This window comes from Apium graveolens, chromosome 3 (assembly GCF_009905375.1).
Source record: "Apium graveolens cultivar Ventura chromosome 3, ASM990537v1, whole genome shotgun sequence".
NCBI classification, from domain to species: Eukaryota; Viridiplantae; Streptophyta; class Magnoliopsida; order Apiales; family Apiaceae; genus Apium; species Apium graveolens.
This window is the reverse complement of record NC_133649.1, coordinates 36,695,410-36,767,498: the sequence shown is the minus strand read 5'-3', so window position 1 is coordinate 36,767,498 and position 72,089 is coordinate 36,695,410. Positions and strand designations below refer to the sequence as shown.

The 72,089-nt window shown below is 35.6% G+C and overlaps 4 protein-coding genes, 1 long non-coding RNA gene and 1 other non-coding gene across 6 annotated transcripts; 4 read left to right on the top strand and 2 right to left on the bottom strand.

Annotated features, from left to right (window-relative positions):
* Positions 1-29,344: 29,344 nt before the first annotated feature.
* On the top strand, positions 29,345-29,451 carry LOC141715553 (small nucleolar RNA R71). The gene has a single exon (XR_012572311.1). It is a non-coding gene; the product is annotated as a small nucleolar RNA R71 (small nucleolar RNA).
* Positions 29,452-35,392: 5,941 nt separating this feature from the next.
* On the bottom strand, positions 35,393-38,152 carry LOC141714119 (zinc finger BED domain-containing protein RICESLEEPER 2-like). Its single transcript, XM_074517656.1, has 7 exons — positions 38,084-38,152; positions 37,735-37,787; positions 37,463-37,693; positions 37,203-37,419; positions 36,650-37,059; positions 35,523-36,582; positions 35,393-35,446 (listed from the first exon to the last, which is right to left on the bottom strand). Exons 1-7 carry the CDS (start codon positions 38,150-38,152, stop codon positions 35,393-35,395), a joined length of 2,094 nt encoding a protein of 697 aa, XP_074373757.1.
* A 7,070-nt stretch (positions 38,153-45,222) lies between these two features.
* Positions 45,223-51,219, top strand: LOC141712138 (uncharacterized). The gene is made up of 9 exons (XM_074514954.1): positions 45,223-45,754; positions 46,512-46,649; positions 47,178-47,315; positions 47,741-47,878; positions 48,093-48,442; positions 49,186-49,930; positions 50,032-50,128; positions 50,255-50,309; positions 50,988-51,219. The coding sequence occupies exons 1-9, from the start codon at positions 45,358-45,360 to the stop codon at positions 51,048-51,050; spliced, it is 2,121 nt and encodes a 706-aa protein (XP_074371055.1). The 5' UTR covers positions 45,223-45,357; the 3' UTR covers positions 51,051-51,219.
* A 3,620-nt stretch (positions 51,220-54,839) lies between these two features.
* On the top strand, positions 54,840-57,732 carry LOC141714118 (uncharacterized). Its single transcript, XM_074517654.1, has 4 exons — positions 54,840-55,670; positions 55,792-55,977; positions 56,309-56,551; positions 56,872-57,732. Exons 1-4 carry the CDS (start codon positions 54,840-54,842, stop codon positions 57,730-57,732), a joined length of 2,121 nt encoding a protein of 706 aa, XP_074373755.1.
* A 1,586-nt stretch (positions 57,733-59,318) lies between these two features.
* LOC141712137 (uncharacterized) lies at positions 59,319-61,580 on the top strand. Its single transcript, XR_012571530.1, has 4 exons — positions 59,319-60,147; positions 60,222-60,439; positions 60,542-61,069; positions 61,154-61,580. It is a non-coding gene; the product is annotated as an uncharacterized LOC141712137 (long non-coding RNA).
* Positions 61,581-62,438: 858 nt separating this feature from the next.
* Positions 62,439-64,909, bottom strand: LOC141712136 (uncharacterized). The gene is made up of 4 exons (XM_074514953.1): positions 64,667-64,909; positions 64,411-64,493; positions 62,828-62,883; positions 62,439-62,738 (listed from the first exon to the last, which is right to left on the bottom strand). The coding sequence occupies exons 1-4, from the start codon at positions 64,836-64,838 to the stop codon at positions 62,660-62,662; spliced, it is 390 nt and encodes a 129-aa protein (XP_074371054.1). The 5' UTR covers positions 64,839-64,909; the 3' UTR covers positions 62,439-62,659.
* Between the last annotated feature and the right edge of the window lie 7,180 nt (positions 64,910-72,089).

Sequence of the window (72,089 nt, the reverse complement as noted above, 5' to 3'; positions counted from 1 at the left end):
TACAGATTGTTTATTGGGTATATGCACAAAAGATTTTGTTAGCTGCAGTGAAGAAGACGTCAACAGTGATCCGTATGAAGTTCATTAATATGTTCAGGCATTGGAGGAATAAGGTTGGAGTCATTCGAAGCAGTTGTCAGAATCAGTGTGAAAACCTCAAGGATTTCTAGTATAGTTGGTTATATTTGGTAGAAGACTTAACAGTGGTTTATACGGGTATAATACGAAGGCCTGAGAACGGAACTAGTCGTCTGTGAACCAGACCCGTGCACGAGACGTCAGTGATCCGTGAAAGGAAACGGAGTATTATTTTTAGATATACTGTTAAGCAAGTTTTTGTACTCGAGGAGTTGGAAATATTATGAGGTACAAAATCCTGGAGATTAGAAGGCCCGGAGATACAGAGGAGTGCAGCCCGAAGAGTTACTGGATTTATTTTTAAATCAATGACTAATTTTTATTGAATGAATAAATAAAAATTAATCATTTATTTATTTAATTTAAAATCACATTTGATTTTAAAATAAATAAATTAAAAATTGATTTTTATTAAATGAATAAATTAATCTCAAAACATTTATTTATTTAATTTAATATCAACTTTTGATTTTGAAAAAATAAATTGAGATTTACTTTTTAATTAAATAAATAAATGAAATCAAATTCATTTACTTATATAATTGAGTTAATAATCAATGTTTATTCCGTTTTAATCCTGAAAAGTCCAGCCATTTTATTGCATGCATGTAGGCAGATATACTTCTTATTTCAGCAAAAGAAACCAGACAATCAGTTGACAAATCAAAATAAATCTTGAGCAGCAGCTGGGGAGTGCAATTGTTTGGTTAAACAGCCCGCGGGACCCGCGAGAAAACAAGAAAATTAAATGAGGTATTGGCAGCATATGTTTTAGTTTTGTATTTGAGTACAAGTGAAATAAAAGGAATGCAGGTTGTGTGTACAAACAAAAGTGGCAGGTAAAAAAATAGTTGAAGCCCCAGGCGCAACACGCGCGTGACAAGCACGCGGTGCTTCCCCTTCTCCTTTTTCCTGCGCGTTCAACTTAGACACCCACCTGGTGTCTTTTTCTTTTTCCGAGAGAATCTCCTCACCTGCATGTTCTACAATTGAAATTCAACAAAAACAAATGCATGTGATTGTTTCTCTCCTCTCAATGTCGCCACAGATAAAAATTGATAAGGCGGCTGTATTTTTATTTCCTTGCACGTGAAAGCCACGTATGGCGACTCCTTCCCCTGCTTCTGTTGTGCCATCGCAATAGAAAAGATGAGTTGTACTGTGTTTATTACATTTGTACATTAAAGGTCGCCATAGGCGATTAAATCCAAGGCAAAGGCGGCTGTTTCTTTTGTATTGCGACTCATTCTCTCTCTCTCCTGCCTGTTATCGCCACATAGCTTTTACTCTCAGCCCTGATCGCCGCAGAGATTAAAAGTGCAGCTGTTGCAAATTTGAATACTTGGATATTATTGAGCCACGTAGCCTCCTTTATCTCTTCTACAATTCTACCACTACAAAACCAATTTTCAGCAGATTGGAAAAGAACACTTCTCAGCAAAACACCATTAAAGCTCTGCAGAATTTTCTTGTAGAGTGGGTTGATTTCATTTATTGAAATTAAGGAGGGAAGTGCTGCCCAATTTATTTCACACCATTAAAGCCTTACAAATTTGTAACACTCATTGTTTAAAGCTCTCTTGATTGTATTTAAAATCTTTTGATAGAAGCTTTGAATTTTTAGAGTGATAGATAGAACCCCAAATTGATTGTTATTATTTCGGTTCTCTCTATATTTGTTGCTTCGAGTTATTTATATTCAGAGTTGTAAGCAAACCTTTACAGTTTAATTTCTTAATAAAAAGAATTATTCTGTGAATCTCTTAGTGTTTGTTTATTTCGTTTTCGAGGTTTATTCTCCGCTGCAATTAATTAACGAAAAACAAAAAACATACATTCACCCCCTCTGTATGTATATTTGGACCTAACATTCTCTCCACCATAATGGCCACCATACGCAGTGGCGTGACAATCTCTCAAAATACCCTTTATTTCACTATACGGAATGCACCTCCTAATTATCTGATATGTCGTTGTCTGAACAAGAACGGCTCATCCCATCGATACCACTTCACTTCATGTAAAAACTTCTTCCTTTGAGCATAATAAAATTTTAAGGGAATAACATTACTCACAAGATAGTTCACAATATCTGCAAACAATGGTTCTTCTTCTTGCACCCCAAAGAGTTGCTCATCAGGGAAAGATTCGTTGATCAACGTGTTATCTTGTGAAGCTTTAACTTGCTCTTCCAAACGTGATAGATGATCCGCTACCGGGTTTTCTGTACCTTTCATGTCTTTGATTTCCAACTCGAATTCCTAAAGCAAGAGAATCCACCGAATCAATCGAGTTTTTGAATCTTTCTTCGAGACCAGATATCTAATAGCAGCATGATTAGCGTAAACCATCACTTTTGTCCCAAGCAAGTAAGATCTGAATTTTTTGAACCCGTAGACAATTGCCAAAAGCTCTTTTCCCGTAGTAGTGTAATTCTGATAAGCACCATTAAGGGTTTTACTAGCATAGTAAACTACATGGAAAATTTTCTTCTTCCTCTAACCAAGAACAACTCAAACTGCAAAATCGCTAGCATAACACATCATCTCGAAGGGCTCATCCCAATCAGGTGCAATGATAATAGGGGTTGTAGTCAAACTCTTTTTCAGAGTCTCGAAAGCAGCCAAACATTTTTCATCAAACATGAAAGGAATATCCTTCTCCAATAAATTGCACAAAGGTTTAGACATTTTGGAGAATTCTTTAATGAATTGCCGATAAAAACCCGCATGACCAAGAAAACTGCGGATTCTTTTAACTGAGATTGGTGGAGGAAGATTTTCAATAACCCCCACGTTTGCCTTATCCACTTCCAGCCCCTTGCTAGATACCTTATTCCCAAGAATGATACCCTGTTGCACCATAAAGTGACATTTTTCCCAGTTAAGCACCATATTGGTCTCAACACACCTTTTCAGCACCAAGCTCAGATTATGCAAACACTCATCATAAGAAGACCCGAAAACTGAAAAGTCATCCATGAACACCTTAACATTAATACCAATCATGTCAGAGAATATGGTCATCATGCATCTCTGAAAAGTAGCAGGTGCTCCATCGAACCCGAAAGAAACTCGACGAAAAGCGAAAGTGCCAAAGGGACAAGTAAAAGTGGTCTTCTCCTGATCTTCTGGGGCAATGCAAATCTGATTATAGCCGGAGTACCCATCCAGAAGGCAATAATACTCATGACCACCCAACCTGTCAAGCATTTGATCGATGAATGGAAGCAGAAAATGATCCTTCCAGGTGGCTTTATTCAGCTTCCGATAATCCATGCATACTCTGTATTTTGTGACTGTCCGAGTAGGGATGAGCTCATTCTTCTCATTATCCATAACTTTAATGCCTCCTTTCTTGGAAACACACTGCATCGGGCTCACCCATGAACTCTCTAAAATAGGATAAATGATCCCTGCATCCATCCATTTAAGAATTTCTTTCTTCACCACCTCTTTCATGATGGGATTGAGTCTTCTCTGATATTCAATGGTAGGTTTACTTCCTTCTTCAAGCAGAATTTTATGCTGGCAATAAGAAGGGCTGATCCCCTTGATATCTGCTATAGTCCACCCGATTGCTGATTTAAACTCTCTCAGAATTCACAAGAGCTTGTCTTCATCACTACCTGAAAGGTCAGATGCAATAGTAACAGGTAAAGTAGAAGCATCACCTAAAAAACCATACCTCAAGTTATCAGGAAATGGTTTGAGCTCAAGTATGGGAGCTTCTTCAATAGATGGTTTAAGACGCTCCTGAGAAATTTTCAGCTCTGCTAATCCAAGAGACTCGAATGGTAAATGCAACTTCCTCTTCCACGGAGATGCATTCAAAAACTGAAGTTGCTCTGCCCCTTCTTCGTCTTCACTATCAGATTCCCATGTTAAGGCTCTCTCTAAGGTATCTGACCTTAGCAATTGATCAAACTCCGAATTCAAGACAGAGTAGACCAGCTCTACCTTTTAGCACTCCTCTTCATCTGTGGGAAATTTCATTGCGTTGAATACATTAAAGGTGACAGCCTGATCTTTGAACCCTTATTATAAGTTCTCTCTTATCCACATTGATCAAAGTTCGGCCTGTAGTTAAGAATGGTCTTCCCAAGATAATTGGAATCTTCTTATCCTCCTCAAAGTTTAGGATGACAAAATCAGCAGGAAAGATGAGTTTATCCACCTTAACCAAGCCATCCTCTACTATACCTCGCGGATAAGTGATGGACCGATCAGCCAGTTATAAGGACATGTTAGTAGGTTTTGGATCGGGCAAACCCAGTTTCTTGAAGATAAACAATGGCACCAAATTGATGCTAGCTCCCAAGTCACACAAACATTTGTCGAAAGATAACTCTCCAATGGTGCATAGTATCGTGAAGCATCCTGGATCTTTAAGTTTAGGAGGCGGTTTCTGTTACAGCACCGCACTGCACTCTTTCGTTAGAGCAACGGTTTCCAACTCCTCAAGCTTCAAATTTCGAGATATAATACCCTTCATGAACTTAGCATAGCTCGGCATCTGCTATAGAGCTTCCACAAAAGGTATGTTAATATGCAATTTCTTGAAAACCTCCAGAAACTTGGCAAATTGCTTGTCGAACTTCTGTTAGTCCCTTAACAATTCAACAAGAATTACAGAAGGGGGGTTGAATGGAATTCTTGAAACTTTTTCTTGAATAAAATTTGTTTTTAACTTAAATATATATATATATATATATATATATATCAGTGTGAATTGATTTACAGAGTGCCGAATAATAACTTCAAATGAATCAAAACACAAGTAATTAAAAACACAAGTCTTTAAAAACTTTCTGGTGGATTTGAATGTATCCACCAGAGATATATAATATATATAGAGAGAACTCTGTGTAGCAAAAAGCTCACAGTTGCTTACAAATGTTGAACAACTAAGAATGCAGAGAAATGCTAAGAATACAGCTTACAAATGTTTCTCTCCTTGGTTGCTTAGTTGATTTTTCTATTTGTTGCTTCTTGGTTTATATATCACCAAGATTACAAAGTAATAAGACAAGATAATAAAAAAAAACTATCAAGTCTAATACTATGCTGCTTCATTACTCTATTACAGCATCTTTAAATATCTTCATAATAGCATGGAAATGGCAATGCTTCTTTGTTCTCCAAAACCCAGTTGAATAGGCTTCCACATTCCATTTGCAAACACTCAACGCATGTGACTGTGTTGTCACTGTCAACAGATGTTTGAATTCTTTATCCGTTGGGTTCATGATCATCCGTCGAGTTCATGATCATCTGTCGGGTTGTCTTGTTGATCATTCGTCGAATGGCATTGTTGTTCATCCGTCGGGTAGTAATCTGGCACTTGACTTCATTTCATTTATGCAGGATTACAAGACATCATCTATGTACAATTAATCAACCTATTCTGCATATCTAGCTAAAGTTAACATGACTTGAGTACTACTTACAGAATCTAAACAATGTGTATGCAGAAATGTGCTACAGTCTTATTGATACATAAGCTACTCACTCGATGGATAATAAATCATCATCCGTCGGGACTATATTGAGTCATCCGTCGGGACTATAATCCTTATATGTCGAGTGCTACATTTTTCACTAAGTAAAATCTTCCAAGGTGTTTTGTTAATGAAATCATCAAGTTCACAACATATACACAACAACTTCTGCTTCTAAAGTTTTTTAGGATATGGAGGAGGCGGATAGACCCGTTTGTCTCCTGTATTCTGCTCAGGAGTAGTGTTTTCAGCAGAATTTTTCTTCGTTTCCGCTTCGCCTTCCTTCTGATCAGCTGAACCATCAATATTTACAATTTCTAATACAGGGGCAGGCGTGGGCGCGCTTGGATAGGGCGCGGGCTCGCTTGGCTTCTGCTGAAAATTTTCAGATTCTGATTTTTGATGGTTAGCGACCTTCCAAGACCTCAAAGTGATTGCTTTCAACTGTTCTTTGACTTCCCTCTTGCATGGGTTAGCTTCCGTATCACTAGGAAGAGTTCCTTTTGTTTGATTCAGCAGCGCATTAGCAATTTGTCCTATTTGATTCTCCAAAATTTTGATCGAAACCGCTTGGCTTTTACACATTATCCTCAATTCCTCCAATTTAGATTTTTCATTAGTAGATTGAACGACACCTCCATGTGATTGTTGTTACATTACCGGTGGTTGAAATTGTTGCCTTGGTGCATACTGTAGTTCAAAACCAGAAGGGTTGAATGGATTGGCTCCAAACTGATGATAAGTTTGTTGTGGCTGTTGCATAGCACTCTGATTATTGCTCCAGCTAAAATTAAGATGGTTTTTGTTGTTAGGATGATAAGTGGCAGGAACGGGTTGTTGTGGCCTCTGAAAATTGCTCACAAACTGAGCCGAATCACTAGATATAGCACATTGATCCGTTACATGTGCACCTGCACAAAGCCCACAAACACTTGTTAACTGATGAACTCCATAGTTAGCCAGAGAATCCATTTTTATAGTCAATGCCTGTAACACCCCCAAATTCGGGGTCGGGGATCCGGGTTGTCACGAGTTCCATTTCCCTTAATAACACTCAATCTTAATAAACAATCAACTACTCTGTACTGTGACCCCGCAATAAACACACACACCACAAGTTATAGTCTCAGAGATGAATATCCAAAAGTAACACGAGTCATTTTATTCCAAAATTATATGCCATTACACCTTAAAAGGGTTTCTGAATAGATTTACATTTCTTTGCCATTATTACAGTTGATAAAGATACATAAGTATGGTACATCAAAAGTTGAAAGCCTAGTCTATTGGTAGCTCCTACCTCAGCTACAGCGACATCAACGCCGGAAACTGCGAAACATTTCCTATCCGCTCGCGAATTGGGAGCTTGATCCTGTTCATCTTTTCTATCTGTTGTTGTGTGATGAAAGAAGAAAGCAAGGGTGAGCAACAAGCCCACCAAAATAATATGTATAATAATTAACAATATATGAGCATTCTCATAGTACTCATGAAAGCCTCGGTCAAAAGAAATGAACCAAGTTTGATATCTTAATGCGATGAAGTCGCAAAATATTCAGTATATATACATATATACTTTTCAAAATATTGGAAGTCCTCTTCCATGCATAATACACACAGAGTTCTAGTGTATAATTGTATCAAAATATCGTTGCAAGGTGATCTCATATATCTAACCTTGTCTCAACATTTTTCTGAAAATCTTTGTCATGCATAAGATAATCATTTACTAGATATAAGTTTAAAAGATGAAGTTACAAGATACTCCAATATACTTATATCTTTTCCGAATACTACTTGAACTACCACCGTTCAAGTTATAATTAGATTCAAAAGTTCATCACATAGATGAGACTACAAGACAAGATTTGAATAGATTCAATCTTTGAAATATCATTATAAATAATGAAGTCACGAGATACTTCATTAAGTCCCGATATATATATACACCTATATATATACATTTCATACACTCCTTGAAAACCTCTGTTATGAAAATTATAAACAGAGTTGCAATATCCAATAAATTTGGAAAGGAGAAAACCTTGGCATAAACCTGATATCTTGCTGATCAGGCAAAGATACCAATAAGTAACCTTTTCTATTAGTAGATGGATGAATCCCCCACCGGTCATCATCCTGGCCACATAAGGACCTTGTGCTGGACCGCCACCCGGCCTCTTACGCGTTGATGGACTGCCACCCAGCCACTTACACTTTGATAGACCGTACCCCGGCCTGTCGCTTATGCCGACTCAATTAGATGGACTTACTTCCCGAATGTTGGGCAAGTAATCAAATTGATTTCTCAAAACAGCAACCATGTTGCGAATGTAAAATACACCACAGAGCCGGATCCCCCAGGTTTTGAGCGAGTATTTAAATCCCCTTCGAAAGGAGGATCTTAAATATAAAAGAATGAGTTTTTGGGATCCGCCCTAACTTTTAGAAATCATTTTGAAGACTCGAAAACATTTTTAAGAATGTTTGGAGTACTGCTGATTTAATAAAATAAATCAGTCCCAATATATTTAGAAAATATCTGAATATTATTATTTAAATAATATTCCCATAAAGAATAATCTTTATCAAAATAATTGAAGTAGAAGTTTTAAAACTCATACTTGAAATGGATATTAAATAACCCAAGATATACTTATATGAAAGTATAATCTTTATTTGAATAATCGAAAATAAGTTTGATTATCGAAACATTATTCTTTAACAAAATAAAGAACATTATTTAATAAAATAAGCAGAGTCATAAGCCCTCAACTGAATATTCAAAATAATATTTATTAATAAAATAAACGGAGTCATAAGCCCTCGAATGAATATTCAAAATAATATTCATTAATAAAATAAACGGAGTCATAAGCCCTCGAATGAATATTCAAAATAATATTCATTAAATAATATAAGGTTATCGAATAAACCTTATTCGATTAATAGTTTTGAAAACTATATCAATATATATATAAATATATATATATAATATACTCGGGAACATCGACTCCCGGTTTAGAAATATGTTCACCTTTTGATCCCTTATACTAAGGGTAAACTCAAATACCGCTTATCACTAGCATATGTATTATGCAACTGAATCAACAGATATATGTATCAAGATTTCGAAACAAGCATGCATATATACCATATCACATGCTACAATATATCGCAATAATTTGCTAATTAACCAACATGCATTTATCACAAGACAATGCATATACATATATACATCACAATAACAGTATAGCAGGTAGAAAACTTGCTTGAGTGCTCCCGGATAGACTTAAGCTTAGAGTGGGTCTGATAACCTATGAACAACAACATAAGTCGGAATTAAACCCCGGTCGCTTAAGAAACTAGACTTAAACCATTTAGAGTCCTACGCTCGCTTTCGCGCTTAATGATTTACTTAATTCGCTCGAGTACCCTCGGCTCCACCATTTTTAATAAATAACCATTATGAGTTTTAAGGCGATTCTTTCGCGAGTGCCTTACCAACTGCCTAATCCACTTTAAATAATTGTTTCATACTCCATTTAGTTTTTTTAGGTCTTTAACCTAGGTTTCAAATTAAGGTGAGGGGTAATGGTTCGTTCGCGAAACGTCGTTACTTAAAACGGCCGTTTCTCCTAAACCGTACATCGGAATCAAACGAATCACATATCAAAACGAAGCTCGTAACATGAACTATCTAATCATGGCAATGGTCAAAACCTAACAGTGAGTTCTCGGGTCCTGATGTTATGTACAAAAACAGTCTAGGATAAATCGGGCATTACGACGGCTATGTTTACGCGATTACCAATTTTCTCACTACACCAAAACCTCACCAAACAACCCCCAATCATTAACACATCAAAATTTCAACTAAATAATACTATACCAGTCCTTATTCTCCAGATTCTTCATCTCAACCAACCACAATCAAGTTCTATTAACTATAATAAGATTCATTCACCAAATCACTCCAAATTCAAATCAAACTACTAATAATCAAAGACCATGCTTCTCATTTAGAAAACTAACCATCAAACTCACTAATAATCAAATTAAAGGCTAGGTTTTGAAGTTTATACCTTCCTTGGGAGGTGTTAAGTTGCTAGGAAGCCTTAGGGAGCCTCCTACAAGCTTGATCTTTCCAAAGAAATCAAGAACACCAAGTTAGGCTTTGAAGTTTCTAAAAGTCCGATTTAAAGAACTGTAAAAATGAGGGTCTTACCATGCTTATTTGGAAGAGACTTGTGAACAAGAGTTGTAGGCCATCTCAATACCTTTCCAATGAGTGAGTATTGAAGGAGATATGGCAGTTTGAAGTTGCTGGGTTTGTTTTAGCCGAGAGCTTTCTTCTTGAAATGGGAAAGTCAACTTTCAATTTGTATTTGTGTTATGATATTTGTTGGTTGGTTGCTTCCTTTTGTCTTGGAAATAAATTAAATTTTTACCATGGTGAAAAATGTGTGGCTCACAATCAACCAACCAATCCTTCCCACTTGTCATGCTTATGTCACCTTGTGATGTCATCCTCCCTCACTTGCCCTCTTCTTATTGGTTGGATGACCTCATCATCCCTAACCTCCTTGATTAACTCCTAATTGTTTGCCTAATGACCGCTGATCTATTATACGGTTCGCTTAACTTTCATTTTCGTTTCTCGTTTGAGGGATCATACTCGGGATCTTATTACTTGGGTTTCCTTAACCTTTCTCAATATATTATATCCCTTTTATGATCCTTTCTTATAATCCTTTAATTTAAATCCTTTTTATCTTGTTACCTTATACTCAATTCTTTCTGTATCTAGTGGATTTCCGGGAAAAATCAAAGTATTCGGAATTGGATTCTGACGATCTTTACATACACTTATATACTATATAGATTACTAATAAAATCTCAGAATATCAATAACAGAACCCCTACATAGTGTGGCATGAAAAGTTTTCTTATTCAGCATAATCAGCAAAACACTATTCATAAGGGTTTCAAAAATTCCAAAAATTGGGGTTATTACAGTCTCCCCTCCTTAAAAGGATTCCGTCCCGGAATCAGATAGAAAATGAATAGGGATACTCTCTTAACATTGAACTTTCTAACTCTCGAGTAAATTTTTCCACATTGTGGTTCTTCCATCAAACTCTGAATAGTTTGATAACCCTTCTCCTAAGCACTTGTTCTTTTTCACTCTATAACCCTTCCTGGTTGCTCCATATAGGTTACGTCGGGTTGCATGTCTATGCGCTCATATGCCCCTATTTATCTGGCATCCGAATTACACTTCCTTAACATTGATACGTGGAACACGTTATGAACTTGCTACAGGTTCGGGGGTAGGGCTAGCTCGTATGCTAACTTCCCAATATGTTTTAGTATATCCAAGGGTCCGACAAATTGTGGACTTAGCTTTCCTTTCCTTCTGAACCTCATCAATCCTTTCCAAGGGTTTCCAAGGGAATACCTTTAAAAACACTAGGTCCCCTACTTCCTATTCTTTGTCCTTTCGTGTCAAATCAACATACTTCTTATGTCCATCTTGGGCTACTACCAGCCGTCCTCTGATTAGATCTATTATATCCTTGGTCCTTTGGACTACTGCGGGTCCGAGCATCTTGCGCTCTACAACTTCATCCTAACATAAAGGAGATCGACATTGTCTTCCCTCAAGGATCTCATAAGGCGACAACTCGATAATGACATATGATCTATTTGTTAGTGTAGGTGCCCTAGAGGCAATACATTATTCTTTTATCTTTATGTCAGTTGATCATTCAATAAATGTATTTATTATGACCTTAATTACTGCGATATTTTGTTAGCATAATAAATGTCCTTAGAATCATGATACAAATTGTATAGTTTAAGTACATGACTTGAACTTGAGATTATATAATATATCATATTCTTAAAGGTCCCTAGTCGAGTATTATTATATAGGACAATAATAATACATAGATAGACTAGTATGTTGTTTGACAAGATAACCACATCTCATTGGTTATAAGTATGGGGATAATAAAGTCAATACATAGGTACATGTGAGAGTACATGGTACTGGACAGACCCACAGTGAGATTCTTCATGTTTAATAAAGTCATAAGAAAGACTCACAGTGATAATGGTGTAACGATCCTTTGACTTGAAATCATTATATTTCTATACGAGGATTAATATACTTTGACTATATTAAAAGTTACTTTTGATCGGGTGATGATAAAAGTGGACATCGGGTATATCATGAGTCGTATGAGAAATATGAATGATAGATAAAGGATTTAACCCTCCTATAATTAGGAGAGATATTATTGGCCTCTTGATTGAGTGAGATTATAAAAGCATGGCCATGCTCAAATAATGATTTGTCTCGATAATCTACTCATGGATCAAGTAAACCCGGATTAAATATTGAAGAGGATGACTAAATACATGTCTCGAGTTTAATCTATAATATGTATGGTTAAAGGGATCATATTACACGAAAAACATTAATCACGAAAGGTTTTATCTAATCACGATTTAATTATTGTTTAATTGGGTAATAATGATGTATTACTAGATACCGCTCATTGTTTATAATTTTATTAGAGAATAAAATTATTGCCAATTAAATAATAGCCTATAGGGTCGCACAAATATAGCACTTAAGGGAATAGTTAATTTAAATTATGGATTTAAATTAATTGATGATTATTTGAATTTTATTATAATTAAGTAAGACTTAATTGAGATAATATAAATTCGAATTAAAAGGAATGTTTTTGCCCATAATAATTAAGTATGACTTAGTTATTAATTAAATAATAGAAATTCGTTTTTATTATTTAATCCAATACCTACTAGGGTTGGGCTTTGCTATTATGGGCCTTTTTAATCAGTCATTATAAATAGATAATGAGAGGTTAAAGAGGCTTGTATGTTTTTAAGAAAAACCCTAGCAGCAAAGAGAGTCAGAGGCAATTCAGATCGTCAAGAAGGAGGCTAGTACATCCATTCCGTAGTCAAGTCCGTGAGACGTTCTTGAAGGTGCTCGTGTGGATACCATAGAGGTGTTTCTCCGAGAGGTAGACACAAAGCGTGATAGCTAGGATCTCCATTGAGTTCGTGAAAGTTAATCTCTTGAAAGGTATGATTCGTTATCTCCATAATCTGCCCATAATTATACATGGATCCTGTTTTTGGGTTTCGAAATTTTTGTTTTATTTACGTTTATCCGCTGCGTTTTATGCTTTCGGAACCCAACAATGGCATCAGAGCTACGTGTATAAGGGGCTGATTTGGTTACGTGTTTACTGTATTTTTACAAGTATGCATGTGTGATGAGTCTGCCATGATAACAGTTATGTTATATGAGTCTGCCATGATAACAGTTATGTTATATGAATGATATGATGAATCTGTTAATGATCTATATGATGATACTAGTATGTTTAAGATTTGTCATAACTCATATGTATGCGATCTCTTAAAATATGTATACTGATACACGTTTTTGGTAACTGGGATATGGATCGTGTGTATACTGATACATGCTTCTGGAATAGTATTCGATCCGCGTGCTTAGGGTTTCATTTTTAATTTGTGCTTATGACATATGCTTTACTTATTTATTATTCTTGATTGGATCATGATAAATGATAAATAGTATGTCATCTTTATATGATCTATCATGTTCTTTAATGGTTACTTGAGCATGGTGCATAGTTATGGCCTTAAGACCTTAGTTGTAATGGTTTATTCTTTTGGTTTGTAATAAATACGACTTGCATGTCGTTTTCTATTTGTAGTTGTTTTATCTCGAATGTAACTCGAGTTCTTTTGTAAGTTCATTAGTATAATTCTTAATGTAACATCCAAGAAGGACAAGGGAAAGAGGAGGCATCCTATGGAGGCCAAGGAGACAATGGAAGCAATAGAGAAGACATATGTAATAGTTATTTTATACCATAGATTGACCTTGATCTTTTCATTAGCCTGAAAAGATCACATAGGATTGGGCCATAACTATTGCACGTTTACTTTACGTACTTTTCATATGATGTATAAATAGTATGTGTAGAGTAGAAAATGCATGTTTTAATTAGATTAATGATGCATGTATGTATTAGATACATCACCCATGCCATGCCTTTAAACAAGATAAAATCTGTAACGACTCAAGATTTAAAATTAACAAACGATCATGAGATTCTCGTGTTTATGAAACACGGAATAAAATATGAATTTTCTTTATTTCTGACATGGGGCGATTTTGTCAACAACGGGTTCATAGAACTTGTAAGGCTGTGGGTTTTAAGCGAGATCGATGTGAATCCTCCACTACCTGGAAATCAAACCATTGACGAGTATTGATTTGAAGTATTTTATTCAAGGAAAAATTGGGAATCTCTTTATGATGGGATCATGATCGTTCTAAATTAAAAATCCCTAAGTAAAATTATTAAGTTTTAATCAGATGCTTTCCAATGAATGAACACTCATTAAATCCTAGATCGATAAGGGGAAGGGCTGTCAGTGGCATGGGACTCCTATCTATCATGGTGAAATACGACGAATATAAACGGTTATATTCGGACGTTGTATCATTGGGTCTAACTTAACTGAGTCATCATAATAAGGTGAATATAAACGGTTATATTCAACTATTATGAACTTAGAAGCATAGTGTTTGGTTAAAAATCTATTAGATAGATAAGATCAATTGTTGTTCACCAAATTATCCAAGAATTATATATGATATAATTGACAACTGTTGTCTACCTAAATAATCATGTTTTAAGGATACCAGTGGTTGACTTAGAACATGACGAAATATGGATCTTGGCTCACTAGAAAGATTTATGGGATATACTTTCCGAATTAATAGTTAGGGCTATTAATTTGATAAAAAAAAATAGTGGGAGATATATTACGAATATATCATAATCATATGAACATAAAATTTTAACTCAGACAATCTAATGTTTATTTTGCGCTTTTATTATTGTAGATACTGAGTAATGGCAAACAACACAAACACACTATCCGTACGTTCAGTCCTTGAGAAGGACAAGCTGACAGGAGGAAACAACTTCCTAGACTGGCAGAGGAATTTGAAAATTGTCCTCAGGCAGGAGCGCAAGCTTCATGTCATTGATATTCCTCCTCCAGGCCCCCTTCCTGAGGGTGCTACTGCTGATGAACGAGCAGCACGCACAAGGGATGAGAATGATGCAAATGATGTTGCATGTCTTATGTTGGCAACTATGAGTGCTGAGCTTCAAAGACAACATGTGCATATGGATGCATATACTATCAATGAGCACTTGCAAAGCATGTTTGCAAGCCAAACTCGTCAAGAAAGGTTCAACACGAGTAAGTCACTTTTTAATTGCAAACAAGGGGCGAGTGAACCAGTTGGCCCACATGTTCTGAAGATGATTGGTTACATTGAGTACCTTGAAACTTTGGGTTTCCCGATTGGTCCGGAAACTAGTATTGACCTAATCATGAATTATTTGAACAACAAATTCACTCAGTTTGTTGTGAACTACAATATGAATGAATTTGACAAAACACCTACTGAATTGTTGCATATGTTGAGAACATATGAGACCAATATGAAGACAGCTGAACCTGCTCCCATACTGATGGTGGGAAATAAAGGTAAGGCCAAAGGGAAGGGCAAATGGAAGGGTAAGAAGAAGATTGGATCTGATTCTACACCCAAGCCAAAGTCAGGTCCCAAACAGGATTTAAAGCCTAAAGGTGGTGTGGCCAAGGGTGAATGTCACTACTGTAAGAAAGATGGTCACTGGAAGAGAAACTGTCCAATTTACTTGGAGGATCTGAAGAAAAAGAAAGCAGTTCAGATTTCTGGATCAGGTATTTATGTTATAGAAGTCAATTTGTCTATTTCTACATCTTGGGTATTTGATACTGGATGTGCTTCTCACATTTGTATAAATGTGCAGGGCCTGTAGAGAAGTAGAACTTTGGCTAAGGGAGAAGTGGACCTAAGAGTAGGCAATGGAGCAAAAGTTGTTGCTTTAGCTGTAGGGACTTATTATTTATCTATGCCCTCTGGGCTTGTTTTAGAACTAGAAGACTGTTTTTACGTGCCTACGATTCGCAGAAACATTATTTCTGTTTCTTGTTTGGAAAAGAAAGGTTTTTCGTTTACAATAAAGAACAACAGTTGCTCTTTTGCTTTGAATGATTTAACCTATGGTGTTGCGCGTTTATTTAATGGTTTATATGTTCTTGATTTAGATAACCCTGTCTGTAATATAGAAAACAAACGACTTAAAATGAATGACTCAAATCAAACATACCTCTGGCATTGTCGTCTAGGCCACATAAATGAGAAACGCATATCCAAATTACATAAGGATGGATACTTGGATAAGTTTGATTTTGAATCATACCAAGAATGCGAATCTTGTTTGCTTGGTAAGATGACTAAAGCCCCTTTCACTGGTAAGGGTCAAAGGGCCACTAAATGTCTGGAGCTAATACATAGTGATGTATGTGGCCCAATGCGTGTAATGGCTAGAGGAGGCTACTACTACTTCATAACATTTACTGATGATTTCAGTAGATATGGATATGTATATCTTATGAAGAACAAATCCGATTCTTTTGAAAAATTTAAAGAATACTAGGTTGAAGTAGAGAAGCAAATTGGCGGAGATGCAAGTATTAAGATCTTACGATCCGATCGTGGGGGTGAATACTTAAGCACCGAATTTAGAGAGTATTTGAAAGAGTGTGGTATTGTATCACAACTCACTCCGCCAGGAACACCTCAATGGAATGGAGTTTCAGAGAGGAGAAATCGCACTTTGTTGGACATGGTGCAATCGATGATGAGTCATGCAGATCTTCCAATTAGTTTTTGGGGTTACGCTCTAGAAACAACGGCTTTCACACTTAACCGTGTTCCTACTAAGAAAGTTTAAAAGACTCCATATGAGATATGGAAAGAGAAACGGTCAGGCATGAACTTTATGAAAGTTTGGGGATGTAAGGCGTTTGTGAAACGTCAAGAATCTGACAAGCTTGGACCTAAATCCGAAGAGTGCCTTTTTGTAGGATACCCTAATGAAACAAAGGCGTATTATTTTTATAGTCCTTCTGAGCAGAAAGTGTTTATTGCTCGAGATGCTGTCTTCATGGAAAGAGATTTTGTTTCCAAAAGAAACAGTGGGAGAACTATAGATCTCGATGAAGATCGAGAACCGCAAAATAGCATTGAACCTGAAGTGGAACAAGAGCAGAATAATGATAATGCTCAACAAACACAGGTTGTTCGTAGATCTGGTAGATTTCTCCATGAGCCAGAGAGATATGGATTTCTCATAACTCAGTGCGGTGATTTGATGCTCATAGATGAAGATGAGCCTCTCACATACCAAGATGCTATGAACAGTCCAGACTCTAAGAGATGGCTTGAAGCCATGAAATCCGAGATAGATTCCATGTACGAAAACCAAGTATGGACTTTGGTTGACCCACCTGAAGGGGTAAAACCCATAGGGTGCAAATGGGTTTTTAAGAAGAAAAAGGGCATGGATGGAAATGTTCAGACCTATAAAGCTAGGCTGGTTGCAAAAGGTTTCAAACAAATTCATGGTATTGACTATGATGAAACTTTCTCACCAGTGGCTATGGTCAAGTCTATAAGGATTTTACTTGCCATTGCAGCATTCCATGATTATGAAATCTGGCAAATGGATGTCAAAACAGCCTTCCTTAATGGAAGCCTTGAAGAGGATGTGTACATGACACAACCTGAGGGTTTTGTCGATCCAAGGAATGCTAGCAAGGTATGTAAATTGTGTCGATCCATTTATGGATTGAAGCAATCCTCTAGGAGATGGAATATCCGTTTTGATGAAATAGTCACAGAGTATGGCTTTGTTCAAAATGAAGATGAACCGTGTGTTTACAAGAAGGTTAGTGGGAGCTATGTGGCATTCATAGTACTATATGTTGATGATATACTACTAATGGGGAATGACATACCTTCTCTAAAGGTTGTTAAGACTTGGTTAGGGAGCAATTTCTCCATTAAAGACTTAGGAGAGGCATCCTACATTCTAGGAATGAGGATCTATAGAGAAAGATCTAGAAGGATGATCGGTCTAAGTCAGAGCACATACATTGATAAGGTTTTGCATCGTTTTGGAATGCAAAATGCAAAAAGGGGATATGTCCCCGTGTCTCAAGGGATAACGATCTCTAAGGACCAGTGTCCGAAATCATTGGATGAGAAGGACCACATGAATAAAGTTCCATATGCTTCAGCAATTGGATCTATCATGTATGCAATGGTATGTACTCGCCCAGATGTCTCGTATGCTTTGAGCATGACGAGCAGATACCAGTCTAATCCGGGTGAAGGTCACTGGACGGAAGTTAAGAATATTCTTAAGTACCTGAAAAGATTTAAAGATTCATTCTTGGTGTATGGAGGAGAAGAGAAACTCGTTGTAAAAGGTTACACCGATGCAAGTTTCCAAACAGACAGAGATGATACTGTATCACAGTCTGGTTTTGTGTTTTGTCTAAACGGAGGTGCTGTAAGCTGGAAGAGTTCAAAGCAAGAAACAGTAGCTGATTCTACAATGGAGGCTGAGTACATTGCAGCTTGTGAAGCAGCAAAGGAGGCCGTTTGGATTCGAAAGTTCATTTCTGATTTGGGAGTGGTTCCATCGATCGCATATCCCATTGATCTATACTGCGATAATAATGGAGCCATTGCACAGGCTAAAGAACCTAGATCACACTCCCGGGCTAAACATATACTCAGGAGATTTCACCTTATTCGAGAGATTAATGAAAGGGGTGATATACATATATGTAAAGTGCACACACATGATAACATTGTAGACCCACTGACCAAAGGCTTGTCGCAGCAGAAGCACGATGGTCACACTAGTTCCATGGGTATTAGATATATGGGTGATTGGCTCTAGTGCAAGTGGGAGATTGTTAGTGTAGGTGCCCTAGAGGCAATACATTATTCTTTTATCTTTATTTCAGTTGATCATTCAATAAATGTATTTATTATGACCTTAATTACTGCGATATTTTGTTAGCATAATAAATGTCCTTAGAATCATGATATAAATTGTATAGTTTAAGTACATGACTTGAACTTGAGATTATATAATATATCATATTCTTAAAGGTCCCTAGTCGAGTATTATTATATAGGACAATAATAATACATAGATAGACTAGTATGTTGTTTGACAAGATAACCACATCTCATTGGTTATAAGTATGGGGATACTAAAGTTAATACATAGGTCCATGTGAGAGTACATGGTACTGGACAGACCCACAGTGAGATTCTTCATATTTAATAAAGTCATAAGAAAGACTCACAGTGATAATGGTGTAACGATCCTTTGACTTGAAATCATTATATTTCTATACGAGGATTAATATACTTTGACTACATTAAAAGTTACTTTTGATCTGGTGATGATAAAAGTGGACATCGGGTATATCATGAGTCGTATGAGAAATATGAATGATAGATAAAGGATTTAACCCTCCTATAATTAGGAGAGATATTATTGGCCTCTTGATTGAGTGAGATTATAAAAGCATGGTCATGCTCAAATAATGATTTATCTCGATAATCTACTCATGGATCAAGTAAACCCGGATTAAATGTTGAAGAGGATGACTAAATACATGCCTCGAGTTTAATTTATAATATGTATGGTTAAAGGGATCATATTACATGAAAAACATTAATCACGAAAGGTTTTATCTAATCACGATTTAATTATTGTTTAATTGGGTAACAATGATGTATTACTAGATACCGCTCATTGTTTATAATTTTATTAGAGAATAAAATTATTGCCAATTAAATAATAGCCTATAGGGTCGCACAAATAGAGCACTTAATGGAATAGTTAATTTAAATTATGGATTTAAATTAATTGATGATTATTTGAATTTTATTATAATTAAGTAAGACTTAATTGAGATAATATAAATTCGAATTAAAAGGAATGTTTTTGCCCATAATAATTAAGTATGACTTAGTTATTAATTAAATAATAGAAATTCGTTTTTATTATTTAATCCAATACCTACTAGGGTTGGGCTTTGCTATTATGGGCCTTTTTAATCAGTCATTATAAATAGATAATGAGAGGTTAAAGAGGCTTGTACGTTTTTAAGAAAAACCCTAGCAGCAAAGAGAGGCAGAGGCAATTCAGATCGTCAAGAAGGAGGCTAGTACATCCATTCCGTAGTCAAGTTCGTGAGACGTTCTTGAAGGTGCTCGTGTGGATACCATAGAGGTGTTTCTCCGAGAGGTAGACACAAAGTGTGATAGCTAGGATCTCCGTTGAGTTCGTGAAAGTTAATCTCTTGAAAGGTATGATTCGTTATCTCCATAATCTGCCCATAATTATACATGGATCCTGTTTTTGGGTTTCGAAATTTTTGTTTTATTTACGTTTATCCGCTGCATTTTATGCTTTCGGAACCCAACACTATTGTCGTAAGAAAACTCAATCCGTGTTAAGTGATCATTCCAATTTCTTTCAAGTCTATTGCACAGACTCTCATTATAGCTTTTAGCATTAGGGCTTTTGCTTCTCAATGCCCATTCTTTTCCAGTTCGTAATCGCTACTCCCTTCCGTTCCTAACATTATACTGGTTATACTTTTGCTCGTTAGCGTTCTATAACCTTTTAATAACCACGCCAACCTTAGTATCACGAATGTGTTTCCATTCCGAATACCACCATAACTTTACTACTCCTTTTTCAGCTGTTCCCATTTTCCAAAATTTGATCAATCATATAAAAGTAAAGGAATTTGTTGAGAGATCACTATGATCATGAACACTTGTTATATCGCATAGTTAGTACAGAAGGTGGCCAGCCTTTAGTACTTGACAAGCAACTAAACAATAGATGGTATCCTACTAGGCTTCTATCATACAGATAGATAGTCATTCGACAATACCTCCCCTTCTGGAAGGGTTGTTCTTCTCAGCTTACATGAAATGAAAAGAAGAGAAAAGAACGAACTGAAGAGAATTGTATATTCGTAAGAAAAAAAAATTTATTGCCATAAAATATCTGGCTTGGAATCTACCTCTGAACTATAGAGGTTTGTCATAGGAGAACAAAACATATATGTATTTATATCAACATCAAGTATTATAGCATCGCATTTGACATGCTTAAATATTTTTGCTATTCCGTCCATCATTCTATGGACCCTTGCTCTTCCTCGAGCTTATACACAATCACCTTTGAAACTCCCTCGATATCGAAAATCGAATCTGGGATCTCATTCTAGACATCATCGTTACTAGAATTCTATGCTTGCACCGCAACCTTCCTCATATAGTATTACGACTCTCTTTTCATAAGAGGGAATAAATATTCAATATGTAGATACTCTACTTAATTAGTCTATCAATGATAACTTATACACTACCACGACCCGATTAGTGGTACTCAATCTCAACATCCATTCCAATACAACTCTCACGGTTGTAATCAACTCATTACTCGCAGAATCATTGCTGCATTACTATGGTCCACTACTGACCTACTGTCGTCATTCACGTTCCATGAAATCTTAATATCTAACCATACGGAGTCCATACATGGCGTATCAAATCCTTCTAAGGAGGTAACACAATCACCATTCATGATTCATGAAGAACACTCCTGATCCTGACATACATACATGACATGAAGCAGATAAAATTGCAGAAGAGCTTCAATCAAAGCAACGATAGCAGGTTAATACCATTCTTAATTATATGCCTTCAATAGAAGACTTAACTCAAAGGTTCGTTTAGTCCTTTTTGAAACATGGTCCAGGCTCATTCTCAAGATAGTACCTTCTAAGATGGATAGCCCGCTCATGGCGATTACACAAATTAAACCTTTACCAAACTACTATTATGGTTGGGTATTGCACAGTCATCAGAAGGAATGTCAATCTTCCGAACCGTAATACAACCTTCCCGGCTTCAACCATCATCACTGTATTCCTCTCGCACGAGCGCCTATAATTGTCCTCTTACACTTAAAGTGTCGGCCACCTCTTTGGCCTTTCTTGATAGTAATATTTCCCTACAATCAATGTCATCTTAACCACTTTCACTAATTTTCTACCTCATTTCCCATCACTGCTTGTGTAAAGATGTTTTCCTTAAAATCTGATGAGAGAAAAAAAAATTATCACCATTTTTCCATAAATTATTGCCTCAGTCTTTAGAGGTTAATCACTGTCACGACTGACTCTCAATCATACTTAGAACATCTTTTATCTTAGGCCCTAATTGCCCTGAACAATTTCGACCTTTACTGGTTCGATCCATACTTCCTCGTGGTTTAACACGTGCCCCACTTGGCATCATTATAATTACGTCATATTTCCTTTATCAACATTTTTACTCTTGAGAATTTTGAATATTACCTTTCTCCTTGTAAAACCTCTAAGGTTATCCTTGAATCGTTCCTCCTGTATTCCGTAGATACAGGGCATATCGAAATACCCTTTACTAATACTAGAACCATTGTCTATATACTTCTGAAAAAAATTTCTCCACTGATTCTTAAAGGTTGTTGTTACCTTAATCCTTTCCAATTCATACTGTCAAGACTCATACTACCCCTATTAAGGGTGAAAAGCCAACCTTTATGCATTCCCCTAGGATTCATTTTAAGTTACCGAGGTTCTATCCTTAATTCCACCTTTAAAAAGGTACATGCATCCTTCCATGGATAAATCAAGTAATATATCCTTGATAGATTATCTTATTTAATCATTCCCATCTCGATAGTCTATACCAAATTTCACAATAGCATCCTTATTCAAAATGAGGTCAATCAATATGGCCTCCAAAAGATAACAACGGTTATCCGCTTTTCTTGCCTGATTTAGTAATGATAACAGGGATGTTCTAGAAGATATTGGTCGTGTTCAACGTGAACTTCTTCTTAATAATTCCTTATTTACTTTTGTTGTTTATCTCAACAGTCATCTCAATGTTGGGATATCTTTCATACCTGGCGTTTCCCTTTCTGGGTATCAAGCCACCGGTCTTACACTTCACATTCTTGAAGGTCACTTTCTTCATCCAATTTTCCTAATTTCTTACTTCCTTGTCTCCTCAGTCTATCTGCGTCTCATTATTTATCCTTCGAACTATCTCAAGGTTTCCTCGAATCCTCCCAACTTAAAGGGGGTACAAAATATATATCTCTTATGCCTTCAACCATCAATTTAACTCATGGTGAATCACCCTCATCCTGACGATTACATACTTTTCTATTTCTATTGCTATGAGTCTTTAGGGTTTCCTCATACCCAACTCCCTTATCATTCCTCAAACTTTATTGCCTTTATATTCCTTTCCACTTCAGTTTCTTTTTATTTTCCTTTCTCTTATCATTATTTCATGAACCAACACAACATAAGCATTGATTTCAAACATCCCGTCATTCAGGTTCGTACCCTCAGAACGAATCTTGACAACTTTTACAACTTAGATTCATAATTCATCATACTCTTCTGCCTTTGTTTTGGCTCTAAAGCTTCTACACTATCTCCATAACCTTGAGAAGTACTTTCCTGAAAATAATTGACTGAACTTTAATCAGTTTATTATAATCTCTTGCCCCGTGCCTTCCTTGGCCTTTCACCAGCGGGTGGCCTCTCTCTTAGGAGGGTAAGTGACAAAACAGTCTTTTGTGATTCGTCAATCATTTAGAATTTCAAATGATTCCTATATTTCCTTTAGCCAGGCTCTTGCCTTGACTGGGTCAACCTGTTCCTTGGAACTCTGAGAGCTTAGCGATTTAAAGGTCACGAAAGAATTTTCTACCGCATTATTTCCTCAAGGTGGTGGTTGGGGATAATAGTATAGGTTTTGTTTAGGCAGATCCGTGGATTGCCCAATAGGAGTACCGTCCTGGTTCTCCCTGTCTTGCTCGACTTCTGTTTCCTCGGTATGAAATGTTTCATCCTTCTCCCATACTTGGGGTTATCTTATACGTTAAAATCCTCATTTTCCACTCCATTATGTTATGGACTCCTTCTATCTTGATGGCGACCTCCCTGACTATCACGTTCAGGGTTTGCTCTAAATCTTATTCCTCAAACTAGCTTTCATCTAAGATTTCATCTTTAGGCTCTTGAACATTTGGAACCCAAATTCTGTAGGAATACCTCATTATTCCCTTATCATTTTTCTCGGTATTAATCTTTTATTTAATTATTGGCTCTCTGCCTTCATTCATCACTTTTTCTTGGCACAATATGAACTTTTCCAATAATTCGGGCTGTATTGCAATCTCAAACAGCTTTTCGGTACCGGCTCCGGTTACCTTCACTTCTATTTCCATTTTCTCAAAATCTCTTATTAACTCTCCCAAAGACATTTTCATCTTGAGTCTCTCTTTTATATTAAGGGCGTTAGCCACCATTTTGGCTTTCCCCGAATGATAAAGAATCTCCCACTCATAATTCTTGATTAGCTTTAACCGCCTCCTCTGGCGTATGTTGAGCTCTTTCTACGGGAAAATGTACTAGAGTACTTATGGCTTAGGTAAATCTCGCACTTCTCTCCATACAAGTAGTGCCTCCAATCTTTAGGGCAAAACTATTGCCACGAGCCCAAGCTCATGGGTGGGGATATCGAATTTTATATTCCCTTAACTTTCTTGACGCGTACGCAATTACCTTGTTGTGCTGTATAAGAAGCATCCTAATTCCTTATGCGAAGCGTCACTACACATCACGAAATCTCCTTTTTCCATCCGGCACGCCAACATAGGGGTCGCCACCAACCTTTTCTTTAGTTCTTAAAAGCTGTTCTCGCATTTCTCTATCCATTCGAACTTCTCAGTCTTATGAGTAAGCCGCGTTAAAGGGGCTAGTATCTTTACAAACTTGAACGAACCTCTGGCAGTGACCGGCCAATCCTACCTCTGGTAGTTCCCTAACCATGGTCATCAATTCCTCAGTGGTCCTTTATTCATTCTTGTCAGGATCCTTCACGGGATCCTTCTCAGCGATAATCCCTTCTAGGACAACATCCTCAACCGCTACATCCTCAATAGGAACATCATTCAGGCCCGTGTTAGGATGCTCTATCGGATCCACACTCTGATATCCAATAACTAATAAAACATCATCGCGTTGTTGCTTCTCAACCTCAGGGTTCGGAGTCCCGCTACCATATACGATAATGAACTACGCTCTTATCACGATATTTATAAGGGTTCCCATAAGGGTTTTAACTGTCAGTACTACGTTAGGTATCCCGACTATGAACTTGGCAAGAGTTCTTATTATCTTAATGAACTTATTATCTTAACGTCACATCATCTCTGAGGTTTATAACGCTTAGCTCTGATACCATTTCTATAACACCCCCAAATCCGGGGTCGGGGATCCGAGTTGTCACGAGTTCCATTTCCCTTAATAACACCCAATCTTAATAAACAATCAACTACTCTGTACTGTGACCCCACAATAAACACACACACCACAAGTTATAGTCTCAGAGATGAATATCCAAAAGTAACACGAGTCATTTTATTCCAAAATTATATGCCATTACACCTTAAAAGGGTTTCTGAATAGATTTACATTTCTTTGCCATTATTACAGTTGATAAAGATACATAAGTATGGTACATCAAGAGTTGAAAGCCTAGCCTATTGGTAGCTCCTACCTCAGCTATAGCGACATCAACGCCTATAGGAAACTGCGGAACGTTTCCTATCCGCTCGTGAATTGGGAGCTTGATCTTGTTCATCTTTTCTATCTGTTGTTGTGTGATGAAAGAAGAAAGCAAGGGTGAGCAACAAGCCCACTGAAATAATATGTATAATAATTAACAATATATGAGCATTCTCATAGTACACATGAAAGCCTCGGTCAAAAGAAATGAACCAAGTTTGATATCTTAATGCGATGAAGTCGCAAAATATTCAGTATATATACGTATATACTTTTCAAAATATTGGAAGTCCTCTTCTATGCATAATACACACAGAGGTCCAGTGTATAACTGTATCAAAATATCGTTGCAAGGTGATCTCATATCTAACCTTGTCTCAACATTTTTCTGAAAATCTTTGTCATGCATAAGATAATCATTTACTAGATATAAGTTTAAAAGATGAAGTTACAAGATACTCCAATATACTTATATCTTTTCCGAATACTACTTGAACTACCACCGTTCAAGTTATAATTAGATTCAAAAGTTCATCACATAGATGAGACTACAAGACAAGATTTGAATAGATTCAATCTTTGAAATATCATTATAAATAATGAAGTCACGAGATACTTCATTAAGTCCCGATATATATATACACCTATATATATATATATTTCATACACTCCTTGAAAACCTCTGTTATGAAAATTATAAACAGAGTTGCAATATCCAATAAATTTGGAAAGGAGAAAACCTTGGCATAAACCTGATATCTTGCTGATCAGGCAAAGATACCAATAAATAACCTTTTCTACTAGTAGATGGATGAATCCTCCACCGGTCATCACCCTGGCCACATAAGGACCTTGTGCTGGACCGCCACCCGGCCTCTTACGCGTTGATGGACTGCCACCCAGCCACTTACACTTTGATAGACCGTACCCCGGCCTGTTGCTTATGCTGACTCAATTAGATGGACTTACTTCCCGAACGTTGGGCAAGTAATCAAATTGATTTCTCAAAACAGCAACCACGTTGCGAATGTAAAATACACCACAGAGCCGGATCCCCCAGGTTTTGAGCGAGTATTTAAATCCCCTTCGAAAGGAGGATCTTAAATATAAAAGAATGAGTTTTTGGGATCCGCCCTAACTTTTAGAAATTATTTTGAAGACTCGAAAACATTTTTAAGAATGTTTGGAAAATTGCTGATTTAATAAAATAAATCAGTCCCAATATATTTAGAAAATATCTGAAAATTATTATTTAAATAATATTCCCATAAAGAATAATCTTTATCAAAATAATTGAAGTAGAAGTTTTAAAACTCATACTTGAAATGGATATTAAATAACCCAAGATATACTTATACGAAAGTATAATCTTTATTTGAATAATCGAAAATAAGTTTGATTATCGAAACATTATTCTTTAATAAAATAAAGAACATTATTTAATAAAATAAGCGGAGTCATAAGCCCTCGAATGAATATTCAAAATAATATTCATTAATAAAATAAACGGAGTCATAAGCCCTCGAATGAATATTCAAAATAATATTCATTAATAAAATAAACGGAGTCATAAGCCCTCGAATGAATATTCAAAATAATATTCATTAAATAATATAAGGTTATCGAATAAACCTTATTCGATTAATAGTTTTGAAAACTATATCAATATATATATAAATATATATATATATATAATATACTCGGGAACATCGACTCCCGGTTTAGAAATATGTTCACCTTTTGATCCCCTATACTAAGGGTAAACTCAAATACCGCTTATCACTAGCATAGGTATTATGCAACTGAATCAACATACATATGTATCAAGATTTCGAAACAAGCATGCATATATACCATATCACATGCTACAATATATCGCAAGAATTTGCTAATTAACCAACATGCATTCATCACAAGACAATGCATATACATATATACATCATAACAACAGTATAGCGGGTAGAAAACTTGCCTGAGTGCTCCCGGATAGACTTAAGCTTAGAGTGGGTCCGATAACCTATGAACAACAACATAAGTCGGAATTAAACCCCGGTCGCTTAAGAAACTAGACTTAAACCATTTAGAGTCCTGCGCTCGCTTTCGCGCTTAATGATTTACTTAAGTCGCTCGAGTACCCTCGGCTCCACTATTTTTAATAAATTAACCATTACAAGTTTTAAGGAGATTCTTTCCCGAGTGCCTTACCAACTGCCTAATCCAGTTTACATAATTGTTTCATACTCCAATTAGTTTTTTTAGGTCTTTAACCTAGGTTTCAAAGTAAGGCGAGGGGTAATGGTTCGTTCGCGAAACATCGTTACTTAAAACGGCCGTTTCTACTAAACCGTACATCGGAAATAAACGAACCACATATCAAAACGATGCTCATAACATGAACTATCTAATCATGGCAATGGTCAAGACCTAACAGTGAGTTCTCGGGTCCTGATGTTATGTACAAAAACAGTCTAGGATAAATTGGGCATTATGACGGCTATGTTTACGCGATTACCAATTTTCTCACTACACCAAAACCTCACCAAACAACCCCCAATCATTAACACATCAAAATCTCAACTAAATAATACTATAACAGTCCTTATTCTCCAGATTCTTCATCTCAACCAACCACAATCAAGTTCTATTAACTATAATAAGATTCATTCACCAAATCACTCCAAATTCAAATCAAACTACTAATAATCAAAGACCATGCTTCTCATTTAGAAAACTAACCATCAAACTCACTAATAATCAAATTAAAGGCTAGGTTTTAAAGTTTATACCTTCCTTGGGAGGTGTTAAGTTGCTAGGAAGCCTTAGGGAGCCTCCTACAAGCTTGATCTTTCCAAAGAAATCAAGAACACCAAGTTAGGCTTTGAAGTTTCTAAAAGTCCGATTTAAAGAACTGTAAAAATTAGGGTCTTACCATGCTTATTTGGAAGAGACTTGTGAACAAGAGTTGTAGTCCATCTCAATACCTTTCCAACGACCTATAGAACACAACATTTGAGTGAGTATTGAAGGAGATATGGCAGTTTGAAGTTGTTGGGTTTGTTTTAGCCGAGAGCTTTCTTCTTGAAATGGGAAAGTCAACTTTCAATTTGTATTTGTGTTATGATATTTGTTGGTTGGTTGCTTCCTTTTGTCTTGGAAATAAATTAAATTTTTACCATGGTGAAAAATGTGTGGCTCACAATCAACCAACCAATCCTTCCCACTTGTCATGCGTATGTCACCTTGTGATGTCATCCTCCCTCACTTGCCCTCTTCTTATTGGTTGGATGACCTCATCATCTCTAACCTCCTTGATTAACTCCTAATTGTTTGCCTAATGACCGCTGATCTGTTATACGGTTCGCTTACCTTTCGTTCTCGTTTCTCGTTTGAGGGATCATACCCGGGATCTTATTACTTGGGTTTCCTTAACCTTTCTCAATACATTATATTCCTTTTATGATCCTTTCTTATAATCCTTTAATTTAAATCCTTTTTATCCTGTTACCTTATACTCAATTCTTTCTGTATCTAGTGGATTTCCGGGAAAAAAATCAAAGTGTTCGGAATTGGATTCTGACGATCTTTACATACACTTATATACCATATAGAGTACTAATAAAATCTCAGAATATCAATAACAGAACCCCTACATAGCGTGGCATGAAAAGTTTTCTTATTCAGCATAATCATCAAAACACTATTCATAAGGGTTTCAAAAATTCCAAAAATTGGGGTTATTACAATGCCTTTAGCTGAGCAGCTATAGTCGTAGCTGTATCCACATCATGAATTCCTGCTACCTAGCCTTGTGGCAGTCTCTGACTTGGATCCTGATATTCATTAGCAGCCATCATTTCAATTAGCTCATACGCTTCCTCGTAGCTCTTAGGCCATAAGGCTCTACCTGATGCTGCATCGAGCATGGGTCTTGACTGTGCTCCCAAACCATTATAGAAGCAATTGATTACCATCCAATCAGGCATTCCCTGATGAGGACACTTCCTAAGCATCTTCTTGTAGCGTTCCCAAGCTTCACATAAAGATTCTCCCGACTGTTGTACAAATTGAGTAAGAGCATTCCTGATTGCACATGTTTTTGCCATAGGGAAGAATTTAGTAAGAAATTTCCGAGTGAGATCTTCCCATGTCGTAATAGAACCTTGTGGTAGAGAGTGCAATCAGCTCTTAGCTTTATCCCTCAGAGAAAATGGGAAAAGTCTCAGTTTCACAGCATCTTCCGATACACTGTTGAACTTGAAGGTATCGCAGATCTCGATGAAATCCCTAATGTGCATATTGGGATCTTCCATTGGAGAACCCCCAAACTGGACTAAATTTTGTACCATTTGAATCATGCCATGCTTGATTTTAAAGGTATTAGCTGCAATGGTTGGTCTGACAATGCTAGAATGAATGTCATTGATTTTCGGTTGGGAATAATCCTTCAAGGCTTTCTGTTCTGCTGCTAGTCTCCCATTGCAATGATCACTTCCTTTGACCCCCAAGGTATTTATTTTCATACCTTAACTCTTCGAGCGTACCCATTGACCCCAAAGGTATTTATTTTCATACCTTTTAGCCCCGAACCCGATATTATCATAAAAATGTTATATATCCGATGGGCAAAATTGTCTTTTTCTATTGGCATTCCCTCCAAAACAGAAAAAACTCTCCCGTCAAACCTCATAGCCCCTGTGGTTATATATTTATACATATATGTGTGTATTAGGTGATGTTTTATTATAGGAGTAAAGAAAATAGAACCTAATTATTGGTGTGGAAGAGCAGCAGTGCTAAGAAGTTCTTGGACGGACGCAAATTTGGGAAGGCGATTATGGGGTTGTTTCCGTTTCATGGTAAACATCTATGTATATGTCAATTTCTTGTATTTTTGGGTTATGGATTATCATAAGTGTGTTTATGGATTTGTAGAAGGATCGGAGGAATTCATGTAACTTTCATTTATGGTTTGACCCTCCTATGTGCCAAAGGTCAAAAATGATTATTCCTGGGTTGCTGAGAAAAATAGATAAGTTAGAGGATGATTTGGGCAAGCATGAGGCGGATGTTAAAAAGAAAGGGAAGAAGAGAAGCCCTATTTTGTATTACATAGTCATGATATTGTTAGTGTGGAAGTTTGTAGTGTTAAATAAAGAAATGGAGTCGATTCCCAAGGGATATGAATTACCTATGTGAACCTTTGTAGTAGTGAATGAAGAGTACCAAGTATGAGTATGTACTACAGTTTGCCATCTATGTAATGAGAAGCAATATTGAATGAAATGAAAATATTTGCAAAACAAAGTACTTCCATTACTACATAATTTCACAAGTTCAAAAGTAAAATAACATATTTTGGTTATTCACATTTAGATATTAGTGCAAAATAAATTCTGAACTGCAAAATAAAATGTTGAATAGCATAACATTACATAGATTTTTAATAATATTGGTTCCTCATTTATCTTTTGTAGTGCTTCTGCCAGAGCTCTAGGTGTGATTACACTTCTACCATGAGATAAGAAAGGTGCAGATTTGAGTTCTGTTTTTTCAACAATGGTTTTTTACTGCTTCACTGTGGTACTTGTTTCCCAAATTTCATTGGACCAATGTACGAGTTATGCTGAATTGGTGTCTTCACTTTGGATCCTCTGCAGCTGGTTCTTTTTCCTCATCAAGACAAACTGGGGTGTATTCAATATTTTTGAACCTCCCAAAGGTTGTTTTTATGTACAACATATTACCCCTTCTTGGTGCCAAATCTCTAGCAATATCAGGTGGGGTCGTTTTTTTAGATTATTTTCTCCAATGTTCAACCTCTCAACAGGTTGCCTCCTTTCATCAATCATGTCTGGAATTTATTTTTTAAACTTCTTTCTGGTGGCTTCCTCTTTACTCTCAAGCATTATCCCCTTACCCTTATCTGTTACCTTCTTAACAGTTACACCAATTACCTTTGTTTTAACGTCCTTCTTCTTTTCTTTCAGTTGTTGAATTTTCCTAGCAGCAACCATGATAGGGGAGTCAATAACAGTTGTTAGTCACAACTTTCTGTCTTTCAATTTTTGGATCCTTCTTGCAGCAGCAGCCATAGGTGCATCATCTTCATCATCTATAGTTTGGCTTGGTTGTGTCATTGGTGGCCCTTCATCAGGAAAATCCAAGAGCATCTCATTGTGCTCATCAAGTCCTCTGCCTTCAATTTGATTATAGGTCTCTTGAATTTCTTCTTCATCAGTTGGATTTATATTAACCAAGGGATTAGGTTCAATTGGAATTTCAATTTGAGGATGTAATTTGGGACATGTCCTCCTGTTATGCCCCACTTCCTGACACTCACCACACCTATAAATATTCAAATAGAAGTTAGTGTACATAATGTTCAAACAAACTAGAACTGCACATTTGCAAAAGTCTTTCATACATTACCTCACACTTGGTTGAGTAGTCATGCTCAGTATTCTAACTCCATTATGTTCTTTCACAATGATATATGGCATCTCAGGCCTTCTCTTCTTTGTTGGCCTTCCTGGTTGCTTCTCAATTATGGGCGGTCTCATGAAAATATTGCTTTTTTCTCAGGCATTGTGTCCATTCATAGGGAAAATAATTCCAGAATATATCTTCTCATACTTCTTAACTGAATAAACTGAATTCACATAATCCTCCATATTTTTTTCCAACCTATCTATGCAACTTATGGCATGGTGACATGGTATGCCACTGAGGTCCCACCTCCTGCAGCCACATGTTCGTTCACCAATGTGGACTGCATACTTAGAGCCATTTACAGTTGTTACCTCAAATTCATTATATCCTGCATAAGTGGAGTCGCAACCTCCACTCCATATCTTGTATTTATCAAGAAGCTTCAATATCTTAGGTATTAGCTTATTTAGACCCCAACCTTCCATTTCGTCCCTCTTATTCTGCAACCTCCTTATAAGGTAATCCCTTATCATCTCTAGCATCACTAAAACACCCTACTCTCTAGCCCTAAGTATGCACCTATTGAAGCTTTCACACATGTTATTCAATATAATATCACACTTGTTATCAGTCCTGAAAATGAGCTCTACTCCAGTGATGAAAAGGGACTTCTGTCAACCACTTCCAAGCACCCTCACTCTCCTCTTTCATGTAATTCATGTTGATTTCAAATGCTTCCACATTTGAAGCCCTAACACAACTCCACAACCTATCTTTCAAAGCCCTGCCTCCAAATTTACCCTTGAAGTTGTTATGCATATGCCTAACACAGTACATATGCTCAGCCAAAGGTAACATTTCATCTACTACATTCAACAATCATTTTTGTCTATCACTAATAAATGTCCAACCCTCCCCAGAACCTATGTCTAAATCTGTAGCAACTAAGGCCAAGAACCATATCCAAGAACCTAACCTCTCAGCTTCAACCAAGGTATATGTTATAAGGTACATACAATTATTATCATCTGCTCATAGCAACTGACCTTTATATGTTGACTTTAAGTGGCAGTCATCAAATTTAGGATCCTTCCTGCAACCAAGCTTAAATCCATATTTCAAACCACCTAAGCAAATATACATCCTTCTGAAGGTACTTTTGTCAAAGTTTAGTGATGCAACTAGTTTCCAAGGACATGGTGGTTTGCACACAGCCTTTACCCTAGTTCTATCACTTTTCATAAACTTGATCATCCTGCCCTCATTAACAGAATGCTTCATAGTTACCTCTCTGGCTTCTGTGTGATTTTTGAACACCACTCTAACTCTCCATTTAGGATCATTTGTCTCTTTGTACACTGGAAAAGTTTTCCTCCTTTTTTGAGTTTGATTCTCTTCATCACTGTCATTGCCTACCAAGCTTTGTAGATCATCACTTTCATACTCACTTTTAAACTCCCTCTCCACCACTACTTCCTTACTTAGGCCAAGTCCCTGCCTAAGTCTACCTACCCATTCCACTTCTTCATCAATATTGTTAGTAAACAGCTTGTCATCATCTGTCATGGAGTAACTACTATCCACAAAGTCAGAGTCATCAATTTCATCACTCCAATCTCCAACATCATTGCTAGCATCACCTTCACTCCCCTCATATACAGTTTTATCTTCATATTATACTAATTCATCCTCATTGGAATGGTGAACATTAACATCTATTTTGTTATCATTTTATAAGGCATATGATCTCATGCTTATCACATCACGTTGACTTTGTATTAACACTAACCCAAAGTCCAAATATCTCTTAGGCAGCCTATAATACAGAAAACTAAATCCACCATAACCTAATGCCTTAGTCCACCCTACAAGATTATCCAAAACAAATTCATTGAGGTTTCGAAAATGATACACGGTCACTTTACCCCCTACATATTCAGTCCTGAACAATCTCTTTAACTTCCCCCCATAAAAAAATATACTAATAACATCCTCACCTTCAATACAGAAATAAAATGTTAAACCTCACAAACAAATCAATACATGCATCCAATGTTAAACAAACACACAAACAATAAATGGGTAATCAAAATTCAAGCTTAAACATATATCGATACATTAATAATCACAGTTTAAATCTTAAATATTAATAATCGATACAATAATCGATACATCAAAAAATAGATCACAATTTATAGTATGGGTGACTAAAACACAATATAAGGGTAAGAGAAGTACCGCCAGAGCTCTCATCACTAACCGCCATTGAATGATCCACTAATCCATTGTGAGTTCTTAATCGCCCGTGATTACCAATCTGACCTAGGGCTGTAAACGAACCGAGCAGTTCGTTAAGCTCGCTCGAGTTCGTTCGAGTTCGAGCTCGATAAGCTCGGTTCGACAGCCTACCGAACTCGAGTTCGACCCAGTTTTTTGGTCCGTTAAGCTTAACGAACGAAATGATGTTCGACTCGTGTTCAGCTAGAGTTCGTTCGAGTTCGACTCGAGCTCGCCTCGAGTTCGTGAAGCTCGAGTTCGTTACAAAAGTGTAAATTCATCATACTTTTTATAGATCATACTGAATATTACTGATAGTCATACAAGATACACTCATACTTAACAATTTAGCATAAATTAATTTAACCCATCATCACTCATCAGGAGTCAAGACTGATAACTGAATACTGATTAGTTACAAAACCAACCCAAAATGAAAATTTAAAACAAAATGTCTCATTTTTAGAGCTAGAAGTTATAAGTTATTCAAGTTAAAGCCACTGTCCAGGTCTCCATGAGCATCATGCATCCCACATCCAGAGGACCAGAAGAGACTAGAGAGCAAAACATGCACATTCTTCAAAATATGTAAACCTGCACAAATTAAAAAAGCCTGCACAAGTTACTCAATTACATTGCATGATTGCCTAATATTGAATCATTTACAGAGGAGGCGGGGCACTGCTTTTTTTCATCAGGTTCACAGAAAGCATGCAATAAAAATAAAGTGTTTCACATAAAAGCTCCAACTTTATATATGAGACTAACATTATAAATAAGGAGGCAGTTACGACTTAAGATAGTCCAAATTCAATAGAAGTCTAATTTTTAAGTAACGAACAAACTAGCAATTAAAAATTAAGTTAATAATGGTTGTTGAATATAATTTACACAAACCCATAAACTAGCAATTAAAAATTAAGTTAGTAATGTGGTTGTTGAATATAATTTACACAAACCCACAAACTAGCAATAGATGTCATAACTTTGTAAGAATAGCATAAAGCTAGCCATGTCTCTATGCAAGCATAAATTAACAATGTATCTCTGCAAGTATAAATCATTCCTCATTTTATACAACTTTGAAAATAAAGATACAAGTATTGTTACTGTATATTTCTACAATTCTAGTTATCATTGCAAATGTAAAAACATTAGCGGTAGAGTAATCGAAATATGCAATGTCCAAGCTTTCTTAAAAAGGAATGAAACAGTCTAAGTTGCAAACTATATTTGCCCAACTAAACACCTGGAATATAAAAACAAATATACTAAACACCTGGAATTTTTACCTGCCATTGCTGCCAATTTGATTTTTACTTGTCAGGACGTAACACTTGAAGGATACAAATCAATCTCTATGGCCTTGAGAGTTTCCTGAAAATAAAAATAATCAGTAATAGCCGACCAAAGTAGAAATCAAGTATAACAACAGTGCAATTCTTAAACAAACCTGATTTGGCTGATTTACTTTTTTCAGACCATAGAGTTCACGGGCCCAATCTGCTCCACACAACAACATTTCCACCGTGTGGGGTTTTAAACAAGAGCAGTGTGGCTCTATAACTCTACCACATGCACTAAAAGTTGATTCGGAGGCCACTGTGCTCATTGGAATACTCAAAATATCACGTGCCATGGTAGATAAAATAAGGTATTTCACGCTATTTCCTTTCCACCACGACAATACATCAAAATTCTTTGAGCTAGAAAAAATTATCTTTTCACCTAAATAATCGTCTAACTCTGATTTCAAAGGCTCATGAATGGCACCACTATCACAAATAAAGCTTTCGTAATCATTCAAACCTTGTGGAGTATCACTCGGATCATCATTAAAATCAAAATCAGAAGATGACAGCTGACTACTTGATTCACCGACTTCTTCTTTTTTGTTAGCTTTATCCGCAGTAACATACTCTTGGTATAACTCATTCAAGACATTTGATAAATAACTAAGGTTCCTATCAGATTCACCCTCCTTTGGATAGAGAGTGGGAAAACAGAATGTAGGAAGTTTCAATTTAAACCTCAGATTTAATACAACACCAATCGACATAACCAAATTACATTCCCCCCAATACTTATCAAATTTTTCTTTCATTGCTTCAGTCATCATCCTAATATGCAAGTTAGGGTCCAACGCTCTTTTATCTAAGATGTGCTTAACCATTTTCACTTCTGACAGGAACATATTAGCAGTTGGATATTGAGTCCCAGAGACAATTTTAGTAACCTCATTAAATGCTCCCAAAATAGAACATACCCACTCTACTTTTTCCCTATCATGATCTTCAGGATCATAAGTTACAAAACCCGTATCAGATTCAGCATATCGTGAAAAGACCCTTTTAAACTCAAGGGGAGATTGTAACATATTATATGTGGAATTCCAACGAGTTGAAACATCTAATATTAACTTTTTACATTTTAAATGCAATTGCGTGGAAATTTCAACAAACTTATTTCTACGACCTTCTGAAGCAGCCACGTACTTCACTCCATCTCGAATTCTATCAACAATTAAGTCAATTGGTTTTAATCCATCTTGAATGCATAAGTTTAAAACATGTGCACAACATCGCGCGTGGAACAATTTTCTCCCCAACAGGCAGTGAGTTTCTAACACTAAAAGTGTCATTCAAATTTCTTAAAGCAACATCATTAGCTTTAGCGTTATCAACAACAATTGTTCTAATTTTTTCATCAATCCCCCATTTATTAAAACATCTACTTAGAGTCTCTGCAATTATATAACCCGTATGAGGAGGTAGGACATTGCAGAAATTAAGAACCCTCATAGTTAATTTCCACTCCAAATCTATCCAATGTGATGTGACAACCATATACCCTATTTTCTGGTTTGAAGAGGTCCACATATATGTTGTTATATTAATTTTTTTAACAAATTTAAAAACCTTTTTCAATTTTTTCTTCTCAATTTCATAGGTAGTCACACAATCAGCTTTAACGGTTGCCCTACTTATTTTCTGCCATAAAGGGGTAGCTTAGCTCTTAACCTCGTTAAACATAAAGCTCTCTACGTGCATAAAGGCAACTCATTTATCAATATATAATGAGCTACTGTTTTTCTCATCTCGGCATGATCATATTTAAAAGTTTCAAGTGTTACCTCGGATGTATTCTCGCTCTTCTGGAATTGAAGTTGAGTTTGTTTAACAATTCCATGGATCACCTTGCACTTGTCCACATGTCTGTTCATTTGCTTAGTTGAAGAAGTCTTGTCCCTCTTTATCGGCGTTTGACAAAGTTTGCACCTCACCCATTTTTCACCATTTTCTTCGTACTCAACTAGGTACTGCCAAGATGCAGATTTTTTCTTTCTTTGCCTTTTAGCATATGGATTGGCAGTAGTCTCAATTTTGCTCAGACTTTTCCTTCGACGATGCATCTGGAATCTGAATTATCTCAGGTTTTTTTCTTTTTCTCGAGGAGATCTCTTCTTGTTCACCAGTATCATCCGATGGAGTTTCATCTCCAAGACTTCTTTCCATATGCTCTTGCTCCTCATATTCAGCATTCTCTGAGATGATTTCTACCCGACTCATTCTCTTTCCTTTTTTCCCTTTTCCAACAAGACCTGACATTTTTAAGCGATGCAATCTGCATTTAATTATTTAAACAATCAAATATTACTAATTTACATGAAAACAAAGCAACTGAATTGAACTGAAAAAGCAGCAGAGAATCCCATTTTCTGGATCACAAAAGCGACAAAAAAGAAAGTTCACATAGTAAATTTTATGTAAAGCTTAAGCACAAGCAACATAACATAACTAATATAAACAGCTTGTTTATGATACAATCATGTAAGCTGTAATTAAAAGAACAGACCATAATTATCAAACTAAAAATTAATCATCTTGCCAACTAAAAATTAATCATTTCTCCGAGAAAGACAGAAAGTTATCAAACTTAACTCAAACTTAATTTTAAATTTTAAAATCCAAACCAAACCATATCAAAGTCCTCACCAATGCAAAAATGACAAACCCAAACTTTAGTCACATAACTCCAACAATTTATATCAAGACGATGTTCTACTGCATACTGCATTATCATTCTTAAATCTTAAATATCACCAATGACAGAAAATCAATCCATAGATAATCTCACAACAATCTCTCACTAACAAATATGGAACTGTCATTCATTTCTTTAAGGACCAAGTACCAACAGTCCAATGATTATTAGTCAGAAAATTATAATCATCATTATATAGTCCAAAGATATAGTCCTTGCACACAAAAAAGACAAACACCTGTACCCCCAACCCGCAACCAATCTCCCACATAACTGTTAGTGTAGGTGCCCTAGAGGCAATACATTATTCTTTTAAATCTTTATGTCAGTTGATCATTCAATAAATGTATTTATTATGACCTTAATTACTGCGATATTTTGTTAGCATAATAAATGTCCTTAGAATCATGATGCACATTATATAGTTTAAGTAAATGACTTGAACTTGAGATTATATAATATATCATATTCTTAAAGGTCCTTAGTCGAGTATTATTATATAGGATAATAATAATACATAGATAGACTAGTATGTTGTTTGACAAGATAACCACATCTCATTGGTTATAAGTATGGGGATACTAAAGTCAATACATAGGTCCATGTGAGAGTACATGGTACTGGACAGACCCACAGTGAGATTCTTCATGTTTAATAAAGTCATAAGAAAGACTCACAGTGATAATGGTGTAACGATCCTTTGACTTGAAATCATTATATTTCTATACGAGGATTAATATACTTTGACTACATTAAAAGTTACTTTTGACCGGGTGATGATAAAAGTGGACATCGGGTATATCATGAGTCGAATGAGAAATATGAATGATAGATAAAGGATTTAACCCTCATATAATTAGGAGAGATATTATTGGCCTCTTGATTGAGTGAGATTATAAAAAGCATGGTCATGCTCAAATAATGATTTGTCTTGATAGTCTACTCATGGATCAAGTAAACCCGGATTAAATGTTGAAGAGGATGACTAAATACATGCCTCGAGTTTAATCTTTAATATGTATGGTTAAAGAGATTATATTACACGAAAAACATTAATCATGAAAGGTTTTATCTAATCATGATTTAATTATTGTTTAATTGGGTAACAATGATGTATTACTAAATACCGCTCATTGTTTATAAATTTGTTAGGAATAAAATTATTGCCAATTAAATAATAGTCTATAGGGTCGCACAAATAGAGCACTTCATTTAAATTATGGATTTAAATTAATTGATGATTATTTGAATTTTATTATAATTAAGTAAGACTTAATTGAGATAATATAAATTTGAATTAAAGGGAATGTTTTTGCCCATAATAATTAAGTATGACTTAGTTATTAATTAAATAATATAAATTCGTTTTTATTATTTAATCCTATACCTACTAGGGTTGGGCTTTGCTGTTATGGGCCTTTTAATCAACCATTATAATAGATAATGATAGGTTAAAGAGGTTAGTACGTTTTTGAAGAAAACCCTAGCAGCAAAGAGAGGCAGAGGCAATTCGGATCGTCAAGAAGGAGGCTAGTACATCTATTCCGTAGTCAAGTTCGTGAGACGTTCTTGGAAGTGCTCGTGTGGATACCATAGAGGTGTTTCTCCGAGAGGTAGACACAAAGCATGATAGCTAGGATCTCCGTTGAATTCGTAAAAGTCAGGCTCTTGAAATGTATGATTCGTTATCTCCATAATCCGCCCATATTATACATGGATCCTGTTTTTGTGTTTCGAATTTTTTTTTGTTTTATTTACGTTTATCCGCTGCGTTTTATGCCTCGCAACCCATCAATAACAGAGCCACAAGAAGTTGTATACCCCATCTCCACAATTCAAGTCCACACAATTTTTTGTTGTTGAAAACAATAGGTATACCGTATATACAAGTACATGTACAATACAACCCAACAATCGAACTTAATTTTAAATTTTAAAATCCAGAGAACCCTAAAATCAAAGTGTTTCATACCTAAAAAGTAAAACCCTAAAACTTAATTTTAAAATCAAAGTGTTTTATAATTAGGATTCATACCTAATCCAAACAATCGAGTCCCGTCTCGCCTCTCAGCCCCTCGAGTCTCGTCGGTCATCACCGTCGTCGGATGTAGTGTCGTCTCGTGAGTCGTGCACGAGTAAGAGTAAGAGTAGTTGTATTGTAGTCGTAGATATGAATTTTATTTTAATTTTGTTCTTTCTTTGATTGGGCTTATGTTTTATGTTTACATAATTGGGTTATATAACTTATATGGATTGGGCTTCAAACACAAAGGCCCAAAAAATCATATTTATATCGAGTTCTAACGAGCTGTTCGTTGTTATCCGGGTTCGAGACCGGTTCGGTTAGGTTCGCGAACAACTCGTGTTCGATTCGAGAATAACTGAACTCGAGTTCAAACCAAAATTTTGTTCGTTAACCTTATCGAACAATGTTTGGTTCGTTAATTTTTTGTTCGTGTTCGTGAAATGTTCATCCAAGTTCGTCCGAGTTCGGTTCGTTTATAGCCCTAATCTGACCTCTCAATATCCCAAATTTGTATTAGGGCCAATGTTTAGGGTTCAAACAGTATATAAAACCTGAAACATCATAAATGTTATGTGAGAAGGCAGTTTTGCCCATCCGATATATAACATTTTCATGATAATATCGGGTTAGGGGCTAAAAGGTATGAAAATACATTTCTTGCAGGTCCATGGGTACGCTCGCATAATTCAGGTGTTTATGGGTACAAACACATAAATGTCAGGGGCCAAAAGGTTAATAAGCCTAAATAATAATATAAATATTTATTGTTAGTGGGGTTCGAACTTGAGGGTTTTAGTAGTCTATATTCTTAATATTTGAATCTAACGGTCCTGAGCACTTGATTAAAAAAATTCGACGGTCATGAATAAGGATAATCAAACCAATCAAAAAACATACCAAGTTATACACATTCCGGTTATTATACCGTACTAGCCTATAGCCCGTGCATGCACGGGCTATTTCTAACATAATAATATTATTTATATAATATTTTTTGGAAAAAAGAAGATAATAAAATAAAATTAATAATTATGTATTATTGAAATTAATGAAACATATATTTTTTATATTCTACTTTTGACGGATTCAAATTTGGATTTTTTAATCATAGGTAACCCGCAGCCGCTACCCTTCGGGTGCGCACTGGGTAAACCCTACGGGCTCACGCAATAGCCTGCAAAACACGTGAACCAAGGTAAAGCACATTTAAGCGAGATGCTCTAACTCATGAGGCATAATCATAAATTCGCCTCCTGTGGGATTCAAACCTATGACCAAGAGGATAGTTATCCCCTATTTAACCAACTGAGCCAACCATTGCGAGCTACAAATCTGGATATTTAAAAAATTAAGATTTATAATATTATTCATATTGAATATAACGATTCTCATATATTTATTATAAAATTTAATAATACCATCACATATCAATACTATATTATTAAAATCGAAAGATATTAAAATTGTGACATGACTACTCATATTTTAATACTTACACCATAAATTCTTTATATTATAACTAAAATTTTAGTGTACAAATCCTAAATTCAAATTTTCTTTTTACTTCGAAAATATCAATTTTTTAGTTATCGGTGTTTCTTAAACATGCGAACTCCAATTTCATGTTAACCTATGTAAGACCCTAAGAGAATGCAAATTTTGTGTTTTTTCAATTTTATGTATTTTTAATTTAATTTTTAAATATAGTATTTGTGTTCATCAGATGTGTATTAACTATTAAGAATTAATTGACTATGGATTATTTGGTCTCCGACTCGGAGAGAATTATAATTTAAATTAATTTTAGAAGAACTCAAAGATACATGTTTTTTCTTATTTTTAAGATTAATAATGTTTTTGAAAATCGTGTTAACAATTTTTTAGGAAGGTATTAAACTAACAACAATCATAACCTATTATTTTTAAAATAACTTATTATGCTTAAAATTGCATACAACCTGCGTGATGCATGGTTTAATTTTATATTTATTATCATATTATTATTATTATTATCATTATTATTATTAATTTTTATTATAAAAGGTAAATAATAAAATAAAATAAATAATTTTTTGAAATTTATGATATTAATTTTAAATAAATTATTTAATCTTATTTTTTAAAATTTATTTATTAATTTTGCGATCCCAATATATTTTTGATATAAATGACCAATGTAGTAGGTTTTTAGTAGTCTCTGATTAGCTTGTCTATATGACATTTTTTAAATTAATTATATATAATTTTAGTCCGGAGGATGAACAATTGTAGCGTAGAATGTTATTTTTATTTTTTAATCAAAAATGATTAAAAAATTTGGAAACTGTTAACTAATCAACTAAACAAAACCATATTTTGCTTAGTATTTGTGTTCATTTGATATGTATTAACTATTAAGAATTAATTTACTATGGAATTATTTTTTCTCCGACTCAGAGTTAGAGAGAATTATAATTTGAATTAATTTTAGAAGAACTCAAAGATACATGTTTTTTCTTATTTTTAAGATTAATAATGTTTTTGAAAATCGTGTTAACAATTTTTTAGGAAGGTATTAAACTAACAACCAATCATAACCTATTACGCTTAAAATAACCTATTACGCTTAAAATAACATATAACCAACGTGATGCATGGTTTAATTTTAATATTTATTATCATATTATTATTATTATTATTATTAATTTTTATTATAAAAGGTAAATTATGAAATAAAATAAATAGGTTTTTCTAATTTATGATATTAATTTTAAATAAATTATTTAATCTTATTTTTTCAAATTTATTTATTAATTTTGCGATCCCAATATGTTTTTAATATAAATGACCAGTGGAGTAGTTTTTAGTAGCTAGTTCTGTGATTAGCTTGTCTATATGACATTTTTTAAATTAATTATATATTATTTTAATATATTATTTTATTTTGCAGGATGAACAATTGTAGCGTAGATTTTTTTTAATGAAAAATGATAAGCGTTTTTCGGAAAGTGTTAACTAACCATATTTTGTTTATAATAGTATAGTGTAGATATGTTGATAATACTAAAATTAATTTTGAAAGTGTTTGATTTCCTAAAAAACATATAAGAAAGAAATTGAGTATAATTAGATATTAAGTAGGATAATAATTTATAGAGTTTATAGTTATATTAGATACTTGATTGATTTTTTTTAATAAAATTATATTTATTTAAACTTTTAGAAGGTGTTAAGATCCTTTTTTAGAAGGTGTTAATCAAACCGAATAAACCAAATCATGTTTCGCTATAGGATAGATCGAAAAAAATTGAAAATAAGGGATGACAAATTAATCCGATCCGACGGATATCCGATTCGAAACCCGAAATTTTAGATATACCAAACCCGAAGTTTTGGATTTGGATTTGGATTTGGATTTCAACTATACTGAACCGATATCCGATCCGAAATCCAATCCAAACCCGACACCCGATTAAAACCCGACACATTTATTATAGATTATATGTAATATTTTAGATGTTATACATATAATTTACATAGTTTTCTTGTATTGTTTAAGTAATAGTATATTATTATCAAGATTGTCAATACTTATTTAGGGAATTATAATTTTTTATTTCAAAATCAGTTTTTATTATGTAAGATGTACTTTATATATATTTATAAAAATAATATGAAATATTAAATATTAAATATTGTGTTATAAACATATTTTAGTTATTTTTTTAATATAATATGTTTAACTGCTTATTAGTTATTTTTTTTTTAATTTTAGCTATCATATAATGTGATTAATAGTATTTGTATGTATAAATAATAAATAATATTAAAATTTGATTATATTATTCATAATTTTGAATATCCGAAAAATACCCGGTCTAATCCAAAACCCGACAGATTTGGATTTAGATAACCCGAAAATATTTGAATTTGGATTTGGATTTTACAATATCCAATCTGAACCTGACCCGGCCCCTGCCACTAGAGGTGGCCACTTGTGCGGGTTCGAACCGCCCGTCCGGGACCGGCTCGGTCTAAAACCCGAATTTATTCGGCCCGGTTCGGTCCGGTTCAAAACCGCACAAGTCGGTCGAAGTAACGAGCCGATTACGAATCGATTAACAAAAAACCAGGACCGAGCCCGCACGGACCGCATAGGAACCGCAACCCGCGAATAACCGCACGGCCCGCGAATTTCTTGCTTTGTGCAAAAATCTCATCCATAAATTCTTGGCTGATTCCATGATTGACAACATAAAAAAACCCACAATCCATGCAAGCCTAATAACCAATAACCAATCAAAAACTTATATACTCACTTTTAATTACTTTAAACTTCACTAATTTACTAATCAATAATCAACCAGAGGGTATACATAAATCACATCAAAACCAAAAAAAGAACAAATTAGATTAATCTTTTTCTGCAAAACCATAATTTCAAGAATTACAAGATCACACTAAATCCATAAATGTATTTTTTTTACTTTCGTCTTACAAGTAGATATTTATTCTTATGTGTTCTAGTAAATAAAAATGAATAGTAATAAATTAATAAAAGCAGCTCTAATACCAAGAAAGATAATAAAAGCAAAACACCTGTGAAGTTGTGATGTTTTTATATTTTATTCATTCATAACAACACTACCAAACTACCTAATTCATTTATTTATAAAGGCGCCTCTGTTTTTTAAGAATGGAGGGGACTAGGTTAGGCCCCCACTTGCGCACTAACAAATAACAATATTATAATTATAATATTCGCAGATTAGTAGTTCAATAGTAGTTCAGCCTGCAAAATGAGGGGAAACGGCGAATAACCCGCAGCCTGCAAAATGAGGGGAAACGGCGAGTAACCCGCACAGAAGCCCGCGAGTAACCCGCACAGAAGCCCGCGAATAACACGCATAACCGAGTACGAGTTTAATTTTCTCGGTTCAAGCACGGCCCAAGCCCGGTTCGTTCATTAACAGGCCGGTTCAGAGTCGATGTTTCGAGTATTCAACCCGTGTGCGGCCCGGCACGCACGGACCGCACAAGTGGCCAGGTCTACCTGCCACCTTCTGTAATTGTAATCCCTCCTTTATAAACTAATCCAACCCAATTTCAAAACCTCAGAAACTTAATTCTTATTCCTCACCAATGGCTGCTTAAATTTTATACTCTCAAATGGCTCTCTTTACTCACAATTATCAATACCTTCTATTTCAAAACCCTAATTCTCTTTTCAATTCTTCTTATGGATCCTACTCGTCGTTCTTCCCGGGTCATCGACCCGAAATTTCGCCAAGTCGGGTTTTTCGCTCCACAACCCGACCATACTCTGTCCGGTCCCTTCGACTCGCCGCCGGTGATGATCCCGCCGCCGCGCCGTGCTTACGGTGATGTAACACGCGCTATTCAAGTTCCGGTTGGGGAGTTTGATTATCGGCGATCGGAGTTTGATTTTGTGCGTATAGGAAGCTATGATCCGAGTGATTCGATGTCGTCGTTGTCGAGTCGGATTGGAGATGGTGAGTTTTCGGAGGATTCGGGGAATTGGATTCGCGGGAAGTTGCCAATGTCGCTTCCGAGTAGTGGATTTGATAGGGCGGTTCGGAATTTATCGAAAAAGAATCTTCACGGGTTGAGTTTCGGTATGAAGTTTAAATTTTGAGTTAGCGTATTAGTTGTATTTGCAGTTTTTATTAAATTGTTTACTCAACTTATGTTTTAGCTATTACTATTAGTAGTAGTATGGTATCCGGTACGTGTTTGTTTCGAATTGCTAGAATTTTCTGTGATATGATAACGATAGAAGGTGTTTTTTTTCATGAATTTTATGCTTTTTATTAATAGAATTTCATATTGTCTTTATTCATGGAACTAGGTTTTTTGAATGATATGTAGATTAAGAATTGAGAGATATTTCATTAGATTTGTCTTTTGAAGTTTAAGGCTAAGTTGCTTGTTGTAAAATTTGGTCTGTATTTCACACTAATAGATTAACTTCGCTCAGTTGTACCTCTGAATTGCTCTTTTTTGCGAGTTTGTATCCACCTGGCGAGTCAGACACGTGCTCAGCTGTGTCAGCTTGATGTCGCAAAGAGATTATTGAAAAGAAACAGTGTGGTAATAGTTTCTCGGTAATGTAAGTTGTCAACTTTCTAATTAGATGAAGTGTTGGCACCTATTCCCAGTCCTCTCCTTATTAGATATTAGATGTCTACTGATATTTGAAGATAAGATAAAATTGCATCTATAACATTAAGTTGGGTGATATATTGAACTCATCAAGCAACTCTTAGATGCCCTTCTGATATGTATATACCGATGCAGAATTTTTTGTAATAATTGAATTAGTTCTGATATTCCTTTATATGCATCATTGAACATTAAGTTTATAATTTGCAGAAAAAAATGGAGTTCCACCTGCTGAATTGTCATTGAAATCGGATTTAAATCCACTTAAAGAGAAAACAACAAAAGCTGAAAGGCGTGCATTGCAAGAAACTCAACGAGCCGCAAAAGCAGCTGGAAAAGGACTAATTGGTGCGTGTTAATTTGACCTTAGTATTTGATTTTCCCCAAAATGTTTCTAGGAATTTCTATACATCTTATGTTGGGGGCTTGTTCCCTTTTTAATTTTGAGGCTTGATATTTGTATATACTTATATGAGAATTCTACGATGTCAATATATGACACAGATAAACGAAAAGAAACAATGATCCATGAGGTAGTAGTCTTTTGGCTCGGGTTGTATATTACTATCTTGACCTTCTGACTAGATGAAGTGTTGGACATGTCCTATTCTATTCCTTTTCTGCTATAGATGCTTAAATAAATTTAAGTAGGTGTCTACTGATATATAATAAAAGATACCGATATTTAATAAAAGATATAACTGGGCATGTGTGATCAAGTTAAGGTGCTGCATTAAACTCAGCAAGTAGCTTTGATATGTCCATGTAGTATATTTAATTTGTACGTGGAAACTTTTGTACTAATTGGATTAGTTGTGCTTATTAGTTTATGATCTTTATATGCATCGTTGTAAAAGAGTATAACCTGTCCTGCAGAAAAAAATGGTGATCCGCCTGCTCAAATGTCCATGAAATCAGATTCAGTTCCGTTACAAGAAAAAACAACAAAGGCCGAGAGGCGTGCATTGCAAGAGGCTCAACGAGCTGTTAAAGCTTGTGGAAAAGGCTCAAGTGGTATGTATTTGACCTCGGAATGTGATGTCTTCGTGTTGTATGGTTTCTTATCACCACTAAGTTTTTGATTGATTCACTCCTATTCACCAAGTTTGCTGTAGGGGTTTCTAGAATTTTGTGCTCTTGTTTCTTCCCTAGTTATGAAGCTTATTATTGCTGTCAACTTTTAGAGTGAATGAAATGGTAGACATATCTTATTCCTAGTCCTTTCCTCCTATGGATTGGTAGATAAGTGTCTACATATACTTAACAAAATAAAAGGTATAATTGCACCTATTTAATTGATCTAAGGTATCGATGTGACCTCAACAAACACCATCTAAATTTTGATGTGGCATTTTTAGTTGTATATGAAGACATATGTACTTTACTTATGCTCATCAGTTTACATGCATTATTAAAGAAAAGATGTATATTACCTGCAGAAAAAAATGGTGACCTACCTGCTGAAATGTCCATGAAATCAGATTCAAAGCCTCGAAAAGATATAACTACAAAAGCTGAAAGGAGGGCGTTGCAAGAGGCTCAACGAGCTGCGAAAGCAGCTGGAAAAGGCTTAACGGGTATGTCTAGAAGTTAAACTTTAGAACATTATATTTTCATTTTGAATGTTTTTTTTTGCCTGTATGATAAAAGATTTATATCCCTGCTTTGGTGGAAGTTGACAAGTCTATGTCATATGCTTTCTTTTCACTCCCTTCATAATTTATCTATATGAATAATAACCTGGAATTGATATTGCAAAATGTGACTAAATCATTATCTGCATGTTCAAAGCTGAAGGGAAACTATCTGCTGCTGCTACTGGAAAAGAAGCATCTGTCCAGATTCGTGGAGTAAAGCATTCCAGACAAAAGAAGGATGTTTTAATGGCATCTTCTGAGAAGACGATAGGCGATCGACCTCCAGAAAAGGATAGGAAGAAGGAGGTGCCTACCCCTCGCATGCAGTTTGATGATAAAAGCCGGGTGGAGAAAGCTAAAAAGCATTCTGTAGTCAAACAAGTTGAAGCCAGAAATAGGGTTGACTTTTTTCTGCATTTGCCTCAATATGAGCGTGGAACTCAGCTTCCTGATCTGGAGACCAAGTTTTTTCAACTTAAACATATTCATCCTGCTGTCTACAAGGTATTACTTTATATCAGATAGTTGAATAGTTCTTTGTGATAACGTTTATATTTTAGCCAACCCTGACTTGAGTTTGAATTCTGATCTACAATAGTAGTTTTTCTGTTATATGTTTCCAATAGTTGAATGATGTTCCATTTGCCAGTATATTGCATATTTGGTTAGTGGTATCGTTTTAAAGGTCAAACTTGTTTAAGTTAAAATTAATATTGGATTTTTAAATGAAGTTCAGCTACTATGTGATGTTGAACTCACAAAAGGTGAGAAGTAATATGTGTAGGCCTTGTTTGTTCCAATGAACTTAACTATGTAACTGGACGTTCCCTACTACCTAAATTAGTTACTATGTTTGGTTTGACATCTTAGAAAGAAGACATACTAAGGAACTTAAATTTACACCAAAATACAGGAGCTTGGTCACCTAGCTGTCCTATGGTCAGCACAAGTGACAGACTTTTTTATTTTTATTATTTGAAAATTTTGAGTGATATAGTCATTTAATTTAACAAAATCAACTATGTAACTTATAGTTACACAATTGCGAAGCAAACATAAATAATTCGTCTTCAAAGGAACAATTAGTTGTAACTTATTCCCATTGATGTTTAATTTGCCAAAGGAAGGTCAGAATAGGCAAATGTAAAACAAACGAGGCCTTAGTTGATATTTGATAGGCCTATACTCTTGAAACAAATATTAATTATTAATATCTTGTAAAATTTACATGCAATAGTTGATTTCAGATTGGATTACAATATTTAGCTGGAGATGTCTGCGGGGCCAATTCTCGATGTATAGCTATGCTTCAAGCATTTCAGAAAGCCATCGAAGACTACTCTGCACCACTGGAGAAAACTGTTAACCGAGATTTGATAGCCAAGATCAATAGTTATGTTTCTTTTTTGATAGAGTGCAGGCCTCTCTCAGTAAGCATGGGAAATGCAATTCGATTTCTGAAGGCTCATGTTACTAAATTACCCCCGGACATTTCTGAGTCAGAAGCAAAAGCCTCTATAAGTTCAGATATAGATCGTTTCATTACTGAGAAGATAGTACTCGCAGACAGGATTATAGTAAAACATGCGGTTACAAAAATCAGGGACGGGGATGTTCTACTGACATATGGTTCATCTTCTGTTGTTGAAATGATTCTTCTACAGGCTCATGAACTTGGTAAAATATTCAGAGTTGTTGTAGTTGACTCGCGTCCTAAGCTAGAAGGTCAAGCACTAGTCCGCAGGCTGGTCCGAAATGGTGTGAGCTGCACATATACTCATATAAATGCCATCTCTTATATCATGCATGAGATCACAAAAGTTTTTTTGGGAGCTGCTTCTGTCTTGTCTAATGGAACAGTGTACTCGAGGATTGGGACCGCATGTGTAGCTATGGTTGCACATGAATACCGTGTTCCAGTCATGATATGCTGTGAAGCATATAAATTTCATGAGAGGGTACAGCTTGACTCGGTATGCTGTAATGAACTTGGTATGTTTTACAAACTCTGGAGCTGTCTTTATGTCTCTTTACTATTTTTGCAGTCTCTGTTGGAGCTGTCTTTATGTCTTAGCATTGTAAAATGTCTGTAGATGATCCAAGGGCTGTAAGTAAGGTTCCTGGGGAAGTGGATATACATTATCTTGATGATTCAGTGAAAAAAAATGGTCTTCAGCATCTGAATTTACTGTAAGCTGTATTTTACATATTCAGGAGAAAGTGAAAATCGATGGGGAATTTTCTTTTTTTGTTTATTTCTCTGTCATAACCAGAATGCCTTTCTATATTGTTGATTTTTTTGTATAAATGGAACAGGTATGACATTACTCCTTCAGATTACATATCAGTAATCATCACAGATTATGGCATGGTAAGTTGATGTAAACAGCTGATAATAATTACTTGATTTGTCATAATTTCTGCTAGAATTCTTTATCATTGCTTTATAAGATTTGTTCATCTAGTAATAAGAATTTTTAAATTACAGGCCCGAGGTAATTATATAGTACTTGCCAATTTACCTGCGGATCATTTATTTTGTTGAGACTAGGCAGCCTTGAGAACTTGCATGCATGCTTGTAATTGTTTTATTTTATCATATAGATACTATACCCTATTCTACTGAAAGTCTACCTGAATCTGTTTGTTAGATTGTTAACTGCTATTATATGCCAAGTTACCTGTTTGAATAAGATCAGACTTAATTTTATCAATATTATTATTAGATTTTTTAAGGTCACTTGATATTCTGGAAGAGCATGGGAATTCTCCAGGTGCTCTTGATTTGTATTGTTATTTATGTTTTTGGCTATAACCTAATATGCAACTCTTTGCTCGAGTTTCTGGTTTTAGCAATTTTTATAAGCATTCTATCAATGTGTGTTTAGAATTATGGAAAATTCGTTCGTTTAGTGGTTTTCTGATGTAGTGTAGCTAGGCACCAGTGCAATATATTATTAATCCTTTGTCACACTAGTGATGTCAGAATTGTATATTAAAGGCATATCAATTGTATCATTGGCATAATGCTCCGTTCTATTTTATGCAGATCCCAGCCACAAGTGTTCCTGTAATTATACGCGAGTATGGTGGAGAGTATCTTTTCACATAAACACTCAAGTTAGGCTTATTATAGACTGTGAATCTGTGATGATAACAGATATGTTCTGTGATTATTGATTATATTACATACATCTTTATTGTAATACCTATTCAGATATTAGTGTGAGAACTGAAGACCGATCCCATTCCCAAACAATGTCAATTTCTGTTCTGTGTTGGTTTCTGGACATAATTTATTACAATGGGTCTGTCTTGTTTTAATGTATAAAAATTTAAAACTGTTTCAAATAGGCTTGTCAATAGACGGAGATCTGATGGGGTTTGAGACTTGAATTTTAATGAGTAGATATGGATTGTACTAGAAAGAAGGCCGGACCACCAAGGATCCGATCTACAAGAAGCGTGTATGGATTTTACTTGAATATTTATATCATATATAAGATTATTTAATCATAAAATGTTACCAGTTACACAAAGAATCTTCACCCAGGGTTCCAGAGTTTTTTAGAAAAAGTAAAGGGATTACATTTTGCAGAAAAAAAATATATGGTACATAATTTTCTATTTTATATTCTCAAGTTCTTTAAGAAAAGGAGAGAATGTAAAAATATGTTGAAATATTTAATATAACTATTATTATAATTAATTTCTCTCTCTCTTGATCATCTTAATTTTGAAAAGAAAGTTTTGTAGCGTATTTGAAGCATATTTAAACTCTTTTCTATTCTCTCTTTTTTCATTAAAAATCTCGTGAACATAGTAGAGAAAATAAATTTTTAGATTTATAATATTTTTCTCATTCTCTTCAAATTTAAATTCCGGAACACAATGATTATCCTATTTTAAAAATGAAAGTTATCATCTTACTGAAAAAATAGGGGGGTTTTTAGCAGATAAATTTCTAATGTAGGTTAAGGGAAACCTGCTCGTGAAGGAGGCAAAATCAATATATAACGGGTTTGATGTGTGAAACAGTAGATTGTTATGAATTATCCCAAATCGTTTGTGTAAGAAACAATTTGCTAGTATATAATCAATCAATTCCATTAGTAGGAGCTATTTTGCAAGTAAATCAAAAGTGTAGTATTGTCCCCACTAGATCACGACCGCACGGATTTTTTTTTCGAGTCATTTTTAAAAAGGCCTCATGAGTCATATTAATGGAGTTATCTAACTGCTTATATTCTAAGAAAATACCTCTCTCACGAATGATGTGAAACAACTCCTAACAATCTCCCAACAATCTCACCATTCACATATCGTACTCAACACATGTAGAAATTGTGCGACTCCCCCTTAACCCATACTAAAAATCCAAATGGCCGTGACTCCTCCTACGCACATACTAGAAAGTCCAACTGCCTTCTGCTCGAGTCTATATTAGGTTAGTACATCTACCTTTTTCTAGGTCCATCTGAAATTATTATGATCCTTATAATATGAAGTTCTGATAACTTGGTCTTGATGAGTAGGACTAACTCTACATTAATATTATATTTTCCGCTCTTAGCGATTTTGCACGGATTTATTTTGGACACATCCCAAAAGATCTTATAATATTAGAGTTATTTGAACTGCTTATATGATAGCAATATGACCCTCACACAAATGACGTAAAACAACTCCTAACAATCTAGTCGAATAAGCGACCCTCGAAGAAGACCCTGGCCCCTTCACACATCGAGCTTCACATATATCGAATCTGCCACCTGATTGTGTGATATGGCCCCCTTAACCTGATAGTAGCCCACCTGACGCTTCATAGGTCCATTCTGTGAGCTCGTCTGAGATTATTATGGACCGTTACATAACCTGGAAATTATATTATATGTTGAGCTTGCTAAGCAGACTTAAATCTGCTTTAATTTCACTTTGAATCGAGTCTGCACGCATTTGATTTTAAGTAACTTCCAAAATGTCTCGTACTAATAAAGTTATCTAATTATTTATATTCTAGCAATTTGAATATACAAAATATATAAAGATAAAAAAATGAAAAACTCTCCAATATAAATCATTTTAGGCGCTATTCTTATTTTTTGTTGCGAGAAAGGAAAAACTAAATCATTCCATTAGGAAAATAAGAAATAAATTGTATTGGTATAAATCAAATAATAAAGAGAGAAAAAAGCGGAGGAATATGTATGATATTATATATATAATATTTGTGTCAGGGTTTAGGTTCTATTATTTAGATCGGTTTGGAAGTAAATAATCAAATTTAAACTAGTAAATAATCAAATTCAAACTAAAAAAATTGGGTTTTTTAATTAAAAAAACCAAAACCAAAATTGCAAAAAAAAAATTTGATATAAACAATTTGGATCGATTGATTCGGAACCGTCAGATAATTATGCTCAGCCCAGCACATTTCGTCTAAACTTGGTAGGCTTGTTATACTGCATGATTTAAAAGACCAACATATAATGTACCGATCAAATTGATATATTTGGGAGTTGCGTCATTTAATTTATTTCAAGATCAATAAATTTAAAGTTTACTGAAGTTGCTGAAAATATACACAGTTTTATATATATTTTTGTTTACCGGTTATAATCTATACTATACTATAATAACTATAATAACTGGAACGAGGTATAATTTGTAGTTTAGTTAACCCCTCATTTTGGTTATCCCTTTCCATCACGACCGTTGGATCTTCTTCATAAAATAATCAGAACCGTTATATCCAAATACTAAAAAAATACACTCCACAGGTTCTCAGGTTCGAATCCCGTCAACAACAAATATTTATATTATTATTTATAAAAATACATATAAGTTCTCAAGTTCGAATCCTGTTAACAACAAATATTTATATTATTTATAAAGATATATATAAGTTTTCAGATTCAAATCTCACTCACTAACAACAAAGATCTACATTATTATTTATGAATAAGATCTCATCAATCATATACTATTTGAACCTAACTTGAAATTATAATTATATAATCATTATTTAGTATTTAATTATTTATATAGAATTTTAATAAAATTATATGAAATAGAATTAAAAATATATAAATATTAACCAAGACCCGTGCATCGTACGGGTTGTAAACTAGTAATTAATAAAACGCGTTTATATTAGAAATTTCTTTCCAAAAAATAGCATATATTTTTCCTTTTATGGATACTCTCTCTACCACCGTGTGTGCACGTAAATATTTGCGAAACAATGTAGTACTACTAAAGTTATTGCTTACAAAATAGTTCTCCCCCCCTCTACGAATAGCTGGTGAACTAAACTAGCTTCTCAGTTCTCTGTCAAATTCGAGTGAGCACATCTTCACGGTGATATTTTCTTCAGGAAGCAAGGCACTCTACTAATATTGTCACATTACTTGATTTTTTTTACGAATCATGTAAAACTAAACTAAGTTCCGTAAGTATTAGACTGCATAAAATAGATAATGGGTAAGTTAGAAATTAGTTAAGGGTAGATTAGACATTTAATCTAGTTGATAGGTAGTTACTTCCCGCCTAAAAGTTTGTTCTTGTAAACTTGTATATAACTCAAAACAATCTGTACATTTTATTCATTCAATACAAGTTTCATTTTTCATATTGGAAATTCTTCATGGTATCAGAGCAGAGCAAGTAATCTCTGTTTCTTTAGTTTGTTACATCTTTTTCCGCCATTAAAGCTTCAATCAAGCTTTTTGTTTCATTCTTGTTTTTCGTTCTTTCAGTAGTAAAGTCCAGTGTTTCTATTTGCAACAATCATTCTACTGATTGTTGATAGTAATCATAGTAAAATTGATTGAAATCAATCATTTTACGATCATTTTCTTTTTCTATCAATCTCTCTCTGTGCGACATTTCATCAAACACTATGTCTACATCGACGGATAATTCTACAGATGCTACAAAAACTCCAGAATCTGATCTTGAAAGTTCATATCAATCAGTTACTTTGGATGCGAGTCATCCATTATATCTACATCCTTCAGATCATCCTGGTCAAGTTCTTGTTACTAGTGCCTTGAATGGTGAAAACTTCAATGAATGGAAAAGATTGATGTCTCTTGCACTTTCAGCGAAGAATAAGCTTGGTTTTGTTACCGGAAAATTCAAGGTTCCTTCGGAATCATCTTCTTATTTTACACATTGGCAGCGTTGCAATGATATGATAATTACTTGGCTTCTTAACTCTGTTGTTCCTGAGATTCGTTCTAGTCTCGTCTACATTGCTCTTGCAAGTGATGTTTGGGATGATATCAATATGCGTTTCTCTCAGGGTAATGGTCCACGCATTTTTGAGTTGAAAAGGGCTTTAAGCTCTCTTGCACAAGAAAATCTTACTGTTTCTGGATATTACACAAAATTTAAGATGTTTTGGGATGATCTGCTTCAAGCATCTAGTATTCCTAAGTGTGTATGTGTCTGCCTCTGCAAAGCTAAGAAGCAACATGAAGAATCTGAAGAGGTTATAAAAGTTACTCAGTTTTTGATGGGATTAAATGAAGTTTATACTAATATTCGTGGTCAACTCCTTATAATGAATCCTATCCCTCCACTAACAACTGTCTTGTCACTATTACAACAAGAAGAATGCCAGAGAAATTATGTAGCTCTGTCAAACACTACTGTTGAGTCTGCTGCTCTTATGAGTAAAGCTAGGTTTCCTAGATCTGATTTTAAGAAAACTGATGTTAAGAAGGAGGTTTAATCTGGAGTGCACTTATTGTCATGGAAAGAATCATACTAAAGATCGTTGTTTTCATTTGATTGGTTTTCCACCAAGAAATAAGCAAAATGTTGCTCCTGCTAAGACTAATCATCAGGAGAACAATTTTGTTGCTCAAATTGCTGCTTCATCCACAGTGCCAACCTCTACTGACAAAGTTGAAAGTTCTGCTGGTCCTGAAAACTCTGCTGGAAATTGTTTGTCTGATATTCAGTATCAACAGTTGTTGAATCTTCTAAATCAAAGTCAATTGTCTCAAACAAACTCTGAACCACCTCAATCAGTACTCTGTCTCATTCATGTTCATATCTGACTTCTGTATGCCTTGTTAATTGTCATGCCTCTAGAGATTGGATTCTTGATTCAGGAGCAACAGATCACATTGCATGTTGTCATGATTTGCTCTCAGATCTTCTTGCTTGTGATATATATGTTTGCCTAATGGAGAGTTTACAAAGGTTAAACTTAAAGGAACTATAGTGTTAACATCTGAACTTACTCTTTATGATGTTCTTTTGGTACCTAGTTTCCAATTCAACTTGAATTCTGTCAGTAAACTGACTTTTTCTGTGTCTTGCACACTTCATTTTTTGTCTCATCTGTGTGTTATTCAGGACTGTACAATGAAGAAAATGTTGGGGATTGGTAAACTCCAAGGTTCACTGTACAAGTTACTTCTACCAACTTCATCACAATTCACTCCTCTGTTTCCTCAAGTTTCAGCTCACTGTAATGCTGCTCACTCGGACACTTCAAAACTTTGGCATTCTAGATTAGGTCACATACCTTTTCCTGTAATGCAGAAGATTAGTGCTATTGCTACTCAAGTTGAGTCCTGTAGTTTTATTCCTTGTGATGTTTGTCATTTTGCTAAACAAATCAGGTCTTCTTTTCCGGCTAGTACTAGTCATTCTACCGAACCTTTTCATTTGTTACATTGTGATTTGTGGGGGCCTTACAAGTATAAGACATATTTTACTTGTAATTCTTTTCTTACTATAGTGGATGACTGTAGTAGATGTACCTGGACCTTCTTGATATCAAATAAATCTCAAGTATTCTCAATTTTTTCTAATTTTCTGATTCACATTAAGAATCATTTCAAAGCCTCAGTTAAAATTGTGAGATCTGATAATGGCTCAGAATTTTTTATAAAGATCTTACAAAATTGTTTCAGTCTTATGGAATTGATCATCAAAGTTCTTGTGTTGAGACTCCTCAACAGAATGGAAGGGCTGAAAGAAAACACAGACATCTTCTTTTTGTTGCAAGAGCTCTCAAATTCAATTCAAAAGTTCCAATTCATTTTTGGGGAGATTGTTTACTCGCTGCCACTTATATGATAAACAAAACTCCATCTAAAATCTTAAACAACTTATCTCCTTATGAAATACTTTTTCATAAACCACCTCTCTATGATCATATGAGAGTATTTGGTTGTCTTGCATATGCTTCTACCTTGTCTAAGAGAGCAGATAAGTTTGCTCCAAGAGCAACTAAATGTGTGTTTATTGGATATCCTCAACATCAAAAAGGCTACAAACTCATTAATATTGAAACAGGTCATAAGTTTGTGTCTACAGATGTTGTCTTTTATGAGAATGTTTTTCCCTATACTACATCTATTTCTATTACTTCAACCATGTTTCCTTCAGATTCTTCTTTTATTGATGATTTAGTATTGTCAAATACTCCATCTTCTGCACATCCTGAGCTGGAACATCATCATTCTTCTTCTATTTCACATGATTCACATCATTCTCATGATAATTCACCTTCTACTAATTCTCATCTTGATAATTCTCATGATTCTGATAACGCTGATCATATATCTTCTTCTGATAGTGGTTCTGCTACAGTATTACCTATACCTGAGCAAAGTTCTAGACCTATTAGAGTAAAACAGTTACCAGTTAAGTTCTCAGATTATACAAGTCTTCCAACAATTCTTAATAAGACTTGTGCCACAACTGTTACATATCCACTTCATATTGTTGATTCCGTGCAAGGTTTTACACCAACTTATCAGCTTTTGTAGCAAATTCCACTGTCATTCCTGAACCCTTATTTTATTCTCAAGCTATAAAAGATTCTAACTGGTGTAAAGCAATACAATTAGAACTGAATGCTTTGGAAGCCAATAATACTTGGCAAATTACTTCTCTTCCTCCTGGCAAGAAGGCAGTGGGTTGTAAATGGATTTATAAAAGTCAAGTATAAATCTGATGGTACTTTGGAAAGATATAAAGCCAGATTGGTGGCTCAAGGTTTTACACAAACAGCAGGAGTGGATTATTTTCAAACCTTTGCACTAGTAGCTAAAATGGCCACTGTCAGACTGGTACTATCCATTGCTGCTATTCAAAACTGGCATATTAATCAGTTGGACATTACCAATGCTTTTTTAAATGGAGACCTTCATGAAGAAGTGTACATGAGATTGCCTCCAGGTGTGCCTCTTCCTGCTTCTTTTGTTGGCACTAATCCTGTCTGCAAACTGATTAAATCTATCTATGGTCTAAGACAGTCCCCAAGAGAGTGGTTTGATAAGTTTTCTGATGCTGTTATCCAATTTGGCTTTACACAATCAAGGGGAGATGCTTCTATGTTTTATCTACATTCAGTTACTTCAGTTACAGTATTGCTGGTTTATGTTGATGACATAATACTGACTGGTTCTTGTGTCAAGCAAATTGGAAAAATAAAAGAGTTTCTTGCTTCTAAGTTCAAACTGAAAGATTTAGGACACTTGAACTATTTTCTTGGACTTGAAATAACAAGGTCTTTAGAAGGCATATATATACATCAAAGGAAGTATGCAATGAATTTGCTGGAGAATACAGGCCTATTGGCTGCAAAACCAAGTGCTATAACCATGGAAGCTCAACATAATCTCCAGTCTGATTCTGGAACAGCTTTGCCTGATGCTATGCAATACAGAAGATCAGTTGATTTACTTGACAATTACCAGACCAGACATTTCTTATCCAGTGCATATATTGAGTCAGTTTATGGTTGCACCAACAGATGTTCATTGGAAGGCTGCACTGAAATTAGTAAGGTACATAAAGGGTAATCCTGGCCAAGGTCTGTTTTTATCAGCTAAAAGTCCATTAAAATTGAAAGCTTTTTGTGATGCTGATTGAGCTACATGTCCTATGACTAGAAGATCATTGTCTGGATACTGTGTCATGTTGGGAGATTCACTTATTTCATGGAAATGCCAAAAGCAGAATACAGTAGCAAGATCTTCTGCAGAGGCAGAATACAGAGCTTTGGCAACTACACTATGTGAAGTCACTTGGTTATACAATCTACTCAAAGAAATACATTTCAAGATTCCTACACCAGTTCCTATGTATTGTGATAATACATCTGCAATTCACATAGCTGAAAATTCAGATCTGCATGAGAGGACAAAGCATATCGAGCTGGACTGTCATTTCATCAGAGATAAAGTCAAGGAAGGGTTGGTGCAACCTGTGTACTTGTCTACCAAACAGCAACCAACTGATCTACTTACTAAACCTCTGACAGCTGCAAGACTAACGTATTTATTGAGCAAATTGGGAGTTCGAAACATGTTCAGACCTGCCAATTTGAAGGAGGGTATTAGACTGCAAAAATTAGATAGTGGGTAAGTTAGAAATTAGTTAAGGGTAGATTAGACATTTAATCTAGTTGAGAGTTAGTTACTTCCCGCCTAAAAGTTTGTTCTTGTAAACTTGTATATAACTCAAAACAATCTGTACATTTTATTCATTCAATACAAGTTTCATTTTTCATATTGGAAATTCTTCAGTAAGTTTATAACAAAACAATGCTATTGCGTTTTTTCGGATACTCTAGCCATGATTAATTATCATGAAAAGGGTATGAAATGTGAAGTGAGGGTTAGTTGTTAATGGAAGGGCCAACTCCCTTGTCTGGAGAATTTCATTCACCCTCGTACCTAGGTGCAACAAACTTGAATGTACATCAATAAGGTGCTAGTAATTTGCTTTTTACGATGATTATTACTAGGATAAGTATATACAGGTATGTAGATCAATAAATTGCTACTAATTTTATTTTCTATGATAATTACATAAGCATATAAAGGTACAAATTATATGAAGACCAATAAACTGCTGCTAATTTATTTTTTACCATGATTATTTATGTAATAAGCATGTAGAAGGACACGCCCTATCTGTGTGACCACAAAGAAAAGGATAATAATCATGATGATAACATATTGTATTCAATAGCTTGTCGGATTGATACACAACTTGTTTGGTCAGAGAAGCAAGTACAAGAAGGGAGATATTCAGAAGATTTACAAGTATAATGCCTAGAACTAGATCAGATGAAATGTTAAAACGGAAGTAGATGAAGATGGTACAGGAGCCTCTTCTTCTAACCCCGAGTCCTGATCCTAAAGGAGGTTTCAGATCCATACCATTCATTTTAGGTAAGAATCAACCACAAAAATAAGAAAGTCTTTATTTTATTGAATATCTACAAAGTCTTTGGTTCTTTGGGCAGCAAATGCGTCGTTTGAGAGACTGGCTAGTTCTGGGTTGTCACCAAATATGATAAGATACTTGATGAATGAATATCATATGAATGTCACAACTGGAAACAACATCATTCTTCTCTGGTCGGCAGCTACCAATTTCCTACCAGTTGTCGGGGCTTTCATTGCTGATTCTCTCTTGGGTCGATTTCAAATGATTGGACTTGGATCTATTTTTAGCTTACCGGTAATGCATCATTATTTTTCAATTTGAAGTATTAGGTAAATGCCGCTTCCTGCATATAGCTATTGCATGTAGCATGTTTTCTAATTTCCACATTTGTAAAAGGGAATAACTATGCTATGGCTAACAACTCTTATCACACAAGCAAGACCACCTCCTTGCATCGGATCTGTGGAAACAACTCGCATCGCCTCAAATTTCCAAATGATTCTCCTATTTTCTTCCTTCGGCCTCCTTTCTATAGGGGCAGGGGGCATCAGATCATCTTCGTTAGCCTTCGGTGCAAACTAATTGGCAAAAGATGTAAACCTAGCCAGTTCTAGGTCTTTACAGAGTTTTTTCAGCTGGTGGTCCTGGCTTCAAGCTGTACTCGTATATATTCAAGACAAAATGGGATGGAAAATTGGATTTGGGGTTCCTGTAGTGCTTATGTTCTTGTCAGCACTTTCTTTCTTTGTGGCTTCTCCCTTCAATGTCAAGCTAAAGAGTAAATCAAGCTTGATCACCGGATTTTTTCGAGTGATTGCAGCCGCATACCACAATAGACATATGGATTTACCATCAGACACCAGACATGTTTTGTTTCATCACAAGGAGGATTCCAAAACAATTGTCCCCAGTGAGAAGCTTAAGGTATCATTATTTTCTCCTTTCTGGATGCTCTATTTTGAAATTTGAGTATCCACCGCAAAATCCTAAAAGTTCACTTATTTATAGGTTTCTTATTAAAGCTTGCCTAGTTAAAGATTTCCAGGAGCAAGAGAGAGCAGCTGATGGAAAAACTAGCAAAAGCCTCGCGAGGAATATTTGTACAGCAGATCAAGTGGAGGAATTGAAGGCGCTACTAAAGGTGATTCCTTTGTGGTCTACAGGGATGATAATGTCTATAAACATGGATCAGCCTTCTTTTCCTTTACTCCAAGCAACTTCAATGGATCGCCATATTACTTCGAACTTCAAAATCCTTGCCGGATCTTTCGGAACAATAGCAACCTTAGCTCTCACACTATGGGTGGTACTTTATGATCCAGTCATTATTCCCCTAGGGTCTAAAATCATGGGAAAACCTATTAGCCTTGCGATCAAGCAAAGAATGGGCATGAGGAAATTTATTTCCTTCGTGGCTGTGGCAGTATCAGCTATTGTTGAGGGTATTCGAAGGGATCGGGCAGTTAAAGGGGGAAATCTTAATGAACCAGAAGCAACAGTACAGATGTTTGCAATATGATTAGTCCCACAAAATTATCTAAGTGGCATTGTGGTAGCTTTAAATGCTGTTGCTCTGATCGAGTTCTTCTATAGAGAATTCCCTGGCAGCATGTCTAGCATATCATCCACTATGTATGGAGTTGGAATGTCAGCTGGAAATTTGATAGCTAGTTTTTTTATTGAGTATCATTGATAATGTTACTGGAAGAGAAGGGAAGGCAAGTTGGATTTCGAGTAATATTAATAAAGGTCACTATGATTACTATTACTGGATTCTAGCTGGATTGAGCCTGATTAATTTGATGTACTTTATTCTTTGTAGCTGGGCATGGAACCAGGAATGTCAAGCACCGAATGAGAGATGACATCTCGTGTCAAAAAAATAAAGTTAATTGGCATGACAACCCTACTTTGATCTATCAACATAGATAGATATATGTACACCACTTTTACTATCTTAATGTACAAAATTTTATAGTTAGATGTTCTCCAGCAACTAATGTTAAAATAATATTGCCATCGACTAATGTTAAAATCATCTTGCCATCACACACACATGTGATGGTCAGGTCAAACTTCAAGTAACTCATAAGACAATAAAGCATGAATTCTCCTCCAACCGATGCCTAGGACACCACTACTAATTAAATTGCTTATTTCAGGCTTCATGTTTAACAGAATCAACTTCTACTCTGCTGTCTTTTACTAAGGAAGATAGAATATGGCAAGTCATGCTAACGATTACAAAATGATGGCATTATAAAAATAGCAGTCAACGATTTATCTGTGAAAATGTTAAGTAATCCCAATATTAAGCATATAATAGTTTGAATTAAGCAATATGTCCATTTCCTGGGTCTCAATGCAAGAAAGGTGCATATTAGAATTCAGAACATAGATACATAGAAGATGACAACTGCGAATATAATGAAGCCATAGAACACAACAATATCTCACATAAGGCAACTAGCAACACTGATTTCACTTGGCTGAACATAAAAAGAAATGGGGAACCTACTGATCCTTGTACCTCTTCACTACTTCCTCCATACTTTTTATATCTTTGTAATACTTGCAGATACGGTAGATACACCTACGCCAAACAAAAATTAACAGATCTTTTTAGTGCTGCAAGAACAAATAGAGAATCAGAGATAGGATTACACAATTGTGTTTATGTACCAATAGAGAAGGCATGCTGAAACACAGAGAATTACATTCCTTTGAGACTTGTATATCTGCACAACACCATCATCAGTACAGGATCAGAAACATTAGATTTCGTATGATACGAACACACAAACCAAACAGAACTCCCAGTCCCATAAAAATTAGAAAATTTGGATAAATTGTTTTACTAGACTCACTGAGCTTCATGCGGTCCAATATAAACTTTAAACCAACAGCATGTACTTATCAGCTAATTAATGTAAAATAAATATAAAGCCCAAGCATTTTTAGATCTACAAAGATAAATAGCTTGGTAAAGTAGAAGTGTAGAAATAATGTAGGATAAGCTTGCCCAGTTACAAACTGGTAATCAAAAAAGATTTCATGACTTTAAAGCATTCAACTAAAATTTCAATTGAATTGCAACTATTAATTACAACTATTATTCAGTGTAAGATATCAAATCCTTAGAAAACACCTCATATTGCGCCGGGGGGGGGGGGTGGAAGACCAGTAAAGGGAGGCTTAATGTGCAAAGCCAATTTCCCTGGCTAAAGATATGTTGTATGTAGCTAACCAGGATACCAATTTCTGCCTTCTAGATGCATATAATGAGAATCATCACTCATAACATTACTACAATGTGTTTTAATTAACCATATACATCTTAGACTTTAGTTAAGAAAGGAGGGACTATAATAATGATACATGCACTTTCTGTTGATATAATACAAACAAATAAATAATGGGAAAACATATGGAAAGAATATAGGTAATAAGGAGATTAATTCAACAATAGCATATTGAATAACAAAAAAAGAGAAAGTAGGAATTTAGCACTCTGTTTGGATGGAAAATGGAAGTAATAGTATAGGGGGCAAGGAATAAATATAATAAATACAACTACAAATTAAAACATAGTTTACTCCATTTGACTTATTCCATACCTTCCGACCAAGTGAAGCATAGATCTTAAAGTAATTATAGCATTTCCTAAGCAAATTAAGTTCGCACAACAAGCTAGTTTTACTTTTATTATATGCCTATATTATAAGAAAATGGCAAAATTTATCCAATCACATATTTCAAAAAAAACTTACATTAAAGCAACACATGTGAACGATCAATATATTACATGACATCTTCCCAAAAATGTATGCCTAGCATCACAAATTCTTCGTAACATCACTATACTTGATCTTTTAGTCGTTTATATTGCAAAGACTTCACCGGGAGAAACACCACAATGACGACCTTGAAATTGCAATAACAATACAAGTTCTAATTTCGAAAATCCAGTTACGAGTACCAAAAATGCTATTGCATACTTGTGCACACCATAAATAAGCTGAATTACAAACTCCTGATCAAAATCAAAAACTAATTATGGCATATCCAAGCCACCAATTGGAATTTCACGCATACAAACTGAAAACAAGCACATCAACATTATAAAGTCCGAGCCGGAAACTAACAAAATACAAAAAAACAGATGACAGTAAAACAATACGCCTTTCTAAAAACAAAATCAAACATAACTATTATCAAACAAATTATACACATTGTAAGCACAGATTGAAGAAAGATATAATTACAGCTTTTTCATAGCGATCTCTCTCAGCAGCAGTGCAGATCTCGCCAGTACACATCAATCGATGCTCGTTCTTCCAATAGATATCTGAAATACATTACACAGGCAGTTATATATAGAGAGAGGGGGAGAGAGGGAGGGAGATGGAGAGGGAAAGGGAGAGAGAGAGAGATGGAGGGAGAGAGAGAGAGGGAGGGGGAGAGAGAGGGAGAGAGGGAGGGGGAGAGAGAGAGGGGGGGGAGAGAGAGAGAGAGAGAGACCTAGGAGCTGAAAGCCAGCAAAAGGAACAACGAACATAGCAGGTTGAAGAACGAGAGAGACGAGAGAAACAATGGCGGATTTGATAGCTTTAGGGGTGGGTAGAGTGACTAAAAGAGCGATCGCCGCCTCGGCGGCAACCACGTAGGTCAGTATCATCCATTGGAGGGCCATGGCTTTCTTCACTCTCTGATATTTTCTTCTGGTCTCACCTTTCAACTGTCTTAATTGGTGTGTTGTGTGTAGAGCCGGCCAAATGGGCGGGTTCGAACCGCTCATTCGGGACCGGCTCGTATCGAAACCGGAGAAAATTCGGACCGAACCGGGCCGGTTTAAACCCGCCCAACTCGCTAAACTATACGAACCGAGTACGAATTTCATTTTAACAACCCGGGACCGCTCGAGCCCGCACGAGCCCGCACGAAGCCAAGCCCGCACGAGCCGCACGGACCAGGCAACTCGCACAGCTCGCACGGCCCGCACGAGCCCGCGGGTTGTTTTGTTTAGTAAAGTACACATTTGTTTAGTTGTTTTGTTTCTCTCTGTAATTCATATACATAATCTCTGTTTTTATTCATTTGTAATATTTGTAATATTTTTAAATTCATAAAATTTATATGAGGTGTCGTATTCTTTCAATCCAAAAAATTAAAATAATAAAATTATTATTTTACCAAATAAAAAAAATTGAAGTAATTATGAAATATGAAATATATTATTTAACAGAAAATTTTAAAAACACAAAGTCCGAATTATTTGCTATGCAGAACAGCGGGATAGCAGAAAAATTAAAGAAAAATTAAAAAACACAAATATTGGTGATTCACGAGTAGTGTTTAGTACTCCTCCAGTGGTGTGTGTACTCTACACATACTGCTAGTATAGTGCCACTTGGGCTGCCCACGTATGTCACTACGATACACATGCACATATCTCGATAACTTTTTTAACGGGGGATATTTAATGCTAGCTGGGAGTCATCTACTCACCGTGTACTCCGAAAGATATTGTACACCACGACGAAAAGAGAACATTTAATGTACGTGTTTGGGGTGTTTTTTCAAATATTAAAAAATAGCACAAAAGTTTAAAAAATGAACAGCCGATATTCCTGAACAGCCAACCCGCCCGCCAACCCGCCAACCCGCCAACCCGCCTGCAACCCGCCTGTTCAACGAGCCGAATACGGTTTACGGTTTGTCAGCTCAGCCCAGCCCGGCCCGGTTCGTTCACCTCCCAGTGCCGGTTAAGTGCTCAATTTTTACGGTTCCAACCCGCTTCCAACCCGGCCCGGACCGCCCGACCCGCACGGTTGGCCACCTCTAGTTGTGTGTATTTAATTTGTTATATGTATGAATTATGTATGTCGATTAATTGAAGGTTCTTTTCTTCGGCCAGAAGTCAGTTTTGACTTTTAGGTGACAAAAATGGAGTCCGTTTCTTCGATTAGGCACTTTAAAACGATGCCCTCAAAAACAGATCCATTGTCATTTCAAATAATGGATTCAATTCTCTCGTTCAACTGAAATTATTAAAAGTCTAATTCTAATTATTTTAAAAAAAAATTATACGTATTACCCTTAAGTTAGATAGATGAGATATGTGCTGAAATTCAAATTTATAGTGCTACACTCTGTTACTTTATTACTCCAAAGAATTGACACAAGCAATTATAGATATATAAAAATACATGTAGTATTATTTAGGATTCATTTTTATAATAATATTTTTAAGGAATATGTAGTACACCTGAAACGAGTTGGTAAGAAACACCAGAAGAAGAGTCTTGCTATTCCGTGCCTCGCATGAAAAATTACCACGAATCTATCAGGTTGGTCATATCTGGAATGAGTTGTATACTTGTATATGAAGCTTTTCTCTTTTAGGTCATGGCAACGTGAAAAGCTTCTTTATGGACGCAACAGGATCATCCACCTGCAGAGAAAACACAGTGCTTGCTTTAAGATTTCATATTCCAAGTAAAATTTCCATGCCACAAAAAATAATTCAGAATGCTAAAACCTGAATATTTATATTACATTATTTGGCTCTGGCATGTGTACATATAAGCACTACATTAAGCAATACCATATTTTAGCCTTCTTCTTTAGTTGAAGTACTACATTATAATGTTCACAAATGAAATGAAAATGGCCTGCTAGCAATAAACAATACAAGGTTCCTTGCTCCTTGATGGATACAGTTATTATTATGAACCTAGACTCCTGTGATCATGCATTTTCAATTATTATCTGCATTTCGGAAGGAAGAAACAACATTTTATACTTCAATATTGAGATAAACTCTAAAAGTTCAAAATTTTATTTATTCCAAGGTTTAAAATTATTAACTTGGTGGCTTCTCCCAAACATTAAGTAGTTTTTATTTTGAATTGTTGATGTGGCAAGGATGACTATATCCATCAGTGTTGTTGCTATAGCTAAATTATAAAATTTAATTTACAATATAATGAATCCAATACCTAGCTTAATTGAATTCGTTAATGCATTATGTAATGAAGAAAGGAGAAAAGCAAACTCTTATTGCCTCAATCAAGGAAGGTAACGGAGAATGTGCTACTGAAGGTGAAGATAACTCCTTTTGACGCTGGAGAGCAGACAGTGTTTGTTTCCAGCCAGGTGGAGAAGTACCATTTAATGTGATCCAGGGGCAAAAATGCCTGTGCTGCCTGATTGGATCAAAATCCATTCTTTCAAGCACTGGTGATTTCTTCATTTCCCAAACTGAAAATAAATTATACAAAAGCTTGTCAACGATATTCAAAGTAAATTTTTGGATACAATCGGTAAAAAAAACTAAAAGGTTTGAGCACCATATTTTCAAATTAAATTAAGAAAGGTTTGGGCACTGATTTTTAAATCAATTTAGAAAGGTTTGGCCACCAACTCAAAATAAGATGGTGCAATCAAAGAAGTCAGCTTGAGAGTAAAATTTATCAATACTCATCTTATTTAGATACGGTCCTCTCAACATGTACCCTAACAGTGTGAGTGTGTGACTGATAGTGTCAATGCTAGACATCTTCTAGTTTAGGATCACGAACATGAAATAGGACTGCCTATGAATACAATCAGCCATTAATACATGAAATTGAAACAGAGTGTGCGAATAACGGTGCGCGAGTATAACTGTGAAAAACAGAAAATAAACGAAAGAGATAAGGATATAAGAGAGTTCTCGAGTCCAGTCGAAAGAAACTGTCTCCTTAAAGCTATTTCGCCTCTCACCGTATGTGCGAGCCGACAGCCTCCCAGGATAAAACGAGAAGACGGTGTCGTTATACAAATAGCACCTTCGGCGAGTTAGAACAGAGCAAGAAACTATCACCGACCAGAGAGAGAAATATAGGGTTTGTGTTCAGAGACGGCTGTGTGTGGTATCGTATGAGATTATATTTACCCTAATCCCTATAACGATATTATATATTAACTCTGGATGACTTGTGCGCTACTCTTTACAATTAATTAAACGTGTTAATTAATTGTCGATTAAGAAATCAAATCCGTAATTGAATCAAATTTATTATTTCGTCAAATCAAATTATATTAATTATCCGTATCAAAACTGGAATAATTATTTGAGCCCAAGCCCAGTGGAAATAAAATTAGCAAAACTAGTTCGTGATTATACGGGCCCATTTTCTGCTACATCCGTGCCCGCGCGTGTGTTTTCTGCTACATTCGTGCCCGCACGTCACACGCGCGGGCAAGCCCGAAGGCTTCGCAAGCCTTGGATTACCCCTCGAAATCCCATAATTTGCACCCCTCCTGCGCGCGCACGTAGGAGATGGAGCAACACCTTAACACTTTTAAACACTACTAAAGTGTTGTGCTATATAAAGCAATGGAAACCCCTTTTCCATTTCAATGTGGGATACAAGTTTTCACATCTACATTTCCACCTTCAAGGGACCAACTTTGTATGATCGTATCTCATTTATCCCTTAACCATTTTAAGTGTTTCAAATTACTTCGGAAAACTCTCACGAAGGAGAACATACTCCAAGCGTCACCCACTCAAGAACGGCTCAAAATGACTTGACAATGTGGGGCTCAATACCCACATTTTCCAACAATCCCCCACATGGATGAGATTGATATTTCAGTAGCACATACTAGACAGACAGACACGAAGTTTGACTTCGTGATAGTTTCTTTGATCAGATATAGCATACGATAGGTAGAGAATGCTCCTTGAACCTTCACTTGACTAAGCATACCGACTTTACTGGTAGACAGTAGACGTGCTTGTCCTTGCACTGTTCGACCGTTTGTGTAAATGATGATATACTTATCACTATATCGTTTCTGACTCGTTCAGCTCTCATGAGTATGTCCATTTTGGCCATGGAACATCCTCCTGGTTCTGCAGGAGTTTCTAAAGAATTGTGCCTCGCAATTCTCCTTTGAAGCGGCCCCACTTCTCTCCCACATAGGTGATCTTTATCTTATAGAGTAACCCGCGTTTACTCAACTGAATTCCATGCGTTCACTCCTAAACTCCATGTATTCATCAAAGATCATTAAAAGCTCAAAGCTTAACCTCGTACTTTACGGGTCTCACTGTTTCCTCATCATAGGAACAGGCCAGGGGTTACCCCCACAGTGATTTGGTCATCATGATTTAGTTGTCCCATTGAACCAAGTTCTTGGGATCTCCAGTCAGCAATGGTTGAGTGTCCACCATGATGCCTTTAAGCAATAGGCTTAAGGCCCATCCCTCTCAATGATTTCCCAACCATTTCTCTTGATAACCCTTTGGTTAGTGGATCCGCGATATTATCTTTTGACGGTATATAGTCAATAGTGATAATTCCGGTTAAGATCAATTATCTAATGGAACTGTGTCGTCGTATATGATGAGACTTTCCATTATACATTGTGCTCTGTGCTCTGCCAATAGCGGATTGACTATCACAGTGAATCCCTATTACAGTTACAGGCTTTGGCCATCTTGGAATATCCTCCAGAAACTGACGTAGATATTCAGCCTCTTCGGCGCATTTATCTAGTGCCACAAATTCAGCTTCCATCGTGGAATGAGTTATCACCGTTTGTTTTGAGGATTTCCATGATATTGCCGCTTCAGCTAATATAAACACATAGCCACTCGTAGACTTAAGTGGTTTCTTGCTAGATATCCAATTTGTGTCAGTATATCCTTCTAATACTGTTGGGTATCTACCATAGTGCACTCCATAGTCTCGAGTTTCCCTCAAGTACCTTAGTACCCTTATGATCGCTTTCCAGTGATCAGATCCCGGATTATTCGTAAACCTACTCAACTTGCTAATTGAGTATGCAATGTCTGGTCTTGTACAACTCATGAGGTACATCAGACTACCAATTATCCTCGAGTATTCCAATTGGGAAACAACTACACCTTTGTTCTTGGATAGGTGCAAAGTCATATCCACACGTGTCCTAACTTTCTCAAAGTCATCCTTAAGAAACTTCTCAAGGATCTTGTCAACATAATGTGGTTGACTTAATGCGAGACCCTCTGATGTTCTAGAAATTTGAATTCCTAGAATTACATTTGCTAGTCCCATGTCTTTCATGTCAAATCTTGATTTCAATATGTTCTTGGTAGATTTGATCACTTTATCATTACTTCCGGCAATAAGTAGATCATCTATATATAGTGTCATCATGACATAGCCACTCTCGTTATCCTTGTAATAGGCACAACTATCATATTCATTGATTTTGAAGCCATTGGCCAGCACGACCTCATCAAATTTTTCATGCCATTTTATAGGCGCTTGCTTCAGACCATACAATGATTTCACCAATCTACAAACTTTCCTTTCTTGTCCTGGGACAACAAACCCTTCGGGTTGTTCCATATAGATTTTCTCATCTATGTCTCCATTTAGGAAAGTTGTTTTCACATCCATTTGATGTACAGTTAGATTACGCATTGCATCAAAAAACAAACATCATCCTTATGGATGTTATTCTCGTTACAGGAGAATATGTATCAAAGTAATCAAGGCATTTTTGTTGCTTGTATCCTTTAATCACAAGTCTGGCCTTATACTTATCAATAGTGCCATCAGTTTTCAACTTCTTCTTGAAAACCCACTTGCTACCTAATGGTTTGCAACCAGTTGGCAAGTCCACTAGTTCCCAAGTATGATTCTGCATAATTGAATCAACTTCATTCTTGATGGCCTCTTTCCACATAGGCCCATCAGGTGAGGTAACCGTCTCCTTATAGGTTTTTGGGTCACCTTCTTCGAGCAAATAGGTCATAAAATCAGACCCATAGGATTTCTCCGTTCGTTGTCTTTTGCTCCTTCTCACTACCCCCACATTTTCGTCTTCAATTTCGTCACTCTCATTATCGTCATCTACAGAATCATGAGATCGTTTAGACGTCGTATGTTGTTGGTTTCCTGGATTACAGGGAAACATCGTCTCAAAGAATGAGGCATTCCTTGATTCCATAATGGTATTTTTTTGAATATCAGGAATCTTGGATTCATGAACAAGAAACTGATATGCAGTACTGTGTGGAGGATATCCGATGAAGATACAATCCACAGTCTTAGGACCTATCTTCACCTTCTTCGGTGTAGGGATCGGTACCTTTGCAAGGCACCCCCACACTTTCAGGTGTTGGTAACTTGGTTTCTTTTTCTTCCACATTTCATAAGGACTTACATCCTTATTCTTGCGCATCGTAATATTTAAAATATTATTTGCGCTTAAGATGGCTTCTCCCCACATCGATTGTGGAAGCCCAGAGATTAACAACATCACATTCGTCATCTCTTTCAGAGTGCGATTCTTCCTTTCAGCCACACCATTTGACTGATGGGAGTATGGTGCAGTGACCACATGAATTATACCATGTTGTGAACAGAATTCCCCAAACAGTTCAACATATTCACCACCACGATCACTTCATATCATTTTGATTTTCTCAGTTTGTTGTGTCTCAACTTCTTCTTTATAGATTTTAAATTTATCTATTGCTTCGTCTTTGCTTTTCAACAAGTAAACATGGCAGTATTTTATACAATCATCAATGAATGTAATAAAATACTTGTTTCCTCCTCTTGTTGGAGCGAATTTTAAATCACATATATCGCTATGTATTAGGTCTAGCACTTTGGTGTTCCTTTCCACACGTTTAAATGATGATCTCGTTAATTTTGCCTCAACACAAGTCTCACACTTATGTTTTGAATCAATAGTAAGTTTTGGTATGTATTCTTTTGCACTTAAACGTCATAAAGTGTCATAATTTACATGTCCAAATCTAGCATGCCATAAATTAGGAGACTCAAGCAAGTAAGCAGAAGAATTCTTCATTTCATTATCGTCTTTAACGGACATTACATTGAGCTTAAAAAGCCCATCGGTTAAATAACCCTTGCCTACAAACATACCACTC

What these genes read in the sequence shown, in the direction of transcription:
- LOC141714119 (XM_074517656.1), bottom strand. Translation starts at nt 38,152, where the DNA reads ATGATAATGCAGTATGCAGTAGAACATCGTCTTGATATAAATTGTTGG. An exon ending in TTCAGTTGCTTTGTTTTCAT is followed by an intron (nt 37,694 to 37,734) that starts GTAAATTAGTAA and finishes AATTAAATGCAG; the next exon opens with ATTGCATCGCTTAAAAATGT. An exon ending in AGAGCGAGAATACATCCGAG is followed by an intron (nt 37,060 to 37,202) that starts GTAACACTTGAA and finishes CCTTTATGGCAG; the next exon opens with AAAATAAGTAGGGCAACCGT.
- LOC141712136 (XM_074514953.1), bottom strand. Translation starts at nt 64,838, where the DNA reads ATGGCCCTCCAATGGATGATACTGACCTACGTGGTTGCCGCCGAGGCG. An exon ending in GAGATCGCTATGAAAAAGCT is followed by an intron (nt 62,884 to 64,410) that starts GTAATTATATCT and finishes GGTGTTGTGCAG; the next exon opens with ATATACAAGTCTCAAAGGAA. An exon ending in TCAGCATGCCTTCTCTATTG is followed by an intron (nt 62,739 to 62,827) that starts GTACATAAACAC and finishes TGTTTGGCGTAG; the next exon opens with GTGTATCTACCGTATCTGCA.
- LOC141714118 (XM_074517654.1), top strand. Translation starts at nt 54,840, where the DNA reads ATGTCTACATCGACGGATAATTCTACAGATGCTACAAAAACTCCAGAA. An exon ending in AAACTGATGTTAAGAAGGAG is followed by an intron (nt 55,671 to 55,791) that starts GTTTAATCTGGA and finishes ACTAATCATCAG; the next exon opens with GAGAACAATTTTGTTGCTCA. An exon ending in ACTCTGAACCACCTCAATCA is followed by an intron (nt 55,978 to 56,308) that starts GTACTCTGTCTC and finishes TGTGTTATTCAG; the next exon opens with GACTGTACAATGAAGAAAAT.
- LOC141712138 (XM_074514954.1), top strand. Translation starts at nt 45,358, where the DNA reads ATGGATCCTACTCGTCGTTCTTCCCGGGTCATCGACCCGAAATTTCGC. An exon ending in AGCTGGAAAAGGACTAATTG is followed by an intron (nt 46,650 to 47,177) that starts GTGCGTGTTAAT and finishes CCTGTCCTGCAG; the next exon opens with AAAAAAATGGTGATCCGCCT. An exon ending in GGTATGCTGTAATGAACTTG is followed by an intron (nt 49,931 to 50,031) that starts GTATGTTTTACA and finishes AAATGTCTGTAG; the next exon opens with ATGATCCAAGGGCTGTAAGT.